Source organism: Gordionus sp. m RMFG-2023, chromosome 1 (genome assembly GCF_954871325.1).
Source record: "Gordionus sp. m RMFG-2023 chromosome 1, tfGorSpeb1-WG-v2, whole genome shotgun sequence".
In the NCBI taxonomy this organism is placed as follows: domain Eukaryota; kingdom Metazoa; phylum Nematomorpha; class Gordioida; order Chordodea; family Parachordodidae; genus Gordionus; species Gordionus sp. m RMFG-2023.
In genome coordinates this window covers 13,004,982-13,077,070 of record NC_088775.1, presented here as the reverse complement: position 1 = coordinate 13,077,070, position 72,089 = coordinate 13,004,982, and the positions used below count along the sequence as shown (strand labels likewise).

Below are 72,089 nucleotides of genomic sequence, written 5' to 3'. Positions count from 1 at the left end.
CATCAGCTACCCGAACGTTTTGACCCTTTGTTCTATCTAGTCGCTTGTCTTTGAAGTTCTAGGCATCTAATTCTTGTAACCGTATAGATCTTACGATAGATATTGACTTTGTCTTTATTCTCACTTGATCTTGGTCTCACCGTTTCAGATCGCATCTAATCTACTTCGACCTAAAATAATCTATTTAACCCTTTATAACTTCTGAAATAATTTATCCCTTTTTCTTACACATTTATTCTCAAATTTGAACTACACCGAATATATCATATGTTCACTTCGTCTTAAGGTTATCGCCTCTAATCTAATTCTTCCTTGCCTAATCTATTATATTTCCTAACTTCAAAATATTTGCCCACTTTTTTCTCTAATTAAATTTTAAAATTATAATACATCGTCAAAATACGCTAAATTAATTATACCATTATGTAAAATTCTATCACCCCTCTACCCTCAATGTAGCCCAAATTCATATCTTCCTTGAGCCATTTGTAGGTAATATCCACATCCTTTGTCAAACATGTCTATCTACCGTTGTATCTATATCTAAAATTCTCTTGAATATCTTGAATCTAAAAAAAATCTTAGTTTTAAATTTTTATAAGAAATCTTATAATCTTGTGGTACACGCCTGTTCTTTAAAGAAAACTAAAATAAACTAAAATATCTGTTTCTTTTCATCTTTATTATGTTCACGTCCATTGTTTAAAAACAACTGGAATAAATATCTTTTTTTTGTTCTTTTTCACCAAATGACTTATCTTCTCGTAAGTCTCGTTGTTTCTCAACACACCAAAATTATGATTCTCATAACTCTCGCAGACTTGTTAAAAAACAAATCAATTATGTGTATCATCAATTTTATTCTATCTGAAAATATGATTCTCATAATTATGTCTATCATCAATTTCATTCTATCTGAAAATATGATTCTCATAATTATGTCTATCATCAATTTCATTCCATCAGAAATTATGATTCTCATAAATGTGTCTATCATCAATTTGTTCCTTATAAATTATGATTCTCACAATTATATCTATCATCAATTTTATTCTATCTGAAATTATGATTCTCATAATTATGTCTCATCAATTTCATTCTATCTGAAAATATGATTATCATAATTATGTCTATCATCAATTTCATTCTATCTGATATGATTTCAATTTCCTATCTGAAAATATGATTCTCCTAATTGTGTATATCATCAATTTCATTCCATATAATTTATGATTCTCACAATTATGTCTATCATCAATTTTAAAACACAAAATTATGATTCTCTAATTCTAGCACAACTTTTTTTAAAAAAACTTACTTTTTATTTCACAATTAATCAGTATATTACACTAAAATTTTTCTTTTAAAAACATCCTGAATTCCTTTTTTTAACAAAAAAAAGTCTCTTTTTTTTGAAGTATTTCATATCCATATCATTATTAAAAAAAATTATTTCTTCATTCTGCACGATATTTTCTTCTATCTAAAACCGATTAAAACAATTTAAAATAAATCTTATCATTTCTTTTTAGTATTTCTCTATCTTTTTACTATTATTAGAATAACGTTGCCTAATTGCCTTAAAATCTTATTTGATTCAAAAAATAAAAATCCGATCTTTAATTGAGCTCGATTGCGGCATAAATTTTCTAATGACGAAAGCCGTTTCTCTTTATAAAGATTTTTGGTTAATCTACAACCTAATATTAAACTACATTCACATATCAAATCCTTGAGGCTGTTTTATCTCTCGCAGCCCTTAAAATAAAAGTTAAACGTATCTTCAATAAGAATTTAATTACAACATCAACTATTTCCTAACAATAAATTTATATTCTAATCTTATTCGCCGAATTTTTAAATTATTATATCTTAGGAAACTATTAGTTTAATATTAACTTTCGCAATTTATGTTACTTTTTCTTTGTCATAGTTATTTCTAGTGATCAATTAATAATATTTCTAAAATCTAAAATATCAGTCTCTATAAGTTTCAAAATTCAAATGGTTTTTAGTTTACCAGTAACTTCTAAATATAAAATTCCTAATTATCACCTTTAAATAATTAAACACAAACTTCTTTATATCTTATCTACTATGAATGCTACCTTTATAATTCTTTGTTTTTAATTTTAGATTTTATATTCTACATAAACATAATCTTATCAAAATAATTTTTCTTTTTCACTTTTATTTACATATTTTTCTTAAGTTCTTCTGGAAGTTTTTTTTTGTATTAGAATACAGTTTGACACTTCTCTTTGTCCCACCGTATATATTGATTTGCATTAGACTGAAAAGTTGTAATTGCCCTGTCGCCTCCTCTCTCCAACACCACTGTCACAATTGAAAGATTTGACATTGGAAATCAGAACCTAAATATAAAAAGAAATATATACTAAAATTATAGTTGAATTATTTATTAAATAATAATAAATATAATTAAATATAAGGTGAAAAACATAATCAAAATAAAAGAAAAATAAACTAATATAGGAAAAGAAAAAGTAAATTTTAGTTAAAAAAATATAATCTAATGATCCTTTTTCGCATCATAATTTCTCCATTATATATCCTTTTTCTTTAATCAACATTTGCATAGTCTCCCAAGCGAAAAATAAAAAGTCCTACATCCCACTTGTTAAAACTGTTAAAGTATGAAAACATCTACAAATATCACGCGTTTTTTTCTCATTTACATAGACGGGGATATTTTAATAAAACATTTTGTTTATGATTTGCATAATGCATTTTTTTTGTAATGCAAAACTACAACAGTAGTATTTATAAAAATTATTGTTTTTGAATATCAAATAATCCTATTAATTTAAAATTACTGATATTTACTTTGGAAAGGTCAAATTCATATGTTTAAACATAACTAGACAAATTTTTAAAATTCATGTTTCTAATTTGTTTTGAAACTTATTCAAATTTATATATATAGTTGTTCATTAATTAAAAATCGTATTTATTACTAAGTTTGATAGTGCTTATAATATATATAGAAGATAAATATTTTTACAAAAAACACAAACTGTTTTTTAATAAATAAATTATTGATTTTTAATCGTATAATTGCAAAAATTATATAATTACGAAACTTATAAATACTTTGGTCCCAAGCTTTCGCAATAAAAAGTTTTGACTTGCCCTACTTTATCTAAAAGTATGTAGATAACCCCCCAGTAAATTTATTATCTCTAGCATAACCCCCTAGACTATCAATTTATGACTACCCCCTATCTATCTCAAAAATTGGAAGCAAACAGTATCCACTTCCCTTTCCCCCAACCCGCTCATGTAGATGCTGCTAGATATCCCTCTTTATCGCTTTGTCCCCTGTTGTTTTTCCGATAATATCAACAACACTTACCTTTTATTTCAGATGCCCTCTTTCTCTTACTCAGTATTGTTGCCAATCTCTTGTTAGTGAAGCTTTTTAACATTAACTGTTCATACTCATACACTATGAGTCTATGCTGTCTAACGATTTCGTTTCCAGGTATAATTTTGCAATTTCTGATCCTCCAAAGATCATTGCTCCAGACATGGCATAACCAAAATTTTGTTGGTGGGGCGGAGCACTATTAGGTCTGTTTTTGCTCATACATTTTATTGAAAGTCTTTAGATCTACTCATAGTAAGCATTTGGATATGTTAAATTTTTGCAAAAATAATTTTGGGTTTTACTTTTTTTTTATAAAAATGTTTTTTTTAGAAAAATATTGAATTTTAGTCGTTATTTTAAAAAATAGATTTCTATTTATAGTGTATATTGTATATACTTTTAGGAGGGGGGTGGTAGAGGGGGGGGGTAGATATCTAGGAATACATTTTTACAAGCTTAAAGTGATATTTACTAGAAGAGGCAAATTCACAAAGGGTTTGGGGGAATTTCCCTTTGCTTCCTCCCCTGGTCTTGGTGTTGTAAAATAGTCAACTTGATTTTGTTGAGGCCCACTTTTATATGTAACCAAGTATTCCGCTCTTTTTTTTGGAAAATGTGTTGTTTACTGCATGTCGTATACCTGGAATAGTTGCAACAGTTCTCCATTTTCTTATTTCTGATCCCGTAGCCATATCTACCATGATTATTTTCAAACCCCGTCGTTTCATCGCTCACATGTCCATTGAAATCGGCTTCCCAGTATCTACTTCCCATCTTCAGAATCTTTGCATCACCGCATCTAATATTGCTAGAAAAGTTGAGCTTCTATAAATAACAAACACTTACTCCATTCCTTCTTGCCGCCGTCCCATTTACACCTCTCTTAGCTTCTTCGCCTTAACTCCCGATCATTTCTATTCTTGTGGAATATAACCAAATTTAATCTTTATTGTGTTTATCAATTAAATACTCTTGCTCGTCAGCATCCTACATTCCAACTTACCCTCAGAACTTTTCACATTCACTTACAACCAACTTCTATGCTAACTTCGTTATAAGTAAGGTGATAGAAAATATTTTTCGCTTTGCACGATCGAATACACTATACTCACTTGAGGGAATGCTTTAGTTTTTGTGTTTGAAATATAAGGAGGGTTTTTACTGCCGTCTAATGACCTGTCACAAACTTTCCTACTTTCTCAGCCTGGATTAGTACCTGACATGGCGCAGTTGCATGACGAACGGAGCTAATTGTTTGTATAAGATATATCAAGATTACCTAAAGGGATGGCTTCAAGGAATAAAATTCATTACCATTTCCAGATGAAATTTAAAAAAAGAAAATGTTCCACAGCTTGGCTTCTCGGTTTAAGTAATGTAACGGAGTTCTTAACCAAGGGAAGATCCCGATTTCTTTGCAAGGTTAGGGAGAAGGAAAATAGGGATGAGAAATTCCAAAATTAGGGAATAGGGCATCCAAAGGTTTATGGCAGGAAGTGGAGCGTATATGAATCCTACTTTGGTGGGTAGAGTAGCCTGCAGTCAAGTTTTTCGAATTTGAGATTAATTATGACTTCTTTTAAGATTTTTATGTTATGGTATTTGATAGCAAGGATAGAGGATATTGAAAAATAAAATAGGATCGTAGAGTATATAAAATTTCTAAGGAGTTACAAGGTAGTTCTTTAATGGAGAGTGTTGCATTATGCAAATGATTATTTTTAATATTTAAGCAAAAATTAAAATTTATTTGATATGAAATAAGTTCAATTATAGATGATTATTCAAAATTAAGAAATTATAAAAATTATAGTTTGTAATAAATATTATTATTCAAATTGAAAAGATTATTATTTATGCATAGATATATAAAGCAGGAAAAAAATCAGAAATAATAATTATATTTTTCTTATATACGAAATTGTTAATTTAAAATAATTTTATTAATCGATTGTATTTTACAATAATTAAATTCATTATATATTATCTTTAAATAAATCAATTATTCTCAATCTCGTACTCCTTCTCTAACACACACGACTCTTAAAAGAGAGAAGACTTGATCAACTGAGAGGTGTTGTAGTATCTCGTGCATATGTGTAGGATGCTATAAAAATCAGGAAAGGGTCCTAATTTCTAGAGATGATTAGTTATGTTGGGCACTCCTTCTCCGTACGGTTGAACCTGATATCACTTTGAACATTGTCGTTTACAGAACAGTTCAGCTTTTAAGCGCATTTATCTTTTGACCTATGTTTTTATAGGTTTTCATTATATCGATTGCCTCAATAATTTTATCGGAGAGCTGTCAATAATTCCGTCAAATATATTCGACTCGTGTTGGCTAAACTGTCCAGGTGATTGATATCTTAAATCATTTTGTCTATTTCTAGATAAAAGAGGATGTATTTAAGAGGTTCACCTAGATGCTTTCTATTGATAAAAATAATTTATCCCCGAATACGAGCTGTGATAATCTGCTGGGAATAGCAGTCCTGTAGAAACTGGGGTCTGGATAATTAGAGTGGGTAGAATTTAAAAATTCTGAATTTTAGAGCAGTAAATGCATGTGAAATCGATTTTGATAACGAGTTGTAGATATTTTCATAGATTCAGGCCATGTGAAGGCATATTTTCCTTTAACATTAATCAATTAGTTGTGACTTGGATAACTGATATTGTAAACTTCATTCGTCTAATTACTAATACGGCTAGTTAATGGTGTAAGGTGGTGTCATTGGCTATACTATACGTCTAAAGTCTTTGTTAGGTTATTTAAGAAGGTCGGAAATAAGAAAGGATGAAATAGTGGAGGGGAGGCATTAAATAACACACGGTTAATAATCTGGGCTGTTTTGAAAGGATATTCGTTTGTTGGGGGAATGCAGGGCAGTAAGGTTCTTACTAAATATCGGAAGAATTTTGCCAACTCTAGGTAGATGAGGAATCAAGTCTGAAAGATAGTTTTCCTGATATAAAATTTGGTGATGCCTACAGTGCGGAATAGAGTTTCATATTAAATAGTAGTATCGGTATTATAGTTTATGGATTAGTCAGAAACAGGGCGTTAGTGTGATTGTCATAAGGGACCCGATCATAATTTAATGTGGCAAGGTGTATAGGACAGATCTGATTTTCAAGTTAACTAGTTTGCTTGATATAAGTTTAATTCCCGTTATGAAAGCATTTTGGCCCTCATAATTGTTGTACCATTTTTCTTTCTTGAATAAAATAGGTCATCGATCTAGAAGAAGAAATGTCCGTCCGTATTCGTTCATTATCTGATGGGGAAGTGATTTTTGCTAAATACATCAGGTATTTATGGGGTGAAAAAAGTTAATCAGTGCCTAATAGATGAGATGTTTTTAAGCGAAGATAGGTGATCCTTGGAATAAGTTATGGAAGCCTTACATTTTTGTGTATGTGATATAATAATTGAAGCTTCGGGAGGGAAAAAAGGCAATGAGAAATAATTCCACGTCAAGAAATTTGAGGTGGAAAAGATCTGTAGAGGTATAACGAATAATATTTGAAAAGGGGATTATGGTTGTAGATGTAAGCTGCAAAGTAGCAGCCAAGCCATGCTTGGTAATGAGGGCCATCAATGAAGAAGGTATAGCTAGGATTGATAAGGGGCATCTGGATTGGGGATATTTAGTTTATTTGATTGGGGTGGCAAGAGCCCGGCATATAATATTATATTACTTTGGTTATTTTTGTTTTTCCTTAAATTAAAATAAATATTTGTTTATTATATTGTATACATACTTATCCAATAAATCTACTGATTGATTAAAATTGATTTTGCCAACGCTTACAGCTCGCTACTTAGATCACATTTTGTAAGCACATTCATTAGCTAACCTATGCCGAATTTCTGCTCAGTTAGTTTAACAAACAGTCCTTATCATTATCCTTTTTCTATCTCTTAGGATCTAAGCCCTAATTTCAAAAATCACCCTGTGTACCGTAAATCTCCATATATAGGATGGCTTCTTGGGTTCGAAGTAGTTAATCTTATCTGAGTGTCTAAGGCAACAAAAATAATGGTAAATGATGGACCCTCAGTTGACCAATCGGGACAAAGGCATAACTGATGTTTCTTCCTACATCTTCACCAACTTTATATGGTTTTATTGATGGAAAAATTTATTCCTTTTTCGACTCGAATCTCATAAGTCTTTAAAACATGGAGGTATTTTCTATGACACTCGCTGCCTAGTCTAGATCGTCAAAATTCCCTGGGAATATGGTTGGTTACTGTCTGTTGCATTCGATTTTACTGGCTTTTATAGAGTCTCTACTTCTAACATTAATCAATTGGGCTGAAATTCTTTTTAAAGTAAAAAAAAACCCAAATTAAGTTTAAATTAATTGTAAAAAAATAGCAAAAAGGCTTGTATTTTAATATAGAAAATTTTATAAATACCTAAAAAATATTTATATAATATAAAATAAATGTTATAATCATTTTTAAGGTAAAAATATTTCATTTTCTTATTTCATTTTAATTTATAAAAATATTTATTATCACGTTTAAATCAAGTTCTTTGGCTTCTTCTTTTTTAACATTTAAACTTGCGATATGATATAGTCGTTGCTGTTTCATCGTAACCTGAAAACGATCATTTTGCAGATCAAGCACTTACGCGAATTGTTAGTAACATTTTAATAAATTATACATTACTCTGAAAAAATCGAAGTAATTTCCTTCTTACTTTTTTCTTTTATAGAGTTTAATGTATATTTTTCCAACTATGAGTAGTCTAAAAACATATGTCTATGAAGAATTAGATGATTCATTTCAAAATAATCTTCACAAACACTGAAACATAATTTCCATCAAGTTCTTGAATCGCAAATCCCTCTATATTAATTAAATGATCCATTTACTGGATTGTTGAAATGATTTATTTTACTTGTGTACGATCTAAAACTTCATAATAAATTTGTATATTAACTGACCCCAAATGATGGTATGATAAATTCGAATTTTCTTCTTTAAAGGCGTTTTTTTTCTATTAATTTTTAAAATTAATATTATTCACTATCTTTTTGATTATAAATTATATTTATATTTTCTCTTCCCTATAGTTTTTTTCTTTTATTATTGTCATAAAGGTTTAGTAAATCCAAGAGTATGCTTCATAGATTCGGGTTTTTTTTGCAAATTTAAAAAATTTAAAAATATTATAGCCTTGTTATTTTTTAATTGAAAGATCTGATTTTAATACCAAAGCCAATGTACCTGCCCTATGAATTTCAAATCGTTTTCTCATAAATCTTTGTGCATCTTTTTGAAAAATAAATAACGGGTAGTTCAAAAGTTGATGACAAAATTGTCGGATATTTACAGAATACCTGAATAATATTCCATCATGATCAGCCTTTCTCAAAACCCTTTGGCTAAATTCCTACGACATCGCGATGCCTACTATATCATAATCCCATAATTTACCAAAATGTTTTATTGACGGTTAGTTATTGAAATTTAATGTGTTATATTTATGCTATTTATTTTTTTTATGGGAGACTCTCATTTATTTATTTATAAAAAATTAGTGTTTTACCAAATATAAAGATTCAACATATTACTTAAATAATCACATCAGTTATGCTTATAATCTTGTGGAGGTAAAGGTTCCAGAAAAAAACCCAGAGTTTGAAATGCTCTTCGAAATCAAAAAATCTTCAAAGATTTGAATATTTTTTTTTGAGTTCTTTCATTCTTTCTTAATCTTTTTTTTATAAATATATTATAAATAAAATTTTTTTTGATTTTTATGAAAAAAAGTCTTCGGGCCGTGTCCTAAGTCGACTTAATACTTAAAAAGCCAGCTAGTTAGCCATCTTTTAAGTATTATCTAAATAGCCAAAAAAGCAAAATATAAAATATAAAAAACGAAAAAAACATAAGAAAAAAAACAAAAAAAATGAGAATAAAATACGAAAAATTCCAATGCTAACAAATACTTAAAATAAATCAATAGGATTTCCTCTATCAAATATTTATCCTATACTAAAAGCAAATAAATATTCAGCCGACCTAGGACATGGACTCAATGTTTTTATTTCCGAGAACCTTAATATGCTTTGCCTGCCACGTGATTTAGTTTTTTTTTCATTATAATAAAGGAATTAATTCTATTTTTTTAATTAAGGGGGTGTCCATCAGCCAGGTCCGAGCATTATTAGTTTAAAATTTTATGGCTATGTTACTATGTAAGTAAAATATAAAATTCCACTGGGAAAATTTAGAAATAAACGGATAGTTTCAAATATTTAAAAATTACTCGGGATTATACGCATTTTGAATTAATTGATAGAATAAAAAGCTAATCGAAATTTTTTTTAATTCTTATAGTTCGAATCGAATTAAATAAAAAAGATTTCAAGCCTAATTTGGCATTGAAGCGATTGTACGGTATTATTCCTACAATTTAAATATAACCTCTTATAATATAAAATTTTTTAAATTAATTTGATTAAATATAATTTTAATTAGCAAATTTTCACTTCAAAATTAAATCAAACGACAGAAAAACTTTAAAATTTTTATATTAAAAAATAATTGAGTTTATTTTGTCGAAGGTTTTTTTTAAGTTTAAAATATTATATATTTTTTTTAATTTTCAGTTCCACCCATATTATTTTAAAAATAATTTATAGACGCATCTAAGACGTTCGAATATGGAGTTTTGGGTGGTTTTTTCCATACATTCATTTTATTGAAAGGGTTCAGGCTCTCTTCTCTATTTTTTGGAAAATTTCAATTGAGGGAATTGCAAAGCTAGGAATATTCCTTAGGGGGAGGGACCATACCAATAAAAGATTGTGGGTTCCCATTAACAGGTCATCAGTATTTTGCCCGTATTTAAAATTACTATTTTAACTAGAGGTAAAAATATTTTTTTTCTCGGTGCTAGGTAAATATGTTTAACTATCTGCTAAAGCAAATATATATATGTAGTACATATCTCGAATATTATATTTTTTTTGAAGGCTTTTAGCAATAAATAATATCAAATCATTAGTTACCTTTATAATTTAAAGTTGATCAATGAGAGTAAAGAAATCTATTTATTTAGTATAAACGAGAGATCGATTAGTTAAAATACAAATAATCTCCTGTTTTAATTATAAAATAATATATCACATTATTAGTATTACACATATAAAATGCATAAATTAAGGACATCCTATTTTGTTACAATAACAATCAGTATGAGAGGAAGTTATATATGTATTTTTTTAACACGGTGTCAATATATAAATTTTCCCTTTCCTATTGATAAAAAAAGGAAGACTTTATAAATTTTATGGTCGCTTATTTGAAAAAAAAGAAACATTTAGTTTGCTATTGATAAAAAAAAATAATTATCAATTTTGTATGGCATTGATATTAAAAAAATATATTATTTATAAATTCAATTTTATTGTTAAAACATTTTAATCCTAAGCAGACTTTTAACCATTCCTTTTATGATTTCAACCTGAGTTGATTGATTTCTCTATATATTTTTAAAAGAGTTAATCCATTAGTTCTAACCTGGTCAGAGGTCGTTGTAAGCTTTTTAGTCAATTTTAAGTTGAAAATGTGGTACATTAGTACAAGTAATTAAAGGAATGGTGGCTATATTATCAAAAAGAGTTTTAATAAGTTCTTATTCTTAAATAATGTATGTTAAAATATTTTAATGCATCAATAGGGTTGCTGTGACACCCTGATAGAGAAATACCGCTTAAATCGTAATACCAGACTCCAGCATCTAATTTCAACTGAGCATATCATTCAATAAAATGTCGATTCATTAAAAAAAGCTATTTTTAAAAATGAAAATAATATCATTGATGACAATTAACTGTTGACAGGGAGAATTGATAACAGAAAGTTCTAAAATAATTTAATATTTTGCTACGAGCATAAAATTTAGATTTAGATAATATCCTAGGTTTTTCAATTTTAATTTTTTAGTTTATTACCAAGATTTAAATAACTTGTTGAATTCTAAATTTTGAATGTGAGTGAAAATCAGAGACCTGCACGCCCAGCCCTAAGTCCGGACGGGCCTGGCCGTATTTTAATTTTTATATATCTGGGCCAGGCCTAAAATATATTTTTTTTAAACTGGGCAGGGTCGTCTGTTTTAAAATATTTAAAATCATCACTTATAAAAATTAAAAATAAATAAAATATATTTTAAAAAAATCCGGGTCGTGAATATATTTTTTTAAAATATAAAATCTAGGCCGGGCCGTGCAAATAGTACCTCTTGCATGTCTCTGGGAAAAACATTAACAATCCAAATTTAATTAGCAAATAAAGATGAAGAATCAAGGATAGTAAATTAATTTATTAAAATAATCAGTTTATCAATAATCATTATATAAAAAATTATATAAACTAAAAATTATAAAAGAAAAACACAACAAAAAAATATAAAGTACAAATTAAACAATTTTTTATACTTTTTATAAATTTTCGATTTTTTTTCTTTCTTTTAACATTTTCTATAACACTTTATGGTTATATTATACTAATATTTTAAACAGGGGCCTGCAGGCAGGGGTGCCAGATGTCACGATTTAGCCGTGATTCTCACGACTTCATACCTAATTTTTTACTTACCCACGTTTTCTCACACTTCACGCTTTTCCCACGTTTTTTGAGTAAATTAAAATAATCACACTTAGTCTCACACTTTTTCCCACGTTTAAATTTTTTTAAAATATTTTTAAAGACAAATATAAAATTTTAAATTAATTTTTTTTTAAAATATTTAAATAAATTGTAGTATTTGTTAATAGTCCAACTAACCAATCATATTCATTGATCAATTACCACATAAATTCAATTTTTAGAAAGTTTATCAAGTATAATTATAATATGAATTTAAATAACTATACATTTCTTTTATGGATTTTATAAATCTATATTAAAACTCGTAAAATTTTAAATGAAATAGATTAAGGGCAAATATTATAAAAGATCTAAAAAACAATCATCCGTTTTCAATACTAATGGATGCATAGAATAAAGGTAATATAAAAACATTTCCCTTATTACTTAGATACTTCAACAAAAAGAATGGAATAAATGTTTAATACTTAAAATTTTTTCGGCTGACTGTGAAACCCCTAAAGACATATCTAGATGCTTGCTATAAAATTTAAAATTCGCTGAACTTGATATTGCTAATGTAACGGTCTATTTTGCAGATAACGCATCTGTAAGCTTTGGGAAAAATTAAAGTATTTGGACAGAATTGAAAAGTCATAGTAATAATATTATACCAATGGGTTGTATATGCCACTTTCTTCACAATTCTTTTAAAAAGGCCATAATTTTTCTTAAATATGATATTGAGAGTATAGAAATTAAATGCTATAATGAATTTAGCAACTCGACAAAAAGTACAATTTTAAAAGAATTGGTAGAATGGTGAGAATCACTTCGCCATGTTCCAACACGCTGGCTTACATTAATCCCAGCGATTAAGCGGATGCTTAAGTATTTTCAACCCCTTAAAGAATATTTTTTATCATTATCAACAACCTAATTTTGAAAATAATTTTTGGAGATGATTTTGCAGAGGCATATTTAGGTGTTGTCTTTAACGTTGGCACTTAAGTCAATAACATAAATTTACAATTGCAATATGAAGATGTATTAGCAATATATATACATGATCTTATCCTAAAACTAAAGAGTTCATTAAATTTAAAAATTTAACAAAATTTTTATGGGAGCATTTCTAAAAATATTTTACAACATAATAATGATATAGAAAAAGCAATAAATTTCAAAAATGAATCAAAGATATTTTTAAAAAATATTATAGAATATGTAGAAAAACGTTATGATATTATAGATAATTTATGGAAATATTTTAACCCTATGACATTAAAATAATGTCCAGAATTTGAACAATTACAAAAAATTATTAGTAATTATAAAATACCAAACATAGATACAGAAATTCTCTTTGAGGAATATTCACAATTTTATTCCTATTATGAAGAAAAATTATCAAAAAACTACACATGAATACCCAAGAAAAATAGATGGATTTTCTTTCTAGTAAAAACTCACCATTTAAATAGAAAATATGCAATTTTCTATTTTCTATTCCGCATTCAAATGCTTCATCAGATAGAATATTCAGTCTAATGACTACTGCTTGGCGAAAAGAACGTCATCATTGGAAGCTAAACTTATGGTTAAATATAACTATTCATGCCAAGAGTTTTCAGCCTATCTCAACAGTGCCGATGGGAAATCTTTATTGCCTCTTTTAAAATCATCCATAAAATATAATAATTAATATTATGCTATATTTATAAACATCAGAAAATTATATATCATAATTGTTATTAGTAAATCAATAAAGAATTTTCATTGATTTTAAAATCTTGTTATATTAAATATAATATATTAACCTAAATGAGTATGCTACATCAATTACAAATTGGGGGGGGGGGGTATGGGGGCGAAGTCCCCCATTAATTATTATAAAAGAAAAACTCACGTTTTCAAGTGAAGAATATCTGGCAACCCTGCCTGCAGGTCCAGATATCTACTGAGATTAATAGTTTTTTTTTATAAAAAAATGTTAGAAACAATTAAAATAATAAATGAAGTTCTGGATTTGTGATGTAGTTTTAGAAACATCCTTTATCATCTCTTCCCTTTGTAGGAATCTTTTTTTCTTTCAATTTTCTAACTTTTGACTCATCATGTTATACTTCGTCAAATTTGAGGCATAGCAAGCATTTGCGGATATTGCAAATAGGTCATTTGTAGAATAAATCAAGTACCATCGTGCTGCTATGAATGCGATTTTTCTAATTAAATTTTATCATACATTATAATTGTATTCATTGATAGTTTTATGATTATACAATTGAAATTTTGTCTAATTCAATTGCTTCTATTTATGATATATTTAGTATTATTAGTGCAGGGTTAAAATTGGTTAATAAAATATCTTATCTGCCAAAAAAAATATATATAAACTCTTTGGGAGTATAACTAAAATAAAATAACCAATCTTTAATCCTTTCATTTGTAAGACGTGTAAACAAATTTGGTTTTAAAAAAACAAGATATGCTTCATGTTTACGGATGGGATTAAATAATTAATCCAATCCAAAATCCTCATTCATCATTTCTTAACAAATCTTCTAATTTCTTTATTTATAAAAAAAATGAAAGAAGCTATTTATAAAAAATACCTCCCTGTTTAGCATGTAAATGTAAAAATAAAATATAACATACAAAAAAAATAAAATATAAACGAAAATTTTAGCATTTACAATGTGCAAACGAAAAAAAACAACAAAAAATATTTTTTCCTGTAAAACCTTGTCTAATTCGACCCTTTAATTTGAGCATAGATATAACACTCTTGCTTAGTTCTTAGCCCTGAGGTGGTTCACAAATCAATCAATATTTCCCCCCTTTATTTGGTTAAATTAAATCTTCTATTTTAAAATGTTTAAATAAATAAATAAATGACAAATATATAGTAAAAAAAATATATTATATAAAATAAACAAAATTAAGAAATAAATAAATTTTTAAATAAAATTTTTTCATATATATATATATAATTTTATTTTTGGTATTTTTTTTTATTATATTTTTGTTTTTATTCTCTTCTATTATAATTCTTTTTCTTACAAAAAAAAACAGATTTTGTTGCTTATAAATTAATATCTTATTTTTTTTAAAAAAAAATTATAAAAGTTTTAAGAATATTTTATTTTAAAATAAATTAATAATATCTATATTTAATATTTCTTTCAGGTATTCCTTAAAAAATTCAAATATATTTAAAAAAAAATTTCTATATGAGAATTCCTTGCTAATTTAAAACCAAAAATATAAATTATACAGGTAAAAAAATTAAATTTTTTTTTTTGTAATGTATAAATATTTTTCTGTAAATTATTTCCTATCTATTTATAGTGAAGTACGAGTTTCAATTTTTTATTTTTGCTAATTAGAAATTTATGGAAAAAATATTACAAATTTGATCACAAATTTACCGGATGCTCAAATTAGAAAAGTATCAGCAAAAATTTTTTTTAGCATGATCCAAATTGGAATTTTTTTTTTAAAAATAATTCAATCAATCTTATCAAATTTTTTATTACACCAATTAATGTTTTTTATAAAATATGTTTGACGTCAATGAGTAGGTGTTATTTTTTTTACTATTTTCTTCGCAATAAATAAACGTAAAGTAAATCGATTTTCATTCATAATTTTTTTGTAATTGAGCTTAAATATTTTAACGTTCAAATTAGACGGTTGATATTTTTTTTAGTAAACACCCGGGAACACCAGCTGCCCTTCCATTTATTGTTTTAAAAATTTCTTTTAAAAGGTTAAACGTTCGCCCGCCCGCCCAATGTTTAAATTTTTTAGCGAACTAAAACATCGCTCTTGTAGATCTCTATTCCAGGCTCGGATTAAATCTCGGGTATGCGGGTTTAACCTAAAATTTTTGTTAATTTCCCTTTGAAACAATTTGCAAAAAAACTCTGCTCTTCTAATATTTTTCGAAATCGAGCACCCAATTAGCACACCCTAGTGACGTGCAAATATACTAAATGGCAACTATTTAATTTTTAAGATTTTTATTATTTTACACTCTTTATTATTTAATAACTTTTGATTATTAAATTATTTGACAAATAATTTGCAGATATTGTCGTTAAATAACTCTATTTGAGCCGATTTTTAATAAATGGTTAACTTAATATTTTATTCAGAAAAATATTATCCAAGCCTGAAGATTTTGCTCGTAGATGATACAAAGGTTTGGGGACATCTATTAGCGGAATCTCGAGGCTTAGGCAATATTTTTCTGGCTAAATTGATCTAATCGTTTTTAAATCGGCTCAAATAAAGCCATTTAAAAACATTACTTGCAGAGGTCATTATTTCAGGGTGGGTTTGGGAAAAAAAATTTGATAATCCCGTACCCTCGATTTGTGTATTTTTTGCTCGGCCCAGAATTCTTAAAAATTGCGATTTTGAACTTTTAACAAATTGTTTCAAAGGGGAATTTGAAAAATATGATCATCTAGAATTATTAAATATAATCTTTTCAATTAAATATTTTTATAAATTATAAGCTAAATTTTTTAAAATTGACCCGGCCAGACCCAGGTTTTTAAAGTTATGCCATTTTTAGAGGTTTCCGATTATTGAGCGTTATTTACTTTACGATAAAGATAATTCCAAATTAAAGATTTTTCATTTTGTATATTTAATATTTACGAAGGTTATTTTTGTTTACTTATGTATTGGCTTGGCTTGGTTAATTAAGTTTATTAAAGTGACTTATTTATATTTAGAAAGAATACGTTTTTCTAACTATATTGATAGGTTGTGGTCTTGGATTGAAATCACATAAATTAAATTTTGACCAATCATAAAATAAATACATTAATCATTTCCCATGTTTATATCAAACTGATTAACCTTACCTTGACCAACAAATGAAGGGCTCGCGAATAAGTTTTATTTTTGGTCAAGTTGCTAAATCTCACGATTTGGCCGTGAGTTAATCTCACTTCTTCTCTGAAAATAAAACTACGCTTCCATTTTATGGTTTTACTCTTAGCAAATAAATAGGTTTTTTAAAAAAATAAGCAGCTTTATTATATCAAAACGCTTAGTTTATGATTAATGATCGTTTTTTTTGATATAAACAAGGATCTTTTTTGGTCCTCCTAAATTTATCCTACCTTTAAAAAAATAAATAGTTTTGTTATAATATTATATTTGATATAATATAACTTTTTAATGTGTTGTTAAAATTTATAAATATATATAAAAAATTTTTACCTCCTTTCTTTCCCCCTGGCTACGATTTTGTATGCGTAAAATTATTATTTAGAGAAATATACTTTTATTTGTTATATAGTATAAGTAGCAATACTTTAATGATGATAGATTATTTAATACGAATGGAGCATCCTAAGGTTACTATCTCTGACCATATTTTTTCTTAAATCTAATGGTGCCTCCCTTTTATATCGGTCCTTCAATATCAAAATCTATTTATATTTATCAGTATCACCCCTGATTGCTCTCAACTTATATAGGTGTTCAACTATAGAACCTTTTTTTTTAGGTCCGACTCGATACGAGAATATATTATTCCGACCAATCTAATTGTAGTATTTTTTTTCAAAGATCTAGATCCGAATTTATTTTCGGAATAGGTCCCCCGGTTCGACTCCGATCTGAAAATTATTAAATTTTTTAATGGACTATTGTCAAAGTACGAATATTGTCAATGAAAGTGGAAAATAATTTAAGCGCTTGAAAGGAAAATAAATAATATTCATGAAAACTTTAGGGAAAACTAAATAATTTTCAAATATTGAGATTCGAGTTCGATATGGCGAAATAAATTCTTAATCTAACGAATTGGTTCATGCAAGGGCTTTAAATTATTTAATAGGTGATTGAAACAACGAATTCAATGTAAATGCGCATAGAATCTTGCGTACCTGTCCGACTTGAAATAGACTCATATAGGACAAAAAAATATTTATTAGCCTGTCGGATTCGAGCTTCCCCAAATTTTAAGTTATTTTGTTTTTTTCCTATCTTACTTCATCCAAAGTCTCTGATAATAATAACTCGGACAACGGGCCTTCAGACCGGACCCGATATAAAAGAGGTCCGAAACGGGACTCTACTCAATACACGTTTATGACGTTTTGTTAGTAACGTCATTAGTTTTTATCACAGGCGAAAAAATTTATTAAAAAAACATTTTATTGCGCGCTCAAAGATAAAAAACGTATTTTTTTTAGCGTTTGGATTTGATGCCAAAAATTCTTATACTTTATTTTATTTTAAAAAAATATTTCTCGGTTAACCTATACTCATATCGGGTTCGGTCGATACCTTTTTTTAGTTGTTATTTAGTCATACTTTCAATCGATATCGGCGAAAAAAATTATAAAGAAAAAAAATGTATTGGTGCTTCTCTTGTTATAATCAAAGTTTGAAAAAAAATTTTCAAATATTTAAACAAATCTTCAAAGTTGTTGAAAAATCCCGATTTGGGTCAATTTTTAAAAACGGCTCGATTAAGATTAGCCAAAATAACATTTTGTAAACCTGAAGATTTGTTCATAGATGACAGAAGAGTTTAGATCTCTATTTGCCAAATCTCGAGGCTTACATAATATTTTGGCTAATCTTAATCGGCCGTTTAAAAATCCACCCAAATCGGGATTATTAACAGCACTAAATATTAATTCTTTTCTGGTATCTGATATATTGAATAGATTGAAATAAATTTTAAAAAATCTGCCTTGTAAAATTCTAAAATAAAGTAAAACCTAAAAAATCAATGATCAAAAAAAAAATCATTACAGATTTTGAATGTAATAATAATAATAATATAGAAATTATTTAATCACGAGAGTACGTATTAAAACACTACACTTTTTCAGAATTCATGAATAGTCCAACGCATAATTTTTTTACCCACCCCGGCCCAAATAAATTTTCTTTAAGATGGGCCGGGCATTGCAGACCCCCTAATCGTAATAGCCGATCATTAAGCAATGATTGTTTCAAGAATTAATAAGTAACAGGACTATTCCCATACATTCTCATGAGAATTTTTGAAAAGTTCATTCGGCCAGGCCAATAAATTTTTTACTGGGTCAGGTCTTATAAAATAGTTTTATACAAGTTGTGGGTCCGTAATAAAAAAATTTATGAAACAAAAAAGAGATATGAATTAGCCTAATTTCAAGCTTTAAAAATAAATTGAGAATTTCAGACGCTGGTCCATATAAAATTTCAAAATTTCTGGCTCGGTCAATATTTGAAAAAAAATAAATCATTTCCAACCACCTGCCTAATAATATTTTTTGGCCCATCTAGGTTTTTTAAAATATTTTTGAAATTTTGTTAAAAATTTTGCAAGGTGTTTTAAAGGGAAATTTAATATATGAAAACAGTAAATGAATACATTAAACCCTTTCATTATATGATTATTATTTTTAGGCTCTTTCCAGGCCGGGTCTTAAATACTGCAGAGACTTAGAGGATAAATGAGGAAATCGGAAAATATGATCTCCCATCTGAGAGTACTTACAAATTGAGCGGAAACGTTTAGGCGTAGTGGCATTTCATTTTTAAAAAAATTGAAAAACTATTTTGCATTAACCCACGATTTTTTGTCAAACGGTTCTATTTTAGCCGATTTTAAAAAAGGCCAACTCAATATTTTAGTCAGAAAAATATCGCCCAAATTACAAGATTTCGCTAATAGATGTCCAAACCTTTCTGCCATCTATGACCAAAATCTTGAGGTTTGCGTAATATTCTTCTAAAATATTAAGTTAGCTGTTTTAAAAAATCGCAAATCGAGCCGCTTAATACTAAGCAAACATGTAAAAAGCTTTTACAATCTGTACGTTTACCATTTAAAATGAAACGCAAAACGAAACCGCTTCAATTTGTAAGCACTATAATTCTGACAATATTTATAATCCTACACCGGGGTCATATATCAAAAAATAAATTTGATTAAATTTTTCGAGTAAAAAAAAAAGTTGTATTAAAAACTCTCGCTTATTATAAAGATCTCAATAAGAAATAAAATGGTAAACCCAGCGCCAATGTTATGTTAATTTTATTAATATTTACATCATTTGCGATTTAAATGATAGTTTGAAAAAAAAAATTAATTATGCGATGGAAAGGTTAGATTAGTAAATTTTTATATGGAAAAGATCGTAGTTTAATATTGATATCATTTATCATTTTTGTACCAATTAGAATATCAAATCTCGCTTATAAATCTTTTTTTTCCGATTCCTTTTCTAAACAATAAAAATATTTGCAGATCCACAACATTTTTACCTATCCAATCCGATAACCGATACCAATTCGATATTTAAACAGATTTTATTTACCATCTTTTAAATCATTTTCATAAAAAATTATTATTTTCTATTCAAAAAAAAAACTATCTTTCATATTTATATTATTTTGAATTATATATATAATCATACATATATTATAACCAATGACAATATAAAATATCGGTCGATTTGATATTTAAATCAGAGACCTGCAGAGGTACCATTAACACGGCCCCACCCTGATTTTTTAAAAATTTATTAATTTCTTTTTAAATTAGAGCTAATAATGGCTAGTTAAAATACTCGGTCTTAAAATTGTTAGACCCGGTCCAAGTATATTTAAAAAATTAGAATACGACCCACCCGTGTGCCGGGGTTGGGCTTACAGTCTCTGATTTAAATATAGGCACAGCCCTAGTCATATGCAATAAATTTGTCTTAGTTTCTACATATGTTGGAATACATTCTGGCAAAAAAAACGCGAAAAATGAATTTTTATACCATTTACATTCAATTAAAATTTTTTTTAGTAGTACGTATAAAACAAATGACGAATATTAAAACCAAATTTATATTTCAATTTTGATATGCTATATTGATTTTTGAAAAATTTGGAGGAGAGAGAGAGCAAAAACTTATTTAGAGTGGTCAGGCGCCCAGAGGTCCCAGCCTCATAGTTTCGGCCCTGATTTCAAGTAAGTATATATAGATTGGGCCATTTTCAAACAGAACGTTTTTTTTTCAAAGCGGTTTATGAACCATGTATCAAGGATCTGATAATTTGTCTTTTTCTGTAATAATATAAAAAATTTAGTTAGTATTGACTCTTAGGCAGCGTTGTAAAACGGCTAACATATTATTTAATTTTTTGGACACTGAAACGTCTCATAAGATTGAATTAATATAAAATCTTTCTTAATTAAATTCCTATCATATTTTAAAAAAAATTAGGCATATAAGAATAATATTTATTTTTAGAATTCATTTTAGAATTCTTATTCGAATTCCTTAAATAGCGGGTCAAGGAAAGGGATACCTTAATGTTCTTTTTGTATTTATTTTGATAAATTGTATATTTGATTAATATATAATATAATCAGTTACAGTTGCACTTTATTATACTAATATAAATATAAAATTTAAGATATAATTGAAATCTAGCTTTGTGAAATTTTCTGACTTCAATTTAGACTCTACTGCTAATTTTCTTTCTAAGAATATTAATTTGAATTAAAATGCGAAACAAAAAAATATATTATGTAACTATGTAACTGTTTATTTTAAATGGAAAAATTTATGTAACTGTTTATTAAGAAAAAATTTATTTAACACCTTCCTTTCTTTTTCATCGGTTTAGAAATTAGTACAATTTTTATTTAATTCCATGGCTTACTTAGAAAGTCTAAAAGAAGTTAATATAATTTTCTGAGGGTTATTTATCATTTTTTTGTGTATCGATAAAAATGGGGAATGTATCTCGATATTGAAACTTTTTGATTTCAGTAAATTATGCTGGTTTCTCCAAGCAATCTTTATGTTGACTTCTTTATTTTTACTATAAATATAATTTAGTTAATTTTATTGCTATAAACCAATGATGTTAAATAATAATTCCTAGGCTGTAGTCAATTCTCCAGTTACTCTAATTGACGCCATTTTATCTAAACACCCATCATTCGCCGATTAAAGTGTCAATCTAGGCTAGTATTGATAGTATTGAATAAAATTGTCTTTTCATCAGAGGCCTGCAGAGGTACAATTTGCCCGGCCCGAGCCGGGTTATTTTCAAATATATTTACTTTTAATTTTTATAGCTAATAATAGCAATTTAAAAGATTTGGTTTTAAAATATAAGGGACTCGGGATTTTTTAAAAAAATTTTAAGGCCCGTGCCCGGCCCGGGTATATTTAAAAACAGGTCTCTGATATATATGCTTTTGTTAACATTTTTAGAATCGGCTGGGAAAATATTTTCTATGAAAAATCATTACAAAAAATGTATAGTAAGGCACAAGAGCTCAGCAATAATAATATCAAATTTTTGGGCAGAGTATAATGTTGTTTTTTTTATATTAAAAATACAAAATATTTACCAATTTTTTATATCACATTTATTTTTAACTTGATCATTTTTAATAACTTTTTTTCGTATTTTTACATTTCTACCATATAAAATTTAATATCGAATATGATTAGTGTAGTCATGGTTGCTTTAACTAATAAAATTAGCACGTGGCGTTTAATTAATCATTTTCACATCTAAATTTTAGTTGGTAGTGGTAAAAAAATATAATATATACAAATTATCCGGAACTGCCAATTAGTTTAAATTCGGTTTTAAAATTATTTTTTGGCTCACATGCGCAGTTTGCTTTATTAATATCAAATATGAATATTTCCAATACGGCGTTTTTATCTCCTTATTTTGAGAAAGATGATAGGAAGAGTTAGATTTGTAAAAATATCTGCAGCCTCTTTTGTAATATTTGCTTCTTTTTTCCAAGCGATATATTCGAAAGAAATCAAATAACCAAAATTTTGTTATATTTGTTTTATTGTGCGAATCCTTATCGCCTTGGACTGAATAATACTAGTTATGTTAATATTTGAATACAGTATAGAGTTGGTGATGGGGCCCTAGTTGGTATTAAACGGCTCGATTCGCGCTTTTTGTAATCGGCTCAAATCAAGCCGTTTAGTGCTTCTATTTTACAAATCGGATATTTCGTTATTCGAATTTGATTCGCAAATACCAATTTGTATGAATAAAATTTGTTGTTACTCGATATATGGAGTAACATTAATAAAAAGGTTATATCTGTAACCAATATGGACATATGATAACATTTAAAAGTTTTTGAAAAATACTACGAAACGGAAAAGTTTCAATTTTTTTGTAAGCATTATTATAATTAATATATTTGTTAATTAAACATTTCCTTATATTTCTTAACTTCCTTTATAAAATATTGTTTAACTTTCTGTACACCTTTTTGCATGGGTCGGGAATTTTTAGCTTGGCTCGATTTTATTTTTGATCATTTTATCCGCCCATAATTTTAAAAATTTTCTTCATTTTGAATAATTACTGTATTTTGTAAATTATTTCAAGGGGAAATTGAAAATGTATTTAATAAATAACACTCATGATTTTCTAACTGATTTAATATAATTTTTTTAAAAAATTTAATCGATCTGTTAGACCCAACCCTGGCTTATTTAGAACATTTTGATCTCCATGTTCCAGCTATATAGTAACCACATCTCTATGCTGTCGTTATTATAATTATAATCTAACATAAGTTAAAAAATTTGTCACCCAAATCTCTAAAATAAGTCCGCAAACGGGTTTGAACTTTTTGATTTCTTAACCGTTTTAAATTTTGATTGGTCATTATTATTGCCATATTTATCATAAATAAATACTGTTTTTTGTTTTAATCTATAAGTTAGGCATACATATATTTGTATGTGCAGTAATAATACAATAGACATTAGTTGCCTTTATGCATGGGATTTTAGTGATAATATTTTTAGAAGAAATATTTTTTCTTTATACATATTCTATTAAGTTAATCTGAGAAAGTGTTACGAACCGGGGTTTCAGGGGTTTAAAACTTAACAAATATTATCTTTATCTTTTTTTTTTGCGAACCTGAACCCGAATTCTTTATTTTTATATGAATTAAAACCGAACCAATATCGTCTGTGACCTTTACATATTTTTTTGGAAAAATTTGATTAACTAAATATCAATAAAATCTTTTATTTAAACTTATTATGATATTGATAATAATGACTACTCGTTATATGAGATAATAGATATTATTATTATAATTACATTCGCTAATATCTAATATAATGAATGGAGAGGGAAATATATTTTTTAAATAAATGTTAATATTGGATTCAAGGTCACTTGTTTATTTTTAATCAAAGATCTTGTCTTACTTTGATTTTAAATATTATAAATATTTATTTTGAAAAGTTTATCTATAAAAACCTAGTAAAAAAATCAACCATCCTTTTTTTTAACTTTCTTTTAAATCAATATTTTAATATTTTTACCAAATGAATGATTAAAATATTTTTTTAGTCCCCCCCCCCATTAATAATTTGTTTACTCTTCTTCCTTTTCCTTTAAAAAATTGCCCTTATTTACTTTTTTTAATCTAATAATTTGTTTGTTTAATTAACTCAATTTCTCAGAAAGTGATGTTTTCTTTTTTTTCCTCTTAATAACTTGTCCCTTTCTCCGAATAGCTTCTGGAGATGTTTACCTCTCCTAATAACGTTGGGTATACCTTTCTTCTCCGAAATGTTTGAATTTATTCTTTTTATCTGAATAACTGGTGATATTACTCCTGTTATCCGCCTTTTATCCGAATAAATTGATGTTTACACAAATTGAGATATTTTTACTTATATGAAAAATTTATTGTTTGAAAAAATAAGAAATTATTTAAACATAAACAATGGGTCAGAAACACATTTTTGATATAAGATCATTTTTAACACTTTTCATTGTACTTGTTCGATTGGCCCAATTAATATTTTTGTTCGATTGGCCCAATGAATATTTTTGTTCGATTGGCCCATTAATATTTTTGTTCGATTGGCCCAATTAATAATTGTTAGAGATAAAGCAATTAACGTGAGAGTAAGGGACTGCAAATTATAGGTTTTTTTAGTTTGAAATATTTTACATATAGAATTTTTATATCATCATTTATATATTATTCTCATAGCCTCAAACTATATTATTGGCTACTTTTGTAGATTTAATGGATAATCATTTTTAGGGCGCACCGATATTTTTATTTAGAAAACCTATCCTATATTTATATTTTTTAGATATTTTATGATTTTTATATTGTTAGCATCAATGTGTTTTCCTCAATGTGTTATTTTGCAACTTTAAATCATTTTTTGAGCTAGTTTTTTAAAATTTTAAAAATCTGATTTTACCAAAAATGTATTTCATCATATTTAGAATACCTACCATATGAATTTCAGACAGTTTTTTCATAAACTTATAGACTTAATATAATTTATGTTCTATTTTCCATATAGTTTTTATATAAATTATAAATGACTTAAAGGTTAACAGCACAACTGTCTACAGTTCATAAGATAAGTATTCCAAACATGATATAATATGTTTCCGGTAAAATCCGATTTTTAAATTTAACGCGCTCAAAAAATGTTCAAAGTTGTAAAATAACACATTGCCGACGTTGATCCTAACTTATATATATGATTATAATATTTTTTTTTATATTTATACAATAATTTAATAATAATAAGAACCAATAACTCAATTTATTTGTAATGATTAAAAAAATTGAATAATTTAAAATGATAGAATAGCTAAAAACTTCTATATTATTTTTTATTATCTGCATCAAGAAAAGGATTTAAAAATATCTAGAGACCTGCAGAAATACTATTTGCCCTGGTTTTTTCAAATTTTCGGGCTCGGGTTTTATATTTATGCCTGGATTATTTTAAAATATATTATTTTTAATTTTTATAGCTTGCGATTTAAAAATGGGGCTCGGCCCGGGTATTTTAAAAAAGTTAAAATACGAGCCCGGCCTGCAGGTTTCTGAAAATATCTAATGAGTCACATTTAGATAGGTACGTTAAACAGCTAGATTTAACCTATTTTATAATGACTGCCTGCAGATTTTAAGCCAAGAAAATTACTTCCAAGCTTGGAGATTTTGCCCGCAGGTGGCCATTAGCTAAAATCACCTCTACTTGATTTAGGCCGTTTAAATGAGAGGATTAAATTTTGGAGAATTTTAAAAAAAGCAATATAGACTTAACAATTCACGAAAGTTAGCAGTTTTTGTTATGACATTGCTTAAAGATGGTAAAAATCAATTGGATCGGTGAAAAATTTGTGGATGGGCACAGTTTTGAATTGATTTCTCATTTTTAAACAGTAAGTATAATGAAAATTTCTCGCGAGGAAAATACTTATAAAAATACGCGGTCAACGAATAACCTTACATTTAAACCTTTCCTTTCTAAATAACTTCGACTTAACAAGAAAATTAATATTCCTGTTATACCAAAGTTTTCCCTCCATCCACTTAAAGATTTTGCATTTTTGTAACCAATTTCTTACACTTAGAATTTTAATGACAAATAAATTTTACATAAATCAACCTTACCTTTAAACTTATACTTAAAAAATTATTTAAATTTCGTTAAATAAATGGAAACATTTATTAACCTAAACCAGCTTATAATTTTTTAAAAAATATATTTGAATTTCTATACCCCGGTAAATACCCTGGCCGGGCCGAATATTTTAAATCGATATAATATATTTTAAAAAAACCGGGCCAAGCCGCCGGGTCTGCGAGTCTCTGAAATTCATTATTTTGTAAAAAAAAGCAGGATGGTAAACAACTGCAACCTTTTGTACCCCCTAATGGGCCCCCACGTTTAGAATCATGAGTTTGAAATAATTATATTTTAAAGTTTAAAAAAAAATATAATAAAGTTATTAAAATAGTTCTCGACTTTCTCAGATTCATATAGTAAAGTTGTTAGAAGCGTATCTCTTTTTTTAAATTGAACTAAATTTTTAGTTTGGACCTTTTTTATCATGCGTTTAATTTGGAATTAGAACTAGATGTACCAATATTTTTTAACGGATCGTAGTCGGAGGATATCAATTTAATATCGGATCGGATTGGCCTCCAAAAAGTGTTATCGTTACACCCCTAATTAGTAATTAAATCTTTCGGTGTCTTTTTAATTTTTAATTCAACCATAAATAAACATGATACATTTCAAATTTTGTTTTTTATTTATAATTTCATCTAAAATAATATTTGCTTACAATTTTTAACAAACTTTTACTGGTTTTTAAAAAAAAACAAAACTAACCGACAAAATCAAGTTTTCGCTGCCCTACCTAGTAGGATTGTTAAAGAGCTTGATTCAGGTCAATTTTTAAAAACTAAGCCGATTAAGATTTTAGCCAAAATAATATTATGTATAAGTCTGGAAATTTTATCCTTAGATGGCAGAAAGGTTTGGATTTCTTATTTGCCAAATCTTGAGGCTTACATAATATTATTTTGGTTAAAATCTTGATCGGATCATTTTTAATCGACCCCAAATCTAAATTTTTAGCAATCCTACCTAGCATGCGATTCTTTTTATCCACATTTACCCACCATTATCAAATTATTTAAATCAGCTTGAAATGCTCCTCAAGATAACAAATCCTCAAAGATTTATTATCTCTTAATATATTTTTTTTGAGAAATATCTAGCAAGATTTTGATTAAATTTTACCTAAAATTCAAACAAAAAATTAAAAAATATATCACTGATCTTAAAAAAAATATTCTTCAATTTTTGTGATCTTCGAATTTTGTCAAGAAATCGTTGATTTCAAAAAATTCATTTCATTTCGTGAAACTTATATCGTAAAGTAGAGATCTGCAAAAGTAGCCGGCCTGTATACCCGGCCTATTTTTTTAAAAAAAATCGGGTTCGGGCCGGGTCGGGCTTAATATTTTAAAAAGAAATTCGGGCCAGGTCGGGACGGGCCTTGGAAATTTTTTAAAATATGTTTAGATTTTATATTGAATTTTTTATGTAAAATAAAAATATTTGATTTTATTTATAGAACTAGAAGCCATATAACATCTCTTTTATTTTAAGTAATTATAAAAATTATAAAATCGGCAAAAAATTTTTAAAAAAATTTCGGGTTCGGGCCGGGCCGGCAAAACTTTTTTTTAAAAAAAATCGGGCCAGGCTGGGCTTGAAAAATTGGGCCCGATTTAGAACACTATCGTAAAGTATTACATATAACTAACTACTTTAGTAGTTGCAATTTTGAATTTACAGTTACGACGATTATGGCAAACTCACGGAAATTGCCGTTACAACAGCTGATTTATATAAATTCCTCTTTGTCTATTTATAATCACATGACCTGTCAGATTTGATAAAAATGATTAAATTTTGATCAAATTAAATGAGAATAAACGGCGAACTCAATATTTTAGGCAGAAAAATATTGTTTAGGCCTAGAGTTATATATAGACCTTGTCTTCTATGAACAAAAAATTTTCAGGCTTGCATAATATTTTCCTGGATAAAATATTGAGTTGGCCGTTTTAAAAAAGTGGGAATATTCAATGATAATTATCAGAGACCTGCAGGCCCGGCCCTAAGCCCGGCCCGGGCCGTATTTTAAATTTTTGAAATATACCCGGGCCGGGCCTAAAAAAATTTTTTTTAAACATATCCGAGCCAGGCCTAAAAAATTTTTTTTAAAATATATCCGGGCCGGGCCTTAATATTTTTTATAAAAATTTTTACATTTTGAGTTAATAGTTATAAGATTATATTATATTATAGTTATGATTAATATAATATTGGGTGATGGTTAACACTACCTAACAACCCACAGATCGATCTAATTATTAATTTCCTGCAAATTTATTCAAAGTATTAATATATTTTTTTATAATTCATATCTAAATTTTTACAACATATTTTACCAAAACAATCAAATAAAGGAATATCTTAAATAAGCCCCAATATTCAAGTATTATTAATATATTTTTTATAATTCATATCTAAATATTTAGAATATATTTTACCAAAACAATCAAATAAAGGAATATCACTTCTTAAAGTTTGTAATACCTTTCAAAGCGAAAAGGAGAAATAAAATTGATACTTAATATAAAGCATTTTATAATTAAAAAATTTGTTTTATACAAGTATCATTTTATTTCTCTTTTTCTCTGTCCCAAATTCAAGCAACTACGTATGTAGTCAGTGACAGATCGCAAAATGACGGAAAACTATATAAAAGATTATATTAAATTACAAGAGGCTCAGGAAGTAAATGAAATACCATCGACCAGTCAAATTACGACTGTTGTTAAACAAACTGAATCGTTTTATGACAAATGGGGCGATGGTAATTCTGGTAATATGTCAATACCCGATGATGAATATTATAATTACATAAAAAATAGATAAAACATTTAAGGTGGATAATTTGTTAGAGTAGTGGGCGGCTCATCAAAGCGAATTTTCAATTTTAGCAAAATTGGCAATTCCTGCTTTAAGTGCAAGCTGTGAGCGGAATTTTTCCACTACTGGGAGAATTCTTGAAGAAAGAAGAAGTAATCTTCAACCTGAAAAGGTAGATATTCTCTTTCTTCATGATAATTTGTGACTTTTTAATATCTTTCTTGAGTATAGGGTTTCGTCAATCATGCTGGTTTTTTACTTTGCAAACTGTCAAATATTTATTGCATTTATTATATTTACCTTGAGTCATGAAAGTTTTTAATCCAACATTTTTCATTATTTTTTTTTACAATATTATATAATACAATTATCTTCTTTTGTTAAAAATTTATATTATAAAATAAATTATATTAATATTGTGCAATTAGATTATATTTTCAAAATACTATTTATTATACATGCATTTTTTTAAATAGCGATTTATTTTTATTTTATAAATTAAATAGTAAATTAAATACAATATATTATATTCTTTGCAATTTTTATAAATTATTAGTTTTATTTTTTTTAAATGTAATATAAAATATAGTATATGACAAATATTATTACCATTTTTATGAATATTAGTTTTATTTTTATAAATGCAATATAAAATATAGTATATGCTCAAAATATCCATTTTTATAAATAACAGTTTTATAATTTTTATAAATTCAATATAATATTCTCAAAATATTAGCTTTTTACATGTATTTTTTAAATAATAAGCGATAATACTCGCTGAAAAATATGGTAAAATACCTCATAGGTGAATTTTTGTATATACCAGGTCGAATATAATTTTAAAAAATTCCGAGCCGGGCCTGAAATTTTTAAATCCGGGCCGGGCCGTAAAAATTTTTTTTTTAAAATATCCGGGCCGGGCCGTGCAAATGGTACCTCTGCAGGTCTCTGATAATTATTAATTATTAAAAAAACATAATATTTTTGATTACTTTTTTGTTTATAAAAAATGTGAGACTAAAATTTTGCATTTCCCTTTATTTTGAAAAAACCGTGACATATATAAGTTGTTGGAATTTCAATTTAAAAAATTTTTTTGTTAAAATTTAATTATGCAAATTTTTTTTGCCAAAAAATATATATAAATAAACCATATAATAAACATCATAATACAAATATAAATCAAATTTAACGAAATTGAAATACATATTATTTTAAACAAAAATTTCAATTTTTTCACCTTCTAAAAATATAAGACGAAAGTTGGCGTATCAGGTCAATTCAGGGAAACTTTTATCGCAAAACAATTTTTTGGGAAACTTTTATCGCGAAGGAATTTTATAACGAAGGTAATATCTCGAAGCCATTGTCATGAATCTATTTCCGCAAAAAAACCTTAACCGTGAATTCATTTGAGCGAATACATTTTAGCGAAACCTTTATCGCGAATTTTTTACCACGAATGTTTTTTTGTGTAAAGTCATTATCGCGAGCATATTACCGCGAAATAATAAAAATAATGCGGCATTTATTTAAAGGAAATTACATATTGAATATTTATTTACTCACAAAAATTCCTAAAATCATAAACGAATGTTTTATGGAATTTTGTTACCTATTGTCTATTAAGTAAGCATATAATCTAAAACAAATCCATAAAACAATCCACATTTCTTCATAACACATTTATTCATATTTATCTATCCATTAAAAAAGAAATATATAAATATTATATCATATTTATCCCGCTTCACATGTTCTTCACTCCCACAGGTCCATTCTTCATTTCTCCCGGCTGACATCTGCTCCAATTAATCCAAAATAGCTAACAAAGGAATCCTTAAAAATCAAAACATCTGATGATCACGTTTTTCCCCTATCCACAAGGAAAAAACTCATTCACCTGTCAGAAAATGACTGACATTTTCTGTATTAAATTACATTTATTTCTTCATTTTTTCAACAGTTACAACACGCCCACCCTTCACAAGCCCAGCGTCCCTCTCTCTGTGGTGGTGTTGTATCGAATCGCCCCTTTGAATTGTATCGAATCGCCCCCTTTTATCAACTTTTAATTGTATCGACTTTGAATTGTAACGAATCATCTCTCTGCAGGGAATTTCTCGAATCGACTTCCCTTATGATGATTTATAATATAATATCTCCGATACATTTCAATATATAATCGCGGAAACACATATTATCAATAATGACATGTACATTGGAGTATCTGCCTTTATAATCTATGGAACCTTAATATGGACAATGTAATATCAGCAAAACTTAATAATTCATTCATTTTAAGACATTTGGGAAATATGAGCTATAATATACATTATTTGGGTATGATTCATGGTAATTAAGAAATAATGATTTTACATATAATAATGTAATGTGAACATATTGTCTGTGTGTGAAATGCAATTTCAACACATGTAATTTTCCTTCTGTCATGTAAAAAAAACAAAGCTACATCCTTATAAATATCTCCTAAAATGAATATAAAAATCCATCTTTAGGTAAATTGCGAAACTTTGCCGAACAAAGATTTTAAAAAAAATTACAAAACATATGTATAGAAATAAATTTAATATTTTATAGGATGTAGAAAATACAATATTTTCCATCTAGGAATTACTCAGTATCCTAAGAAAAATATACCATTTCTACCTAACTCTGCCATCACAATTAGCACAAATTCATAAAAATGTAGAATGCAAAGTAACAAAAATTGAGAATATAATGTGTTATATGATATATATGTAAAGAATTTATAATATACCTTCACAATATAAAATAATTTGAGTCTTTTCTTTAAAAAAATGTTCTTAAATAAATAGTAAATAGTGATGTGCTATAAAATTATTACAAAGATTAAAAAAATGTAATATGCAGCATAAATTTACAAAAAAAAATTTACACAAAAAAAACTTTCTCCAGTATGCAAACTAAATAATATTCTCACCTCAAGGCATACCCATCAACACGGGCTGACCTTATCTGTAAAAATATTTTCCCTTCACATCATTGCATACCATAAAAATAATATAATAATTGCAAATATAACTTTTTATAAAATTTTATAATTTTAAAAAAATATATATATATATTAAATATAAAGATTTCATAATTTGGAAAAAAAAAATATTATACATCATCTAATATATCATATAAATTCCTATCCAATTTATATATATACTAAATGCAGACACTAAATCAAAATAACTATCCACATCTAACATAGATATTATTCTGACTTCATCATACTTCAATTCCTTCAAATTATCATTCATAATTAAATATATCATATGTGTAATTCACATTACACCCTATTTCATAAAAATGGTTAATTACTTCAAAATAACCACATTAACTCACCCTCAATAGATCCTTTAATAACATATCAACCTTAATTGAAACTAAATTGCAAATACAATATATTAACATTAATTAATAATAAATGATCCCACACATGTCCATCCCTTTAAAAACCCAAAATGCATAATTATATAATACACACCTTATTACAAAAGTCTATTTCCATATATATTTTCCTAAATTTCAAATATTTAGCAATCCTTTCTGTCCTGCTGATCATGAGGTCTTTTATCTTCATATGACGGAATATCTATAACACCATTCAATGAGTTTTAAGGCATAAATAATGATCAAAATTGGATGTACAATATACATCTAGACATATAATATACCAAATATTACTGTCTTAAATACCTGATCTTATTTCCATATTCCTGCCTAATACCCATTACATACTTTCTTCTTTACTTTTGTAAGCTAAATATATAAGTATAGAAATCCTTAAACTCACCCCTTAATCTCACCTCCTGACCCCCTGTATCGTGGTTAGTACTACTGCGCTGCCAAAAATTTATCAGATAAAATATACAACAAAAATTTTGTTTTACCTTTAAAATACCGAATAACCCTGGAATCGAACCTGTAGTCGCGGTCACCAATAAAACAAATCCATAAAACAATCCATATTTCTTCATAACACATTTATTCATATTTATCTATCCATTAAAAAAGAAATATATAAATATTATAAATCATATTTATCCCGCTTCACATGTTCTTCACTCCCACAGGTCCATTCTTCATTTCTCCCGGCTGACATCTGCTCCAATTAATCCAAAATAGCTAACAAAGGAATCCTTAAAAATCAAAACATCTGATGATCACGTTTTTCCCCTATCCACAAGGAAAAAACTCATTCCCCTGTTAGAAAATGACTGACATTTTCTGTATTCAATTACATTTATTTCTTCTTTTTTTCAACAGTTACAACATAATCTTTATCTGATACGATAAATTATTTATCAACCAATATCTTTCAGGGCTCTTCTCACGCATAGTTGTAAAAACGGATGGCATATTTGGTTCAAGTTTTTATCGCAATAAATCCCCCCTCCCAACTTAAAATTTCAAAATGTTCTTTTTTCCATTAAAGCTTAGTTTGAACAAATATTTTAGAAATTTTTTCAAGATAAAAAAATAATAAAAGTTAAGAATTTTTGTTGATTTTCTCAGAATATTTTTAGAAATTATAGAAGATTTTGCCAAGTAATTTTTTAAAAAATTTTCTCAGAATTATTTTATTCGATTTACCAAATTATTATGATATAGAGTAATGATTAATTTTAAAACTCAAAAAATCTTACTTATGCACTTAAATAAAATAAATAGAAAATATCTGAGCAATATTTTATATTTTCTAAGAAATTCAATTCTGAGAAAATTAAAATTTTTACTTAGCAAAATCATCTTTTGAAAATTCTGTAAAAATTACTTTAAGTAGTTTTAATTCTGAGTAACTATGAATATGCTGTAGCACTAACCTACATTTATTGTAGTTAAGCATTTTGGTTTAAACTACAGAATTAGCTTATGAAAAGTTTGGCAAACTTCATGCAGGCTGCGCCAGCAATATTAGATTCAGATTCCTATTATATTTTGAACTATAAAGAAAAGATTAAAAAAAAGATCGTAAAATCATAAGATTCAAAATATTTTGAATTAGAGAAATCCCTTATTTCACTTAGATGTAATTTATTTTTGAATCATCATTCAAAATTCGATTAAGACAATAGTTTATAACTCGCGAGCGACTAAATCAGTCGACTAAGTTAATCAATTTAGTCGGCTTAGTTGACCCATTTAGTCGACTAAATCGAATTTTTGACCCTAACTTGCATCACTTAGTCAGGGTAATAATATTTATAAACATTTTAAATTGGGATTTCAATGAAGATGAACTATAGAAAAATAACAATTGTCATATAATCTTTATTTTTTTGACGCAAATAGATAAAAAAAATAAATTGTAAACATATAGATTGAGATTTTAGGGAATATCCACAGAAAAGTTATAATTTTATAATCCTTATTTTTAAACTTAAAAAAAATAAATTTTAACAAGTTAATTTGAGATTTTAGGGAAGTTGAACCACAGGAAAGTGACAGTTGTCATAATCGTTATCTTTAAACTTTTTTGAATCAAATGGGTAAAAAATTTATAAACATGTTAATAAGATTTCAGGAAGATGTACCATAGAAAAATGACAATTGCCAGAATCGTTATTTTTAAGAATTTTTGAATTTATTTGGTAAAACTAGTGAGTTTTGAGCCCACGCTCGCCCATCTAAGGGGCGGAAGGGTAAATAATTTTATAAAACTGACTAGCGGGCGGGTTAAATAATTTTTAAACTCTTCACATATTAAATAAGTTATAAACAACAAAATGAATTTTAACAAAAATTTATTGATTTTTAAAATCAAAGTAAATTTTGTCGAATTTAAATTTTTCTCTACATTTTTTAAACAAATATATCGTTTTATAAATATCATTAGGTAAAAATCATACTATACTTATAACATTACCCATAGACAGCGGTGGGGGGGGGGATCCCCCTACCGTAGAAACAATATTTCAAAAAATATAAAAGGTTATCATAAGATGTTAATTTCAAAGTAATCTTAATCTATTTAAATTAAAATTATTTAAAATAAAGTTATTCTTTAAGTTAAATTTTATCTCACAGAAATTTTAAGTTTATTTACTTACATTATTTAATCTTAAACATAATGGATATAAGAAAATTTTTTTAATCAAAAATAAATCATTTAATTATTTCTATTAATAACTGTTGATTAGGTAAATTTCTAGTGTGTATTTAATGTTCAGATATCCAAATTGACAGAATTTACTGAATAGAATAAAAGCATTCGACATCAAGCTGTTATAGCTTTTTTGGATCTAATTGGTCTATTTTGAGTGCCCTTGGAGTGTAGAAATATCAGAATGGGCTCTAAACCTGATATTTCACCTGAATCAGATATATTATTAGATTCAACACAACTAAATATCAATTCTAAATTATAAGTTAATCCCAATTTTAATATGTACAAAAAATATTCAATATTTTTAGTAATTTTAATATCTTGAATTCAAATTGTAATAAATTGAGAAGACTGGTGTCAGGTTTGGGCAGAGTACTTATTAGCCATTTTAAAGCAGAGATTATTTTAAATAAAAAAAAATCCAACTAAATTTATAAAAATATTAGAAGCAGTAGCACGAATGACAATAGATATTTTATTTTTTGTAAGGAATTAGGATTAATAAGATGCACTCACAGAACGTGAAAGGATAATACTCCTGGTGTTTTTCATATTTCTTAATCAATTTCTATCTTAGAGAATTTGCTAATCTATTTTTGTAGCCCTTAAATTTTTTATGGGCAATATTACCCCGGCCTCCTAAGCATCATCCTTTTGCAAAATAAAATATTTCATTTATTAAAATATAAAAATAAACAAAAATGCTTGTGAATTTAATTTATTTATGTTTTTTGTTTTATATGTATTATGGCGCCACATATCATTTATTTTTACATTGTTTTATTTTTAGAATTAAAAAATATAAATAACAAAATATGTTTAAAAATTTTTTTTACATATAAAACAAATTATAATAAAATATCATAAAAACCGAAAAGAAAATAAGAAGTAAAAAGCAGTCTAGGATAACTTTTTGGAAAGTAAACTTAATTTTTTTTTAAACCTGCACTAGTGTTAAATTACATAACTTTGACCATCTCAATTGTTAGTCTAGCTTTTAGCCTAAAAAATTGAATTAAGCCTGGAGATTTGATTGAAATATTTTTGGTTAAAAACATGACTACGCTGTTTTATAGTTGGCTATAGTTAGGTATTTTAACACTACCCTGCATTACGAATCTTATGAATGCTACTTTACTACTAATCTAATCTATCGTAAAAATTATTACGATATAAGATTTTAAATATTTAGTATAAATTGAGCTTTTGACAAAAATTTTTTTAAAAAATTATCATAAAACATTGAATACAAATATGTTCCTTTAAAAGAAAATTTTATAAATATATAGCATTCATGGTAGCATGATGCTTCATATATCCGACATGCCTTTTTTGCAGTGTTCGCAGATTTCAATTTTGATGGGCAAAACTTATAAATAGTACGAATAGATTGGGGTAGATTTTCCCTTTCTACCAATTGGGTTATCTCTGATATTTCCATATATAGGGTCGTTTTGACTTATCTTAATTTTTATGAGCAGTGTTTTAGTTCTAATGACGATAAAATAAAAATTAAATAATAGGGAAAAAAATTATTTGCAAGCGCATCTAAATATACTAATTTGGATATTGGTCAAATGCGCTCTGTAAATCGTAATATTTACAAATGTGTAGTATTACTCCAGGGTTAAGTATTTAACATGTTCCTTGCAAAGTTTATTTTTTTAAACTTTTATCCTGATAAACTATTTTTGAATTTTTTTTAGAATTTAATTTTCGAATCGAATGTTTGATGAATCAAATCGAATAATGTTTTTATTATTCGTATGAATACGAATAAGAAGTTATTCGAATCTTACGATAAAAATAATACAAATATTTGATCTAATTGAAACGAATAATGCAAATATTCGATTCGTATTTTGGAAGGTATAGGTAATAAAAAAAAACCTGAAAGTAATTTGACCTGCTTCTTATAGTAATTTAAATATTTGTTAAAATGAATATATTTACCAAATTTCAAGATGATTGATTTGATATTTTTTAAAATATTTGCAATTTGTTGAGCTTGGAGGGTATGGGGTAGTTTCGGACGGAAAACGAAAAAATATGCTTGAGCCAACAATTATTTCGCATATTGAAATAATAGCTTAATGACGGAATATCCCACTCATATAATTATTTTTGTTAACAGTAATTTTTTCACAAAATTTTAGTACATTAAATCAAAAATTTCCAAATAGCGCCTCTTTCTCCTATATTTTTTTAAGTATTATATTTATATACCGCGTATTAAGGTAAAGATCATAATAATTCTGATTTTTTTGCTGCATTACTTTGATAATTTTCAATGGTGTTTTAAATTATATAAACAACACAATATACAAAACAAAATGAGATAGGTCATTAACAGCTAAAAATTGCCAATTTTACTTATAAATTCTCTAAAATAGTATTGATAATGATATATGTTTAGAGTAATAGTTTTTTATAACATTTATATAACATCTGCGTGGTATAAAACGTTAAAAATTAGCGAATATGAAAATTGTCACTTTTCCATGGTTCATCTTCATTGAAATTTTAATTTAACATGCTTGCAATTTATATTTTTACTCATTTACTTCAAAATAATGAATATGACAAAAATTAGCAAATATGAAAATTATCACTTTTCCATGGTTCATCTTCATTGAAATTTTAATTTAACATGCTTACAATTTAGATTTTTACTCATTTACTTCAAAATTGAAAAATAATGAATATGACAATTGTCCTTTTTAGGGCTGTGCCGATATTAAATATCGGATCGGTGCCGATATTTAGCGTTTTCCGAAAATATCAGATCGGGCCGATACCTGTAAAAACTCCGATCCGATCTTCTTACTTTTCTTTTTTTTGTTATTTTATGTTATGTATATTTATTACATTATTATAATATTTTCTAAATTTTATTTCTTTTTTAAAATAAGGAAGGAACACCCAAAGTTTTATTTATTTTAAATCTTTTTTAATAACGTCAATTTTTTTATTTATACTTTAAATAAAAGTATTTTTTTAAATATGGTATCTGAATTATGGAAATATTTTACAAAAGACAAAGATAATTTTGCAAAATGCGTTATCTGCGGAATCATCTGAGTCTGCCTTCAGTACAGCAGGAGATATAGATAGTCCATATCGTAGAAGCTTATCCCCAGAAAATCTAGAGGCTCTCATATTTATTAAAAAATCTAATATATTATAATTTTATATATTAAATATTACAATTTTATCATTCCAACATAAAATGGATATATATATTTTTTTATTATAGTCTTAATTGTAGAAATAAAAAAAATTCATATTTCGATTTTTTACATAAAAAATATTGATTTCTTAATTACATTTGATTCAAACGGGGGTGATTAAAAATCAGTAGAAATATCGGATCGGTTTTGAGGCAAAATCGGATCGGATAGGTGAAAAATATGTGGATCGGCACAGCCCTAGTCCTTTTCTATGGTTCATCTCCCTAAAATCTCAATTATTTTTACCCATTTGCTACAAAAAAGTTTAATAACGATTATGACAATTGTCACTTTTCTCTGGTAGATCCTCGCTGAAATACTATTGACATGTTTATAATTATATATTCTTACTCATTTGCGTCATAAAACTTAAAAAATAAGGATTATATGACAATTGTCACTTTTCTATGATTCATCTTCACTGAAATCTTTATGTTTACAATTTAATTTTAACCTTACTATACAGTGATGCAAATTCGGCTCTGAACTTCCGTTTATTCGACTGGGTAAACTAGGCCGACTAAATGGTTCGACTAAGCCTAATAAATGGATCCACTTCAGCCGATTTCCTCGACCGACAGTCGGAAGAACTCGACTAATTAACAACACTAAACAATTATCGCAGTATTGACCTCGTGATATTAAATTCGCTATAATATCTTCGCGATATATTTCTATTTTTTGCTATATTGTCTTCACGATTTGGATTTCGCGATAATTACTTCGCTATAAAAGTTTCTGTAATATATTCACATCGCTATAAAAAATTCGCGATTTTCGCTAAATTGACATGAAACCTTGGCTATCATATTACATTTTTCTCTAGGCAATATTTTTCTCAAAATTAATATCTTTGAAAGTACAAATTATTTTTTAAAAGATTTGGAATTTAACAAAAATTTAATTTAAAAAAAACTTGTTTAGGCTGTGTCCTAAATATCAAAAATTGCATAAAAATTATCTCGCGCAATTTGCGCGAATTTAACGAAAAAAATAATATAAGCCATTTTTAATGGAAAATTAAAATGATGGCCTAAATGATTTTTTCGATTTTGCGCAAATCACATAATTCTTAAAAGTTATACGATTCGTAAAACTTTAATCATTTTTTCCTTAAACTTTTACAATTTGAGGGATTAAAATGGCAACCGAATATTTATTAATGGAAAATATTAGAAGATATAGATATTTATGGTGCACTAGTGATCTAAAATATAGAGACACCGCTGCTAGCAAAATCAAATTAGAAGAGATTGGTAAGAACTTTGATCTTACATATGAAGAAATAAAGAAAAAATTTTCTGGAATAAAGGCAAAATTTAATAAAATTTATGTTTTTATGTTTAACTATAGCGGTGTCTATAGACTCCAAATTTATAAGAATGTAGTTGAATGTTTCCACATGCATGTGGAACATCTGACGAAATTTGTCAGGATAAGATGGAATACTATCAAATATTTTAAAAAGTCCTTGATCTCTAGAATTAATACATATAATATAAATATAATATAAAAAATAGAAATTGTAAATCATTCATATCAAACATTTTAAAATTGAAAATAAATGTATGAATCGGGACATGTTTCGTATCTCCCAAATCTCCAAGAAATTTTTTTTTTGATTTAGGACACAGCCTTAGGCAGACATTCTCAAGAAATTAAAATCCTTGAAGAACTTTTCAAACTTTGATTTTTGTTATCAAAATAAATTTTTTGAGGAAATTAAATTTAGTATTGCTAAACGGCTCTATTTCACCCTATTTTTTAAAACGGCTAACTCAATATCTTCTCAAGAAAAATTTCGCCTAAGCCTTAAAATATTTCTAATAGATATCCAAACCTTTGCACCTATGATCAAAATCTTCAGGCTTTCATACTATTTTTTAAATAAGATATTGATTTCGCCTTTTTTCAAAATCGACTTAACAACACTACATGAAATAATTGTCAAGCCAGTTTTTATTAGAAAGTTATCGTATTATAAAGTTAAAAAAGGTATTCATTCTTATATTTTTTTTTATAGAAATGTATAGATTATTTATTCCAATAGGGGCTAGACGCGGTTGCAAATGTTACTGTCATAATTAGCCAGAAAAATATTGTATAAGTCTCGAGATTTCGATAATATATGCCTAGACCTTTGTTCCTTCTATGAGCAAAATCTTGAGGCTTAAGTAATATTTTTCTGGACGAAATATTGAGTTAGCCGTTTTTAAAATTCGGCTCAAAACGAGCCATATAACAACACTACCTTAAATATCCAATAAGCTAAATTGTGTACAGATCAGGGGCGTCGTTAACTATGTGCTTGGGATGTGAAGCCACAATTTTTTTAAATGGATTAGCACTTTCTTAATAAGCTTGAGTTTTAAAAACGGCTCACCCATATTAGCCACAAATATTAAAGCCTAGAGATTTTGCTCATATATAATGGCTTGGAAACTAAATCTCTGAGCTTTAATTTTTTTGACTAAATAACTGGATAAGCCTTTTTTAAAATCGAGTCTTTTAACAACACTATTAGCACCCAATTGGTATTTTATTTTAATATTTTTCTTACGAAAGTTTATGGTATAAGGTATTATTTTTCTTGTGGCATCATAATATTATTTTAATTTCCTTCCTTTCGCTGCAAAAAAAAATGATGTAAAATAAAGATTATATTATATGAAAATGGTATATAAATCTATTTATAATTAGTTATTTTTAATTATATTGAATTATTATTATTAAAATCCTACATATCAATAGAAATCAAAATCTAAACAAAAATATTTTTGTAAATTTTATAAGAAAATCTAAAAAAATGAAAAGTTTAATATTTTATTTAAATAGCTTTCTTACGAAAGTTTATGGTTTAAAATATAAATATGATTTTTCTTGTGGCATTAAATCATTATATTAAATTTCCTTCCTTTCGCTTTAAGCAAAACAAAATGATGAAAAATAAAGATTATATGACAATGTGTTGATTTATTATAAAACATTTTCATATATTTGTAACAACTTTCTTATAAAATTGTTTGACTTGAGCTCCGTGAAGTTGGCCGAAGATTTGGAAGCACTAACGATGAATCATATGTAATTTATTAGTGCTTCAATCCGTATAGTAGCCAAATTTAAGGAAAAAAAGTTATAAGCAAAAATAAAAATTTGTGCCAACTTCACGCTTAAAAGTTGATTGAAAGCACTAACGATGAAACTTATATCATTCTTTAGTGCTTAGTTAGTAGAGGTTAGTGCATTCACTTTTGTAGCCGAATTTAAGAATAAAAAGTTATTTGCGAAAAAAACAAAAATAAACAAACATTGGCGACGTGCCAAAACAAAAACTATAGTAGTACTAAACATTAGGTTTTCGCCATTATTTAATGCTTAATTAATGTATTTAAATTCCGTTATTAATTTGGTTAACCGCCATATGGGAAAAAAATTATTAGCTAAATAAAAATTATGACGTCGCGATTTATGAACTTTTGGTAGCACTAATGATGAAACTTATATCATTCTTTAGTGCTTATTTAGTAGAGGTTAGTGCTTCAATCACTTTTGTAGCCGAATAAAAAGTTATTGGCGAAAAAAACAAAAAAAACAAATATTGGCGACATGCCAAAACAAAAACTAGAGTAGTACTAAACATCCCGTTTTTGCCATTATTTAGTGATTAATTAATGTATTTAAATTCCGTTATTAATTTAGTTAACCGCCATATGGAAAAAAAGTTATAAGCTAAATAAAAATTATGACGTCACGATTTAAGCGTGAAGTTGGCCGAACTTTTGGAAGCACTAACGATGAAACTTATATCATTCTTTAGTGCTTCGTTAGTAGAGGTTAGTGCTTCAATCACTTTTGTAGCCGAATTTAAGAATAAAAAGTTATTTGCGAAAAAAAAACAAATAATGGCGACGTGCCTAAACAAAAACCATAGTAGTAGTTAACATTCGGTTTTCGCCATTATTTAGAGCTCAATTAGTAAATTTGAATTCCGTAATTAATTGGTTAACCGTCGTATGAAAAAATCGTAATGGGCTAAAGAAATATTTAGAGGTCAAATTTAGGCCAGAAAATTATGAAAGCACTAACGATGAAATTTATATCATTCTTTAGGGTTTCCTTGGTAGAGGTTAGTGTTTCAATTACTTTTGTAGCCGAATTTAAGAATAAAAAGTTATTTGCAAAAAAAAACAAAAATAACAAAAATTATAGTAGTAGTTAACATTCGGTTTTCGCCATTATTTAGAGCTCAATTAGTAAATTTGAATTCCGTAATTAATTTGGTTAACCGTCTTTAATAAAAATTGTAATACGCTAAAGAAATGTTTAGAGGTCAAATTATGGCCAGCAATTTTAAAGCACTAATGATTAAATTTATATCCTTCTTTAGAGCTTCCTTAGTAGAGGTTAGTGCTTCAATCAGTTTAATTAAAATAAAAAAGTTATTAACAAAATAAACAAAAATATATCAGCGACAAACATTTTATTTTTACCATTATTTTGTACTTATTTTGTAAAATTTGAACCCTAATTAGTTTGATTCAAAACCCCAAGTAATTTAAAAATGCATATTGTCTTTTTGCACTTAGCCTATCAATTGTTTCCGAAGATCGTCTGCCATATTAGAGTAATATAATGTTTCAGAACCTTATATATATTAAGGTTCCCAAAATACATGAATATAACCAAGTCACAAAATAGTATTTCCACTACTGCCTAAATGGGTCCATTGAACCCCATTCTTGTGTAATAATTATATAATTTTTATTATTTTATTGTAGCAACTACATTTTTTCTCCAGCATCTATTTATATTTTATATATTTTTATAATCCTTAGCCTATTATAAGTTTTTATAAAGACGGTTAACCAATAATTACGGAATTCAAATTTATTAATTGAGCTCTAAATAATGGCGAAAACCGGATGTTAACTACTACTATAGTTTTTGTTTTGGCACGTCGCCATCATTTGTTTATTTTTGTTTTTTTCTCAAATAACTTTATTCTTAAATTCGGCTACAAAAGTAATTGAAGCACTAACCTCTACTAAGGAAACCCTAAAGAATGATATAAATATCTTTCATAATTTTCTGGCCTAGCTCTAAATATTTCTTTAGTTCATTACGATTTTTTCATACAACGGTTAACCAAATTTATTACGGAATTCAAATTTACTAATTGAGCTCTAAATAATGGCGAAAACCGAATGTTAACTACTACTATGGTTTTTGTTTAGGCACGTCGCCATTATTTGTTTTTTTTTCGCAAATAACTTTTTATTCTTAAATTCGGCTACAAAAGTGATTGAAGCACTAACCTATACTAACGAAGCACTAAAGAATGATATAAGTTTCATCGTTAGTGCTTCCAAAAGTTCGGCCAACTTCACGCTTAAATCGTGACGTCATAATTTTTATTTAGCTTATAACTTTTTTCCATATGGCGGTTAACTAAATTAATAACGGAATTTAAATACATTAATTAATCCCTAAATAATGGCGAAAACCGGATGTTTAGTACTACTCTAGTTTTTGTTTTGGCATATCGCCAATATTTGTTTATTTTTGTTTTTTTCGCCAATAATTTTTTATTCTTAAATTCGGCTACAAAAGTGATTGAAGCACTAACCTCTACTAACTAAGCACTAAAGAATGATATAAGTTTCATCGTTAGTGCTTTCAATCAACTCTTATGCGTGAAGTTGGCACAAATTTTTTTTTTTGTTTATAACTTTTTTCCTTAAATTCGGCTACTATACGGATTGAAGCACTAAAAAATGACATGATTCATCGTTATTTTATTGGTTATGAAAGGTAAACTATTTGAATTAGATAGTCTTGTGATTAGTGAATACATGTATATATATTATAATTAATTATAGCAGAAGCCCAGTCCCAGGCAAAACTGGCCGAAAGCTCGTTAAAGGGGAGTATGGGGGGGAATATATAGAGTTTAAAAAATTATAGAAATTTTTTTAAGAAATAAATTGCTGCCGTCAGTAGAAATTACCAAAAACGTCCAATTTTATATTTTGCGCGACCCTTTAAAAATTTACACCTACATAACATTGACCTTAACTTCTTCAAAAAAAAATTAAATTTTTTAAAAAAATAAGATAACCATCGCAACAAATATTATCGATTTTTTAATTATTTTGAACATAATTTCATTTTAAAATATTTAAAGAATTATTTTAAAATGTCTCTTTACTTAAAAAAAATATTAAAAAGTTTTTTTAAGCCAAAATTTATTTATAACTGGCCCAAAATTTAAAGTACCTACTAAATAAAAATTAAGTGTTCAATTATTTTTAAATACATTCTAAATAAACTTGAAAATTAATTAATTTCCTAAAAAAAATATCTAATGATCGTTACAAAATATAAAATATTACATCATTCTTGAAACCTTAAAATATATGGGTTTTTGTGTCCCGGGTCTCACATACACATCTTATCTAGCGGATTAGTTACAGCTGCTGATCCGATGGAGGTATTTGAAATCTTAATGCTGTTCTTAAATTTTTTTAAACCAAAATTTGAAAGAAAAATAAATTGTATCTCACAAAGATCTCGCATTCCTTCTACTACTTTTTCGATATTTGATCAAGGGCTTCACTAGATTTTCCACCGAGGTTCGGGAGGGAGGTGGCGGGGTTTGAAATCTAAAGATTTGTATTTTCTTAGTTAGTGACGTCATTCATTTTTATAAGATTGGGGGAATTTTTTGGATTCAAATAATTTTCTTTTTTTTAAACTCAGTGACGTCTTTAAAACTTTACGTAAAATTTATTTCCAAAAATTTAAGCCTGGTTTTTTTCTTTTGAAATGAATATCGATAATATAATTTTTTTTTATTTAAACAACGTATATTTTGTTTATTTTTTTGTATTAAATTTATATTTTCTTGAAAGAAAAAAAAAACAACTTGCATTTTAATTTTTTTTCTCTCTTCTAATGTTATGCTATTTTAAGATATGTTTATGAATATTGACCATTATTTTGTTTATTCTCGTTTACTCATAAAAATAATTGGGCATTTTAAAATATTTTGTTTTTTCTATTTTAATCCCACAGACGGACAGTATTAAATATTCAATCAACGCAAATACAAACCATCATTCACTCATTCATTTTTTTGCAACCTTTTTAATAAAATAATTCTCACATTGAAATTCTAACGTAATAATAGTTTACTATGACGAAATGCATTGAAGATACAAAACTATCCAGTAATCTGCGCATTCTGACCCCACCCCAATACGATCGCTTAATTGATCTATTAAATTCTCAGGTTCATATCCATCCACACGGTCCAGGAGCCGAATTATTTCCTACGCTTAGTGTTCGGCTCGGGAATGCCGTGGAACGTGTTCACAAGCGACTTTCCGACGTAGGGGTCGACGTAACTGATGTTAGGGTCAATGGCGGAGCCGCCTGTCACGTCATAGCCCACGAAACAAATAGGCATCTTGATAATAAGTCCAGTAATTTGGAGAAGCGCTCAAATATTGGTAGCCATAAAAACCCGTCCTACAACGACTTGGATTTGATATACCTCGTGCGTCTACAAGGAGCCAAAGATATGGATCGTATCAAGAACGTCGTGTTGGAAACCCTGTTCGCACTTTATTGCGAATCCTCTCACAGTCCGGCCCTGGAAAGTAGCAACACCAACGACTATGATAGTGGTAATAATAGTGATAATAGTGACGATTGCCCAGATAGTAAGCAACCAATAGGCCAGAAGATATCAATTAATAGTAACAACATTAATCGTTCGCTTCTGCAGGAGATGTACGTGCATAAGATGGTCAAGGTGAGCTCGGGCGGAGACCTGTGGAGCCTAATAGCGCTCAACAATAGGGACGGGCGGAATTTAGAGTTCAAATTCGTCAGTAGCATGAAGAGGCAGTTCGAATTCAGCGTCGATTCATTCCAAATCATTTTGGACCCCCTCCTCAAAAATTACCGCCAGGAAAAAGCTATTCCAACTCACCAACCGCCCCTAGACATTGTGTGCGAGAGCATGTACGGCGATTTCGACCGATCCGAACGCCATTTACGCCAAAAACTGATTGCAACCGTCAGGCCCGAGGAAATTCGCGGCGGGGGCCTGCTCAAATACTGTCACCTGTTAGTTCAGGGTTACGAGCCCGAGGACTACGATGATATTAAATCCCTCGAAAAATACATGTGTTCTCGATTTTTCATCGATTTTGGTGACCTCCGCAAGCAGAAGGACAAACTCGATTCGTACCTGCATAACCATTTTCTCAAGGACCCACATTCGTTGTACAATTATTTGCTCACGCTCTACCGCGTAGTGGACCATAGTACGGTGTGTTTGATGGGGCACGAGAGGCGTGAAATACTCAAGTTGATCGAAAAGTTTTTTTACCAGGTTTATTACAACGTTTACAGCTATAATCTTCTTCACGATTCGACCAACATCAAAGATAATTTTAAATATAAATATTATAGGCCCAAGAATTTTTCAAATATTCCCCCGGTTTATTTACCGCCATCTAGTGCTCAACATTATATTCAGCCCATTTTTTGTTCATTTCAACCAATTTCGCAATACTATCAGCAACCATTCTATTTTATACCTATCGTTAATCATAATCATCCACCTCCGCCCGTTTCCTATTCTGCGAAATGTACTTGTATACAATATGCATGAAAATGAATTATAAGAATATTTTTTTTAAAAATCAATCTCGAATTTTATTATATATTTTTTTACATTAATATATTACATATTTTTTAGACATTTGTTTTTTATTATTATTATATATCCTTTGTAAATAATTTAATCACTTGCTAATCTTATTTTTCTGTTAGATATTTAATCGTATAAATATTTATTCAAACTCGATTAAAATTAGTCTCAGATTAAAATTAGTCTCAAAAAGCCCATTAAAAGGTGCTAATAAATATTTAAAAAAAACCATGTGATATAGGATTTAGCCTTTATAATTTTAATATTAATTTTTGTGACATCTTTTTTTTACATATATATTACTATATTAAAAGAAATTATACAAAAAAAATACATAATCAAAAATTAACAATTTTTTAGAGATATATGTACAAATATGAATTGATTTTAAATACATACCAATACATTATATATAATGGGATTACATACATATTCCCGATTTTTATTATAAATCATATAACTTTTTATTACACAATTAACTCTTGTACATAATTACATTTTTTTTAGAATAAAGATTAGATCACAAATGAAATTTTATTGAATTTTTTTAGCTAATATTATTAGTAAGAGTGTGCTTTGATATCGAATTTTGAAGCCTAATTGAAAATTAATTACATCAAAACCCGATTCATATTTTTGCGTCTTTCGATTTTTTTCTTCTATGTAACACTTTTTTGAAATGCTATGGCTATTCAATCAAAGCACAACCAATGATATATATGTTAGAGTCAATGTGTTATTTTCGGCAATGTACACATTGCCTGATTTTTTTAGGCAATGTGTTACGGTGGTAGGCAGGGTGAATTAGTTATTTATGCAATGTGTACATTGCCTAAATAATCAGGCAAAGTGTACATTGCCTGGTTTTTTTAGGCAATGTATTTTATTTTATAAATTTATTATTTATTTGAGAGATTAATTTATTATTTAATTGATATTAATTTAATATTTATTTGAGAGGAATTTATTATTTATAAATTTATTATTTTTATAAGTTAAAGATTTTATTAAATATATTTTTAAGTAATATTTTTAAGATTGTCAATATTTTTTATATATTTTATTTACGTACTTTTTTTCTACATCTTTTGATCGTAAATATTTTTGAATATATTTTTATTAAAGGATTTTTAATATATATATTTGATTAATTTTTTTTAATTTGTTATATTATTATTTTTAATATTTTTGATTGATAATTGTTTTAAAAATAAATATTAATTTTTTAGGTACTTATTATCTGATACATCTTTGATCGTAAATATTTTAATTTTTTACGTACTTTTTTTCTGGTACATCTTTTGATCGTAAATATTTTTAAATATATATTTTTTTTAAAGGATTTTTAAAATAGTACTTTTTTTTCTGAAAATTATGTTTTGTAAACATGTTATATTAAAATTTCAGTTAAGATGTACCATAGAAAAGTGACAATTGTCATAATCGTTATTTTTGAACTTTTTTGAGTTTTTTTAAAGTAAATTGGTAAAAATATATATTGTAAAGTTAAATTAAAATTTCAGTGAAGATGTACCAAAGAAAAGTGACAATTGTCATAATCGTTATTTTTAAACTTTTCTGAATTTTTTTAAAATAAATAGCATGTACCATAGAAAAGTGACAATTGTCATAATTGTTATTTTTGAGTTTTTTTCAAATAAATAGCATTGTAAACAAGTTAAATTAAAATTTCAGTGAAGATGTATCATAGAAAAGTGACAATTGTCATAATCGTTATTGAACTTTTTTGAAGTAAATAGGTAAAAATATATATTGTAAACAAGATAAATTAAAATTCCAATGAAGATGTACCATAGAAAAGTGACAATTATCATAATCGTTATTTTTGAATTTTTTTAAAGTAATTGGTAATAATATATATTGTAAACAACTTAAATTAAACATAGAAAAGTGACAATTGTCATATAGTTATAAACAAAATTCCCTCAAAAAAGTTCAAAAATAACGATTATGACAATTGCCACTTTTCTATAGTACACTTTCACTGAAATATTAATTTAGCATTTTTACAAAACATATTTTTACCTATTTACTTTAAAAAAAGTTCAAAAATAACGATTATGACAATTGCCACTTTTCTATAGTACACTTTCACTGAAATATTAATTTAACATGTTTACAAAACATATTTTTACCTATTTACTTTAAAAAAACTCAAAAAAGTTCAAAAATATCGATTATGACAATTGTCACTTTTCTATAGTACACTTTAACTGAAATATTAATTTAACATGTTTACAAAACATATTTTTACCTATTTACTTTAAAAAAACTCAAAAAAGTTCAAAAATAACGTTTATAACAATTGTCACTTTTCTATGGTACATCTTCACTGAAATTTTAATTTAACTTGTTTACAATATATATTTTTACCTATTTACTTTAAAAAAATATCAAAAAAGTTCAAAAATAACGATTATGACAATTGTTACTTTTCTATGGTACATCTTCACTGAAATTTTAATTTAACTTGTTTACAATATATATTTTTAGCTATTTATTTTAAAAAAATTCAAAATAGTTCAAAATAACGATTATGACAAATGTCACTTTTCTACATCTTTACTGAAATTTTAATTTTATATCTTTACAATTTATATTTTTACCTATTTAATTTAAAAAAATTCAAAAATAACGATAAGAAATTTATATATAACATGTTAATATTTTTACCTAAAAAATTGGCGATCAAAAGAGAAAAAGATACGTAAAAAATAATCTTAAAAAATATTTAAAAATTAGTGATCAAAAGATATATCAGAAAAAAGTATGAAAAAAATAATCTTAAAAAATATTTAAAAATAATATTAAAAATTAGCGATCAAAAGATATATCAGAAAAAAATACGTAAAAAATAATCTTAAAATATATTTAAAAATAATATTAAAAATTAGCGATCAAAAGATATGTCAGAAAAAAATACGTAAAAAATATTTAAAAATAATATTAAAAATTAGCGATCAAAAGATATATCAGAAAAAAATACGTACAAAATAATATTAAAAAGTAGCGATCAAAAGATATATCAGGAAAAAATACATAAAATATAATATTAAAAATTAGCGATCAAAAATCATTTCATAAAAATATTATATTTATATTATCTAAAAATTATAAATTAAGTAAAATAATAATCTTAAAAAATTATCGATGAATTTTCTCCTTCTTACGCTTTAAACCCCAACTCCTTCCGTCACAAATTGATCTCCGAAAAATTAGATCTTGGAGATATTAGCGGTGCGGCCCGAATATTGTCTTCCGATGACTATTTCACCTATCAACGTTACCATATTGAAACAACTTCTTGAAAAACATCCACGAGCGTCCCCTTTTAACATCCACCCGCATGCCTCCTCCCCTATTCCCTTTACCTGTGACGAAGTACTTAAGTGCTTAAAGTCCTTTAAAAAAAGGACGACAGGTGGGTTGGACGGCTACAGACCTGGTTTCTTTGTGGAGTTAATTCAATGCTCTGATAGTGGCTTCATTGACCCTTTGTTGAAAGCATTAACCGAACTGTGCAATAATATCCTCGTACGCTAAGTTCCCCTTTGCATTCGTCCTATTATTTTTGGCGCACGTCTTGTCTGCTTGACCAAACCGGATGGCGGCGTTAGACCTATAGCCATAGGGTCATTCTTTCGTCGTTTAGTCGCCAAGGCTATCGTAAATAGGATTCGGCCTAAGGCTAGTTCCTTCTTATTTCCTTCACAGTTAGGATTTGGAGTGAGAGGTGGGTGTGAAGTGGCCTCACATGTTGCGCGTATTTTTATAAAACTGAGGCCGATAAGGTTTTCTGCAAGTTAGACTTCAAAAATGCCTTCAACACCATCCATAGGAGGGCATTCTTACCATCTTTTTTACACCATTCCCCAAAATATGGGAATTTCCTTAATTCCTGTTATGGATTCCCTTCGTTACTCAAATTCGGGGAATTTTCCATATCCTCCGAAGAGGGGATACAGCAAGGTGATCCTCTAGGCCCCCTGCTCTTTACTATAGGGATTCATGATTTGATCAAAAATTTAAAGTCTAATTTCCAATTAGACCTTAATTTATGGTATCTCGACGATGGCTCTTTTGGCGGTTCTTTATCCAATGTTATGTCGGCCATAGAGAGCTTCGAAAATTGGTCTTTCCCTAAATAGGAAAAAGTGTGAAATTTTCTCCCTCAACAATAAGGATTTTATTCATCCCTTAGATTTTACAATCATTCCGCACGAGGAACTGTCTTTTAGGTTCCCCTATCGGTTTTTCAACCTCCTTTTGTCAAAAAACTTCTGACGATTTGATCCAGTCCCTTTCCAATTCACTCAAGAATCTTCCTCATCTCCCAAAGCATCAGTTCTTCTTTCTCACCAAAAAATGTCTTTTTCTACCTAAATTCTTACATTTATTTAAATCTTCCCCCGTTTTCTAGTACAATACTCTCCTTAAGGTCTTCGAATTAAAATTTAAACATTTTATCGAATCCCTTTTAGGCTTAAATTTTTCCGATTTCAATTGGTCCCTCGCCTCTATGCCCGCTTACCGGGGTGGACTGGGATTGTCACCCCCCTTCCTTATGGCAATTGCGTGTTTTCTTTCATCTCGAATATCCTTCCCCGATTCTATTTCCTCGCTTATCGAGTTGGACGATCCCCTTCTATCTTCAGCTAAACAAGAGTGGTTTACTCTAATCACCCAAGGCTCCGAGCAGCCAATTTCCTGTCATCTAAAGAGCTTCCTGGTCCCTATGCTTCAATGCTCGTTTGAAAAACTTTGTATGTATCCTGATCTAACTAACCTTCAACTGCTCAGAAACGCAAAAAAAAACTCTAACGGCCATGAATGGCTAGACGCGATTCCGAGTGGTAAAAAGGAAACGTTACTCACAGACGACGAGTTTCAAACTGCCATTGGCCATAGGCTTGGTTGCCTTATCCCTTCTGTGGACACCTGTGCTGCCTGTCACAAACAGGTTGATCCTTTCTCTAGACATTGTTTCTCGTGCCTCAAAGTCAGTGGCCGTTTCCCGAGGCACGACAACCTTAATAGGTTAATCGGCAAAGCCTTGATTTCGGCCGGTTTCCCCAATAGTTTGGAGCCATTGGGTCTCCTAAATGCTGACGGTAAGCGCCCTGACGGCATGTCTTTAACGTCTTGGCACGGCGGCAAAAGACTTGTCTGGGACGTCTCTTGTGTTACCTCCTTTCCGGCTAACGGAAATACCGACCCCTTGGAACTACAAGAAATCAATAAGTTTAATAAATATAGATTCCTCCCTAACTCTTTTATATTTATTCCCCTAATTTTTAGCGTCCTTGAAAACCCCGTCCCCAATCCCTAAAATTCTTAAATCAATTGGGTAGAAAAATTTCGTTAAGGACAGGGGTCAAAAACGAGTCCCTATCTCTTAAACAAAAAGTCTAATTTGAAATCCTAAAGGGGAACTACAAATGTTTCTTCGAAACACTCCCATTTCCCTCCTAGTTTATCAAATATAGTCATTTGTTTTATATTAAAAACTTTTTTGTTAATTTTATCTATATTTTGCATCGCAACTATATTTAGATTTTAATCACAAAAAAAAATATTTTTTCGTTATAATTAAACATTTATGTTTTAAATATCTAATATATATATATATATTTTTCCCGAGTATGTACTATAGGAATTCTATGATTTCTCGGATATGTGATAAGGATGATATTTTATAATTTAAGTTGACCACAAATATTTAATTTATCTTTTTTTATTATAACATATAAATTTCAAAAACTATCATATAACAAAAAAACATAACAATATATACAAAAAATTATAATATATCAATATCCTACAGATATGTCTTTCAAATATAATTTATCGTTATAAATCATTTTTAACTTTTTACCTTTAAATTGATCTTTACTTTTACATTTAAATCGATTTTACTTTTACATAAAATATTTCATTATCACCTCGAGTGATTTTATTTAAATTATTTCCACAATATAACATTTCCTTCTCTTTTAGTTTCCCCCTTCATCGTACCCATCATTCGTATCGTATATTGAGGTAATCCCTAAGTTCTTTATTTATTCCAAGTCCATGTACCTTTTCGTTCTAACATCAAATTTAACTAAAAAATTATATTTTATTTTATATAGTTTATTTATAATCAATGAATTTCTTCGGTCTCAAATTGTATTGTCGACTTGGCTCTTGAATACTTTTTTTATTTCGATCTCTTATCTGGCTTTGAACTTGAACTTGATCTTGTTCTTTATTTTGATCTTGATTTTGCTCCTGACCTCTTCCCCCTCTAAAAACTCGTTCACTCGTCGTATAATCATTACTTGTCGATCTTATTTTTATTTGATCCAAATGTCTTCTTATTATATTATGTCCAGTATCTATTTTGTATGATAAATTTCCATCTTTATGTATCACTACTCCTTTATCCCACATGTTTTCCTTGAACGTTTTATACCAAATTTTATCTCCTACGTTGATATTTCTCGTTACTGTTATTTTGCGATTTAATACGTTATCTTTTTCCTCCATAGGTTTAACCAAATCCCATTTTGTCCTTATACTTCTAGAAAACATTAATTTGCTTGGTATCATATTTGTCGGCGCATTTGGAGTATTTCGATAATTAAACAAAAATTTTTCTAAAGCTATGTTGGCGTTAACTTTTGTGATATTCTCCACATTTCTCTTCAAGCTCATTTTCATCGATTTAATCATACGTTCGCATTGACCATTGGATTGTTGATGATGTGGAGCAGTCAAAATATGTTTTATTCCATGATCCTCACAAAATTTTTTAAATAGGTGACTAGTGAAATTGGTGCCATTATCCGTCACGATGTTATATGGTATTCCAAATAGACTTATTATTCTCATCAGTTCTTTCACAGTAGATTCTGTTGTAATATTTTTCATTCTCTTTATTATTGGAAATTTGCTATACGCGTCCACAAATACCATGTAATCATTATCTCCGAACTGTGCAAAGTCAATATGTACTCGTTCAAAAATTTTAGTCGCGATTCTCCATGGATTTTGTATATTGTGTGGATTGTCTGCCCATTTGTTACATTCTTCACACTCTTTTACCTCTTGATCTAAATCTGCATTTATACCAGGCCACCATAAATAATCTTTCGCCAATAATTTTATCTTGCCTGCGCCTAAATGCCCTTTGTGTAAATCTTTTAACATCTCATTTCTCATTTTCCTTGGTATTATGATTCGGTTTTCTTTAAAAAGGCAATTCTTTATCAAACTCAACTCCATTTCCATATTCTTGTATGTTTTGTTTTTTATATCTTCACCATGTTTGATGTTATTTATTACTTCCATTAATTCATCATCATCGTTTGTTTCTTTCACTATTCTTTTAAGTTTATTGGTATGTCCCATAAATCACTAGTAATCTCATTATTTTCTATATTTTGTATATCCTCTTCAGTATTTCTTTGTGGTAATCTTGATAAACAGTCTGGTATTGTATTGCGATTACCAGCTCTGTGAACTATCGTGAAATCATAAGCTCCCATAGCCAAATTCCACTTTTGCAATCTCATCGATATTGACGTGTTATCTTTTAATCCTTTTGTAAATATGTAAACGAGTGGCTTGTGGTCGGTTATAATGACGAATTTGGAACCTATGAGGTACTCTTGAAACTTCTTCACTGCATATACTATTGCTAAAGCCTCTCTCTCGATATTTGTATAGTTAATTTCTGCTTTCAATAAAGTTCTCGATGCGTATGCTATAGGCATCTCCTTACCATTTCCTTCTATATGAAATAAATAATACAGCACCTAAACCTTTTTTCGAAGCTTCCGTTGCGATACCTATCGGCAAATCTGGATTGTAATAATTTAACGATGGTGGTGTACTAATTAGATTCTTCAAATCATCATAACATCTTTGATGTACGTCATTCCACAAAAATTTTTCTTTATTTACTATCTTGTATAATGGATCCGCTAAATCCGCAAAATTACATAAAAATTTTCGGTAATAACTAGCCATGCCCAAAAACGTTGCTAGTTCTTCTTTAGTTGTTGGTACTGGCATGTCCGTAATGGCCTTTATCTTTTTTCCATTCGGATGAATCCCCTTATCATTGATGTCGTGTCCTAGAAATCGTATTTCTTTCTTGAAAAATATACTCTTCGTAAATTAGGTATTAGTCCATATTTTGAGATTCTGTCAAAAACCAATTTTATGTTTTTTCATGTGTTTTTCGTCATCATCACCAGTAATTAATAAGTCATCAATGTAGAAAATAACGCCTTTTAAATCACCAAAAATTTTATCCATAGTCTGCTGAAAGATAGCTGATGATGTCTTTAAACCGAAAGGAAGTCTGGTGAATCTGAAGTAGCCTCTATGCGTGGATATGGTGAGAAGATTTCTTGATTCTTTGTGAATTGGTATTTGAAGGAAAGCATTCTTAAAATCTTTTTTTGTAAACTTCTTGCCTTTTGACAGCTTTGATATAAGGTCATTGATTCTTGGAATTGGGTATTTGAAGTCTACCAGTGCAGGATTGATTGTGCTCTTGAAATCTACGCAAAGCCTCAATGTACCATCGCTCTTATAAACAGGTGTGAGCCGACTCGCCCAGCGTACTTCGTCCACTGGCTCGATTATCTTGTCATCGATCCACTTCTGCAACTCCTTTGTTAACAAATCATGTCGTTTATATGGCACTCGTCTTGGCGGTATTATTTTTGGTATAGCGTCCTGTTTAAGATAAAGTTTAACATAACTGCGATTTATAGGCTTTTTGTCAACTTTGGTTTTACAAACGTTTATCATCTTTTGTATTGCATCATCATAATTTTCTTCGACATGGTTTACAAATTGCTCTAATATGTTGCCAAACGCTTTCAACCATGTCCTACCTAACAGCGGTATTTTATTGCTCTGCCTACATGTATGTTCAAGATCTCTGTCTTGTTTCCATATTTTGCCTTGATGTCAATGGTGCCCAACACCTTTATAATTCTCCCATCATAGCCCGTAAGTTTTGTTTCCGATTTCTTTAATGTTTTAATACCAATTTTTCTTGCAACACTTATTGGTAGTATTGTGAATCTTGACCCCGTGTCTATCTGTAATTCAATTGGCACATCATTAAGGTGCATCGTGATTTTATATGCGTCATATGCTTTGTTATTATCATCATCAAGATTATTTATATCCACATTAAAAAGACTATATTCTTCTTTTTCAATTTTATCACAATTTACATCCTTTATTTCCTTTATTTCTTCTATATTGACCGTATTTACTTTATTTGAGTATCGCCGTTGGTTATTGTCATTATTTCGGTATCTGTTATTATTATACGATTGATTGTAGTTTTGGTTGCAATTCTGTTTGTAGTTACGATTATAACTTTGATCGTAATTCTGATTATATCTTGGTCTGTATCTTGAATCATTATTATTTCTATCATTGTATCTGTCATAATTACGCCTATCGTTATAATTATCATTATTGAATCTCGATCTTGGCGCTCTGTCATTATATTGATATCTATGATTAAAGTTATTTTGATACCGCGGATTGAAATTGTTACGATAACGTGAATCATAATTGTTTCCTTGAAACCTCTGCCAATTATCGCATCTAGGTGTCCACTGCTGTCTAAACCCATTATCATTTGAAGTACATGCCAATCTATTGTTACCATCGTATTTCAACCTCATCTATCGCTTTCACCGTGGTTCCTGCTTCAATTTTTATATTATCAATTTTATTTAAAATATTGTCACACGCTTCTTTCTCTTCTATATCTGCTGCTGCCTTTAGTATCATATCTATATTTACATTTTCCATTTTAGAAATTCTCTGCCTGATTTTCTTACTTATCGATGAAAGCCTTATTTTTTCTATCGCTCTCTCAAAGTCTTCATACTTACATTTAGTATTTAAACCACATACTCGAGTTACGCAGACCTGAAATTTTTCACCTGGATTTTGCACCGCTGCCGCAAAATCAACATTGTAACTGTCCATAGATTTTTTAGGGTGTAGAAGTTTAAACTTCTCGATTAAATTTGTAAGATTAGAGAACTCGGACGATGTACAGATTGCCTCTAGATTTAAGTACTCGTCTTCTGGTAATCTGTTTGTGAAAATACTCGCTTTTTCCGCTTCCGTCCATAGGCTATCTTTTAATACGGAATCGAATCTTTTTTAAAAAAACTCAACGTTCCCCGTAAACGCCGGTACGTCAACTATATTATTTTTTGTATTTACTAACGGTTTCATAATATATATTATTTATAATGATCGTTTATTTCACAACTTATTTATATCATATATCACACGGAAAAAAAAATATATTTATATACGCATGTAAAATTGAATAATACAAGCTAATAAATTTATCTGGTGGCGTTGGTCAAATGATTCAATCTCTTCGATAGCATTGAGCATTAATAAAGAAACTATTCCCATAGGAGTCAGTGAACTCCTGTCCTTGTATGGCCGAAAACGCAGTTTGCATGTCATCTGCATTATCGTAATAGAAGAAATGAACCAATCTTGTTTCGTGTATAAACGGAATGGATTTGTGCGTCGAAGTATTGAGATGTTGCCTGATTTCAAAGCGTGATGGACATCTTATAATCATAATGTATCGAAATCGCTCTGTCATATTGTAACTATAAACTGAGACTATTATAAGAATTGTAAACGTCGGAATACGTTGCCACCATATAAGAATTCTACGATTTCTCGGATATGTGATAAGGATGAGATTTTATAATTTAAAGTTGACCACAAATATTTAATTTATCTTTTTTTATTATAACATATAAATTTCAAAAACTATCATATAACAAAAAAACATAACAATATATACAAAAAAAGTATAATATATCAATATCCTACAGATATGTCTTTCAAATATAATTTATCGTTATAAATCATTTTTAACTTTTTACCTTTAAATTGATCTTTACTTTTACATTTAAATCGATTTTACTTTTACATAAAATATTTCATTATCACCTCAAGTGATTTTATTTAAATTATTTCCACAATATAACATGTACTATATTTCTTTAAAAAATATATTTACTAATGTCTTGTAGTATTATTATAAAATAATAATAATAATAATATTTGTATTATAATTTTGTAACTTATATTAATAATTTGAGAAAATAAATAAAATATTATTAATAATATATTATTACAAAAATAATACATTGCCTAAAAAAACCAGGCAATGTACACTTTGCCTGGTTATTTAGGCAATGTGTACATCTAATTCTCCCTGCACCCTGCCTACCACCGTAACACATTGCCTAAAAAAATCAGGCAATGTGTACATTGCCGAAAATAACACATTGACGCTAATATATATACTATACTACTTGATTGACCATTTATTAAATACATTTAAAGGTGTCCATACATTGGAGTCAGCTGTAGCACCATTTTATGGCTTGTACATCGATTAAATGACATTAATATGCTTTCATATAATAAAAATAAATTCAATATCGAGATGAAAACCACAAAATGGCACTACAGCTTGTTTCTATGTATGGACACTTTTATTATTTATTTTTTTAATAATTAGGTTTACATTCTTTATTAATGTGAAAAATTTCGATCATAGGTATAACCATTATTTAATTGTATACTACAAAAAATCAAAAAACTTTGGAAAGATTTTCATTGTTTAGTGGTCCTTTACCAGGTTTACCCGAAGAGACCATTTTGCCTTCTAATCGCCCTTCTCCATTTTCCGTGGCCATGGGCATCATCTCAGGTCAAACCTAGCATCTTGTTATTATGTACAATTGTCAGTTGCTTAATCAAGATTTTTTCTTTTCTATTTAAGTTGACTGAACAATTAGAAGAAATAGTTCTAAAATATGGCAATCTTTTATGCATATTTAGTGTCTGACTTTAACCCCATTATAAAGGAAAAAATTATTAATGACAAGATTTTGGTAAATCTTAATATAAAAAAGCGAGTGAAAGCATTTATTCTGCAAATTTTAACAATGTTTTGCTTAATTGTATATTAATTTAGTTTGGTGGACAGTATAAAGAAAATGCCCCTTTACCTAAATTACTGACTATTGTAATATATTATTATAATAATTAGATATTCAATTTAACAATATACTGCAGTTATATTTATTACCAGGGATCCAAACCTAAACAAATATCGGTTCAGGTTCGGATAAAAATAACTTAGGGTTCGGTTCGTAAAAAATAAATACTTCGGTTCGGTTTGAACAATTTTGTATTATTTCAATCATTAAAATAAAAAACTTATACATAAAAATCTTCATTTTTATTAATTGCAGATTATAAAATAATATTTAAATTATAAATAATACAAATAAATATCAATGATTAATTTTAATATGAACAATATTAAACTTTATTTACTTAAAAAATTTTTATTAGGCCGCACAATTAATTAAAGATTCGTCTCACTCAAATTACATCCATTAAGAGATAGTATAAATTTAATTGTTGAAAAACATCTTTCCACACTACCTTGGGTAGCTGGCACTGCCAGTATGATATCAAACCATTTATATAATTTTGGGCATCGATTACCCTGAATTCTCCAATTGCTTAAAATATTCACCGTTTTATTTAACCTAGGTTCTTTAGAAAAATTAATTATAATATTTATTTTTTTGATTATATTTTGCCAAATACTTAAAGATTAATTGCAACATTAGATTGAATATTTTAAGAATTAATTTTAATTTTAACAAAAATAAAAATTACATAGAATATTTGGGATATCAATATTTACTACAGAAATCTGGTAAAAGTGCCATATATTACTATTGCCGCAACAAAAAATGCGGCGGCAGAGCAAAACTCACCATAAATTGTGACTTTAGTATAACTAAAAGTCATGCAGAGACCTGTAAACCAATCCAAAGTATTTAAATTTAATTACAAATATATATTATTATATTTTTAGATGTTTTACCTTTATCTTCTAATATTATCTACTCAATTCAAATTTTAAAGGTATAAATATTTTCTCATAATTTTTAAACAAAAAACTCAATATTAAATAGGTGATATTCTAATAGCAAGTACTTCCCAAGGGCAATCACTGAACCTTCCTAATCAAGGTTAAATATTATAAACAATTTTAAATAAATATTGTCATTTTAGGTACAACATATTATAATACCATTATCTAAGCACAAATTTTAAAATAGGTGATATTCCAATAGCAAGTACTTCCCAAGGGCAATCACTGAACCTTCCTAATCAAGGTTAAATATTATAAACAATTTTAAATAAATATTGTCATTTTAGGTACAACATATTATAATACCATTATCTAAGCACAAATTTTAAAATAGGTGATATTCCAATAGCAAGTACTTCCCAAGGGCAATCACTGAACCTTCCTAATCAAGGTTAAATATTATAAATAATCTTAAATAAATATTGTCATTTTAGGTAACATATTATAATACCATTATCTAAGCACAAATTTTAAAATAGGTGATATTCCAATAGCAAGTACTTCCCAAGGACAATCACTGAACCTTCCTAATCAAGGTTAAATATTATAAACAATCTTAAATAAATATTCTCATTTTAGGTACAACATATTATAATACCATTATCTAAGCACAAATTTTAAAATAGGTGATATTCCAATAGCAAGTACTTCCCAAGGGCAATCACTGAACCTTCCTAATCAAGGTTAATTATTATAAACAATCTTAAATAAATATTCTCATTTTAACAAACATATTATAATACCATTATCTAAGCACAAATTTTAAAATAGGTGATATTCCAATAGGTGATATTCCAATAGCAAGTACTTCCCAAGGACAATCACTGAACCTTCCTAATCAAGGTTAAATATTATAAACAATCTTAAATAAATATTCTCATTTTAGGTACAACATATTATAATACCATTATCTAAGCATAAATTTTAAAATAGGTGATATTCCAATAGCAAGTACTTCCCAAGGGCAATCACTGAACCTTCCTAATCAAGGTTAATTATTATAAACAATCTTAAATAAATATTCTCATTTTAGGTACAACATTTTATAATACCATTATCTAAGCACAAATTTTAAAATAGGTTATACTCAAAGTCATTCAGCTTACACATCCCCTCTTTGCTCATATATCTCCCCATATATTCCTGATTTTCAAAGTAACATTTTTATAACAAATCAATTTAATCTATAAAATATAGATGCTCTTAACATATCAAATGATTTCTATACATCTCCTCTTAATTCAGAAATAGAAAGTAATAATTCTTAATGAAAATATATATATCACTATATATATAGGCAATTATTTTTTAGAAAATATGGATAATTATGGATTTGCAGAATCTCTAATAGATTTTAATGAAAATATTCATATTTTTGGTAAATTTCTATATAAACTTCTAAAAAATTTCTTATATTTAGAGGAACCGACATTTATCGATAGCCAAAAGGGCAAATCATTGCTCTTTTTTCAAAATTTTCTTTACCGTTATAACGGTACATACAGGAATACAATTTACTATCGTTGCTTAAAAGCTGATTGTAAAGTGACGTGTAAATATATTCAGGGATACACAATATCCAAAATGCACGAACATCAAAATCATGCTATACTTTTTCACAAATTAAAAACTTTGCAAACAGTAAAAGCAACGGTACAACAAAATCCTTTAGATACAAGGATGAATATCTATCTAAAGGCATTAAACTAACAATGCTCTGAAGATCCAGATATAATCAATTATCCAGGAGCCTTACCACCTTTTATTTCCGTTAAAAATACGATTAACCGTGTTTTAAAACAAACCAGGCCAAATATTCCCATTAGCAATGACACAATTGTATTGACCACTGAATTGATAACAACATTCAGTGGTGATAACTTCTTAATTAAAAACAATAATAACAAACTTATTGTATTTGGGTCTGTCATGTTAGTCAGTTTATCTTCTTATACAAAATTCATTTATATGGATGGGACTTTTTACACATGTCCACGTTTTTTTAGCCAATTATATACTATACATATCATGTATAATCAAACGATGATCCCTATCATATATGCACTTCTTCCAGATAAAAGGAAGGAGTCCTATATTGAGCTATTTCAAATAATCGTGGAATATGGGACATTGAATGGTATCCAGTTTTCACCAGAAATGGCACAAACCGACTATGAAGCAGGAGCGATATCTGCTCTACAATTTGTATTTCCCAATATTTTAGTAAAGGGTAAAGTTTAAATTATATATAGTTGTATAATTTATTTTTAGGCTGCTTCTTCCACTTTACGCAGGCCATTTGGCGTAAAGTTCAGCATTTAGGTTTAGTCAAGCAGTATAAAGAAGAGACTGCTGTATACACTATTGTTCGAAGGATGAGTGTATTACCTTTATGCAAGAGAGAGGACATTCAAGTGGTCCGTGATTCTTGTGTAGATCTAGCAGCCAATGACCCGTTAATATTTAGTTTCTTAATATATATGGATACTACCTGGATAAATTCTGATGCAATCTTTCCTCATCAAATTTGGACCAGGTAATTATTTCATTTTTATTAATTCCTCACAATTTATATAAAAGTTTATAATATTTTTAACATTTAATACATTGTTTGGTGTTAGGTATAAGATTCAAGGTCCTCGCAGTAATAATCATCTTGGAGGATATCACCATTCCCTCAAGCGAATGGCAAAAAAATGCTCATCCTGACATATATTCATTAATTCGCGTTTTAAAAGATAACCAACGCCTGACAGAACTTAAAGTTATACAAATCAATAACGGGGAAATAGTTACGGAGAAAAATAAAAAATCTGTGATAATTAATAAAAAAATTGTAAACTTAACAGCATTATATGATATTACTTCTAATTTATTTTTTTTATTGATAAAGTGTCTGATTTAATAAAATCATATTAAATATATATTATTAAATTTAAAATAGTTGTAGATATATTGTTAATAAAAAATTTAATATAAAATTGATAAAAAAGACCAATATACTTGGTGTTTGAAATGATACTTTATTTTTTTTTTGTTTACGTGACAAGATTTTCACTGGATGTAGATATCTATCATAAATCTATATACAGCGTCTACATGAGCGGGAGAGGTAGGAACAGTTTGCATCCTATTTTTTGAAGGGGTGGGTGGTAGGCTGCCTTAATGGGGGTAGGATAAAAATATTTTGGGGTTATCTATTAAATCTTGAGATGAAATAAGACAAAATTTATTGCTGTAAAAATTAATACTTTTATTATGGAATTATTATAATACAATTCATCGATCAAATCTATATATTGCAAACAATCATACACATTGTTTTCCAAATAAACTATCCTTTTAAATGTAATTTAAGGTTTAGATATTTCAGCAAGCTCATAATGCCATAATAATTAATTCATTGTAAATAATGGGAGTTTTAATTGAATTTCTCCCTTAAGATATATATTTGTATTAAGTATTTTATCTATTGATAAAATTTTTTAATGCTTTTTAAAATAATTAAAAATTTATAAAACGCATACTTAATAATATTATATATATATATTAAAATTTATTATAATATCCCCCTTAAAATATATATTTGTTACTAAGTATTGAATATAACTATTGATAAAATCTTTTATTGCCATTTAAAATATTTTTGTAAAACGCCTTGTTAATAATATAATTTGTAATTATATACTAAAATTTATTATAATTTCTCCCTTAAGATATATATTTGTATTAAGTATTTTAACTATTGATAAAATTTTTTAATGCTTTTTAAAATAATTAAAAATTTATAAAACGCATACTTAATAATATTATATATATATATTAAAATTTATTATAATATCCCCCTTAAAATATATATTTGTTTTTAAGTATTGAATATAACTATTGATAAAATCTTTTATTGCCATTTAAAATATTTTTGTAAAACGCCTTGTTAATAATATAATTTATAATTATATACTAAAATTTATTAAAATTTCTCCCTTAAGATATATATTTGTATTAAGTATTTTATCTATTGATAAATTTTTTTAATGCTTTTTAAAATAATTAAAAATTTATAAAACGCATACTTAATAATATTATATATATATATTAAAATTTATTATAATATCCCCCTTAAAATATATATTTGTTATTAAGTATTGAATATAACTATTGATAAAATCTTTTATTGCCATTTAAAATATTTTTGTAAAACGCCTTGTTAATAATATAATTTATAATTATATACTAAAATTTATTAAAATTTCTCCCTTAAGATATATATTTATATTAAGTATTTTATCTATTGATAAAATTTTTTAATGCTTTTTAAAATAATTAAAAATTTATAAAACGCATACTTAATAATATTATATATATATATTAAAATTTATTATAATATCCCCCTTAAAATATATATTTGTTATTAAGTATTGAATATAACTATTGATAAAATCTTTTATTGCCATTTAAAATATTTTTGTAAAACGCCTTGTTAATAATATAATTTATAATTATATACTAAAATTTATTAAAATTTCTCCCTTAAGATATATATTTGTATTAAGTATTTTATCTATTGATAAAATTTTTTAATGCTTTTTAAAATAATTAAAAATTTATAAAACGCATACTTAATAATATTATATATATATATTAAAATTTATTATAATATCCCCCTTAAAATATATATTTGTTATTAAGTATTGAATATAACTATTGATAAAATCTTTTATTGCCATTTAAAATATTTTTGTAAAACGCCTTGTTAATAATATAATTTGTAATTATATACTAAAATTTATTAAAATTTCTCCCTTAAGATATATATTTGTATTAAGTATTCTAACTATTGATAAAATTTTTTAATGCTTTTTAAAATAATTAAAAATTTATAAAACGCATACTTAATAATATTTTATATATATATTAAAATTTATTATAATATCCCCCTTAAAATATATATTTGTTATTAAGTATTGAATATAACTATTGATAAAATCTTTTATTGCCATTTAAAATATTTTTGTAAAACGCCTTGTTAATAATATAATTTATAATTATATACTAAAATTTATTAAAATTTCTCCCTTAAGATATATATTTGTATTAAGTATTTTATCTATTGATAAAATTTTTTAATGCTTTTTAAAATAATTAAAAATTTATAAAACGCATACTTAATAATATTATATATATATATTAAAATTTATTATAATATCCCCCTTAAAATATATATTTGTTATTAAGTATTGAATATAACTATTGATAAAATCTTTTATTGCCATTTAAAATATTTTTGTAAAACGCTTTGTTAATAATATAATTTGTAATTATACACTAAAATTTATTATAATTTCTCCCTTAAGATATATATTTGTATTAAGTATTTTAACTATTGATAAAATTTTTTAATGCTATTTAAAACAATTATTAAATTTGTAAAACACATGTTTAATAATATTATTATGAATTATATATATTAAAATATATTATATTCTCACCCTTAGATTTATATTTGTATTAAGTATTTTATATAACTATTTGTTGTCTTTAATTTTTATTTTTTTAGTGGTATTTTAATTTTTAGCGATTATTACTTCAGCGATTTAGAACGGGAACCAAGAGTTCATATGATGGAGCCTCTCACTTTAGTGGGAAGATAACTAGTTTTCTTAAAATGATATCAATATTCGAGAGTTGAAGTTTTAAATGCTGAAATCCTCTGCCGAATCAGCCCTGAAAATGGAGGGTGCTATAGCGTTAAGTCCATACCCAGCCGTTTGGAACAATTTGTCCAAATCAATTTCGAACGAGTAGAAGAGTCAAGGGGATGAGCGCAGAAGGATTCGGCGCAGTCCTATCTGCAGCCGTCCCCGACGTAGATCTTGGTGGTAGTAGTAAATTTTTAAGTGAGAACTTGAAGACTGAAGTGGAGAAGGGTCTCATGTGACAATAGTTTCACATGAATCTAGAAAGATTAAAAATTACAAAATTAATAAAATAGGAGAAATAATTCCCTATAAATATATCCACGAAATAAAAATCCTCAAATAAAATATTTAAAATTTTGAGAAAATCAATTTCGGGGAATTATTTTCTAAGAATTATTATTGGGGATTATTTTTTCGGGCAATTATTTTCTGCTTACCGTTGCACATGGGTCAGTCAATCCAGAAATTTGTTGTGAAGCGGTCTGACGTTCGGCCATCGCCTCTGGCGAAAGAGAATCGGATTAATAACCCCGAACCTGATTAAGAAAGTAAACTTCGTTTCAACCGTCAAAAGCGAGTTAGGTGCGGCAACGCAAACAGACTCGATGACGTTTTCGACGACCCCGAGAAGAGTTTTGTTTTCTTTGTAAGGATAAAACTCCCTAAATTCGGCTTAGCCGGGATTGATACGTCCGTAAAGCACCGCGGCTGTTGCAGTGTCCGAAGCGTCGTCAATGACCCGTGAAAATTCGAGGAGGGATCATAATTTTTATACCAGATCGTGCCCATGTCTACAGCACCGAGGTGAACAACCTTTAGTCGATCGAATAATGTAGGTAAGGGAAGTCGACAAACTAGATCCTAACTTCGGAAGAAGGATTGGCTCTAAAGGCCGGTCGGGCTGTGGCGAGAAACGAGTCCAGCATCGTACCGGGGCTGAGTTTGATCTATAGTTCAAATTAGAACAGCAATCCTTCTCCTCTATTGCTTGAGCTAACGCGCTCCGGCCCTTTTCTAAGAGCGGGAAAGATATGCTTCTTTCGGCGATTAACAGCCAGATTAGAGGTACGGAGGGACCCAATCCGAATTAATTAAAACAAAGCATTGAGATGGCTGTTGGACGGTATTGACGCAATGTTATTTCTACCCAGTCTGAATATCAAAGTGTAGAAATTCAATCAAGCACGGATAAACGGCGGGAGTAACTATGACTCCTATGGTAGCCAAATGCATCGTCATTTAATTAGTGACGCGCATGAATAGATCAAAGAGATTCTTACTGTCCCTATCTACTATCTAGCGAAGCCACAGCCAAGGGAACGGCTTGGCAGAATTATCGGGGATAGAAGACCCTGTTGAGCTTGACTCTAATCCGACTCTGTGAAGACACATTGACAACTGCCATTGAAATACCCCTTCATCGTTTTTTTACTTATGTGATTGCGCGAAAAATCATATGGGAGTAATATAGGTTTGGCCTTAATGACGCTATTACTTTACCTCTTTCGAGCCCGGTCTTCACGACACCTTCCTTTCGGCCGATTCGATCAGAAGACAGTGTCAGGTGGGGAGTTTGACTGAAGCGGTATATCTGTCAAAAGTAACTTAGGTGCCCTAAGGCAAGCTCAGTGAGAACAGAAACCTCGTATTGAGCAAAAGGCAAATTGATTTAATTTTCAGTACAAATACGAACCGTGAATATATGGTCTATCGATCCTTTCGACATTTGTAGTTTAAAGCGGGAGGTGACAGAAAAGTTACAACAGGGATGGATTGGTGGATAACTCGCTCACCCCTAGGGAGTCCAACTTGGAAACGTCGAATTCGGCTAACGAAAAACCAGCGAGCATTGGCAGGGAGTTATGATAGATTAATTAATAGCAGGGTCTAGTTTTTTACGGTTAGTTAGACCCCAAGATTGAAGGTAACTAATTGTAACTGGCTAGCCGGTGAGAAACCGAACGTTACTCTCCAACATGAAAGTACAAAGAAATATGCAACCAAAAACTTCTTTTATTTTAGTTTTGAAGAAATAAAATAAAACATTTTATCGGTCTACACTGTAAAACCAAAAGGGAGCAAAAAAAATAAATGATTAAACTCAGGTTCTGTTCTAATTCTTTTGTTACCTGTAACCTAAGTACTGTAACCTATTCTTTCTCCAATCGTAAGGGTGTCACTAGCCTTCGCAATTTCAGAGGGCTCAAATTTTTTAAATTATTTTCCGAATAATTTTTTTTTTGGCTAGCATTATCTAAAATTATTTCATTTTTTTAGCTATCCTAAATTACCTTTAAAAAATTTTTAAATTTAATGGAGGATCTCCAAATTTTTTATGGGCTCAAGCCCCCCCCCCACCCTGTGACGCTACTGGATACCCCTAATATAGCACATAAAAGAAATAGGCATTCAAAATATCACAATAGAATTAAAAAAATTTATAAATAATATAACATAAATATATCATTCAATTTTTTTATTTGAGTCTGAGATAAATACAAACTCTTTATATTCATGATAATAAATATATATGTATGGCATTTTATTCTTCCACATTTTTTAATATTTGTCATTTCTATAACGTTTAGCACTTTGGTGAAATTAAAAGTTCGGTTATCAGATGTTTTTAACATTTATAAGAAATTTTTCAAAACATAGCCAAAAGGTTTTTTTTTATACCTTTAAAATATTAATTTAAAATAGGAAGTTTATATTATTGATGCTATCAGGACACCTATTGGTATTTTTAAAGGTGGCTTAAGCTCAATTTCAGCACCAAACTTGGGATCTTTAACAATTAAATCTTTGCTAAAACGAAATGGTATTAGCATGGTTTTATTAGTTTTAAAAGATATATAAAATCTTATAGAAAATTTAAAGGATCTAGTCGAAGAAGTATTCATTGGTAATGTATGTCAAGCTGGATTAGGACAATCACCAGCCAGACAGGCATCTATTGGAGCTGGTATAGTATTTATTTATAGTTTATATTTTTTTTTCGCTATTAGGTATAAATGAATCAGTTGATTGTACTACAATAAATAAAGTCTGTGCATCTGGAATGAAAGCCATTATGTTAGCTGCTCAAAGTATTATTCTTGGATATAGAGTAATATATAATTAGCTCTTTAAGAAAATTTTATATAAATATCAACTAATGTGTAGTATTTTTTAATATAAAAATCATCAACTTTTATAGTACAATGTGAATAATTAAATACTAATGTTCCATGCAAGACAAGAAATTTTTTATGGGCCAGCCAATTTTCAAATAAATTTTAAAAGGCTGTGATAGGCAAGAAAAATTAGAAATTTTAAGTTATGTTCATCTCTAAATTATTATAGTACTTTAAACCATCTCACCTAAAATTTTTAAATTTGTTCAGAAATGAAAAAAATAAAGAATAATTTTTGAAAACATTTTTTATACAAGTTTATAATTTTTTATGTAACATTTTATAATATTTAAAAAAAAAATAGATTGAATAATTTTGAAATATTTTAATAAATATTAATAATTAGTAGCATACATAGCATCATATGAAATACCGTTAAGGGCCTAAGTTTGTTTAAAAGACTTCTAAATAAATATTTGAATCATATGTTGTTGTTTCAAATTAGAATAATAATGTATTCATATTTATTTGATTAGAAAATGCAAAATATTATTTTAATAAAGGATTTTATAAAGTTTTAATAACAAACCTAAGATTTTCTGTTTAAATTTTATTCAAAATTTAATTAGTAGCATTTTTTATTAAAAATTTGACTCTTCTCCCAGTGGTATGAAGGGGGAACAATATCCTTGCTTCATTGAACCCAATTAGCCAACCTATAATTATTATTTGAGAGTGAGCCCAGCATCATTGGCTTGGAGCTAGAAGTTCGAATTATTTATAACAGTCATAGAGACAGTTTTTTTGTGATCTTATTTTTATTTATTAAAGGCTATGTACAAATTTGATTTAATATATTAAGATATAACTGTCCAACTAAAAAACGCGGGATATTTGTGTCATAATTACATGTTTGCTTACAAAAAAGTAAACATGCTGTTGGACATGGTTAGGGGGGGGGGGTATAAAAAATAAATTAACAAACCTCTCAAAAAATAACTAATTTATTATTTAGAATGTGATGATCGCTGGAGGGATGGAAAATATGTCCAAAGTTCCTTTTTATATAGCGAGAGGTGAAATACCTTATGGTGGATGTAAGATACAAGATGGCATTGTGGTCGACGGTTTAACAGATGCTTACAATAATATTCATATGGTTATAATCTATCATATATTATTTCATAAATAATTTTGATCAATAGTTAAATCAAGCTTAATAATGTTGCGGTAAACTAAGATGGCGCCGCTGGGATAATGATATAAATAGTGTTCTTAAAAGGCTATGCCGAGTCGACTTTACCACTAGAGCCGAGTTTCTAGTCAAAAATACAACTCGTGTCGACTAAATTAGTCACATTAGTCAGCTTCCGAGGCGATTTTATATATAAAAATAAAATGTTGTAAGATTATATATAAGAATTCATAAATATAACTTTTTAATATATATATCAGACCTGTGGAGGTACGATTATCATTAAAAAATAAAATTATCTTAACCTTATCCCTTTTGTATATGTCATATCTCATATTTTATTTTTTATACTATTTACTTTTTTAGACATTTTCTTTCTAAATCCCTTATTTTGGCATTTTAATTATATTCTTTATGATCATTTATATCATCGTTATTTTATTATAACAAATAAAGAAAATAATCTAAAAAATTATATTATTATTTTATATCTTGGAAATAATAATATTTTTGCATATTTCATTTGTATATTATAATATTAAAACTGGTAAGTCACTGAAATTAGGATAAATTTTTAATATTCTTATATTTTTATTTTAAATATTTTTAATTTATTTTGCTATCAAAGTTTCATTACTCAAGTTAAAGAATTGAAAAATTTTGTGAACACAATTCTTTAAATAAGAAATATTTTCTCCTTTTTATGGATTACATAAATTTTACCGAAATCATAATTTCATATACAAGAACTGTAGCTTTTTTAAAAGATAATGAGCTTTTTATTAATTACACCTGTTCTTATACAGTGAAACGAGTAAACAAAATAACATTTTATTTTAATTTATTACATATTGAAATTAAATATGGACAAGCAATTAATTTAGATTGATCGTCATATTTATATAATAAAAATAAATTATGTTGTAAATATATAATTTGTGATGAAAAATAAAAAAAAATTTTGATCTTTGAGAATGCTAGATTTTTTATTAAATTTCATCTAAAATTCTAAATCATTTTTTGTAAAAAGTCTTTTAAATATTTGAAAATATTTTAGAATTTCTTAAATGTAATTTATTTTGTAATTTTATCCATTTAATTTCGATAAAAATATGATAATACTATAAACTTTTATAAAATTTCGATAAGATAATTAATATATAAAAAATATAATTTATCAAAATATCCATTGTTCCACGATTTGATGATGGTACCTTTTTAGAAATTAAAAGAGTTAATTATATTATAATTATTAGTACAAATCAATTATAAGGATTACTTAATTAATCATTTGTCCGCGATAACCCAACTCCAAATAGCTTTGCATATGATTGTAAAAGTTAGTAAAATCATAAGGAATAAATCCATGTAAGAACTGAATAATATTCCCAACCATTTCATCTCTTGAATTTGGGCGGGGATTGATTGCTCAATATTTATTTTTCAAGTCTCCAAAAAAAATTTTGATGGTATTTAGTTAAGGTGAATATGTTGGTAGGTATTCAATCCTACATTTATAAGTATCGATAAGATGGCTTTTATGGATAGATATTACAATAAATGCATCTGTAAGACACTGATAAGCTTTATCATGAAATCACGCATTAA

The 72,089-nt window shown here is 27.6% G+C and overlaps 4 protein-coding genes and 1 long non-coding RNA gene across 6 annotated transcripts in view; 4 read left to right on the top strand and 1 right to left on the bottom strand.

Moving 5' to 3' along the window:
• The first annotated feature begins 15,138 nt into the window (after positions 1–15,138).
• On the top strand, positions 15,139–47,816 carry LOC135922575 (terminal nucleotidyltransferase 5C-like). The gene is made up of 2 exons (XM_065456975.1): positions 15,139–15,290; positions 45,779–47,816. Exon 2 carries the CDS (start codon positions 45,900–45,902, stop codon positions 47,385–47,387), a length of 1,488 nt encoding a protein of 495 aa, XP_065313047.1. The 5' UTR covers positions 15,139–15,290; positions 45,779–45,899; the 3' UTR covers positions 47,388–47,816.
• An 8,522-nt stretch (positions 47,817–56,338) lies between these two features.
• LOC135931792 (GATA zinc finger domain-containing protein 4-like) lies at positions 56,339–57,148 on the bottom strand. The gene has a single exon (XM_065469086.1). It carries the CDS (start codon positions 57,146–57,148, stop codon positions 56,339–56,341), a length of 810 nt encoding a protein of 269 aa, XP_065325158.1.
• A 3,100-nt stretch (positions 57,149–60,248) lies between these two features.
• Positions 60,249–60,575, top strand: LOC135931094 (uncharacterized). Its single transcript, XR_010572936.1, has 3 exons — positions 60,249–60,369; positions 60,412–60,461; positions 60,512–60,575. It is a non-coding gene; the product is annotated as an uncharacterized LOC135931094 (long non-coding RNA).
• A 1,880-nt stretch (positions 60,576–62,455) lies between these two features.
• Positions 62,456–63,278, top strand: LOC135922265 (uncharacterized). Its single transcript, XM_065456677.1, has 3 exons — positions 62,456–62,701; positions 62,743–63,007; positions 63,093–63,278. The coding sequence occupies exons 1-3, from the start codon at positions 62,500–62,502 to the stop codon at positions 63,178–63,180; spliced, it is 555 nt and encodes a 184-aa protein (XP_065312749.1). The 5' UTR covers positions 62,456–62,499; the 3' UTR covers positions 63,181–63,278.
• A 5,482-nt stretch (positions 63,279–68,760) lies between these two features.
• Positions 68,761–72,089, top strand: part of LOC135931138 (acetyl-CoA acetyltransferase A, mitochondrial-like) — an 8,032-nt gene continuing 4,703 nt past the window's right edge. The window contains exons 1-5 of one of the 2 annotated variants that reach the window (XM_065468041.1): positions 68,761–68,835; positions 68,874–69,002; positions 69,051–69,135; positions 69,179–69,279; positions 70,302–70,445. In XM_065468041.1, coding sequence (XP_065324113.1) covers positions 68,791–68,835; positions 68,874–69,002; positions 69,051–69,135; positions 69,179–69,279; positions 70,302–70,445 — 504 coding nt within the window. In that variant the 5' untranslated portion in view covers positions 68,761–68,790. Of the gene's footprint in view, positions 68,836–68,873; positions 69,003–69,039; positions 69,136–69,178; positions 69,280–70,301; positions 70,446–72,089 lie in introns of both variants that reach the window. The other variant, XM_065468040.1, reaches the window with a different exon arrangement.

Bases quoted from the DNA above. Each gene is read 5' to 3' on its own strand.
- LOC135931792 (XM_065469086.1), bottom strand. From the start codon at position 57,148: ATGAGGTTGAAATACGATGGTAACAATAGATTGGCATGTACTTCAAAT.
- LOC135922575 (XM_065456975.1), top strand. From the start codon at position 45,900: ATGACGAAATGCATTGAAGATACAAAACTATCCAGTAATCTGCGCATT.
- LOC135922265 (XM_065456677.1), top strand. From the start codon at position 62,500: ATGTATAATCAAACGATGATCCCTATCATATATGCACTTCTTCCAGAT. The intron at 62,702-62,742 runs GTAAAGTTTAAA...ATTTATTTTTAG, and splicing joins TCCCAATATTTTAGTAAAGG to GCTGCTTCTTCCACTTTACG. The intron at 63,008-63,092 runs GTAATTATTTCA...GTTTGGTGTTAG, and splicing joins CCTCATCAAATTTGGACCAG to GTATAAGATTCAAGGTCCTC.